The sequence below is a fragment of the Cervus canadensis genome, chromosome 27 (assembly GCF_019320065.1).
Source record: "Cervus canadensis isolate Bull #8, Minnesota chromosome 27, ASM1932006v1, whole genome shotgun sequence".
NCBI lineage: Eukaryota > Metazoa > Chordata > Mammalia > Artiodactyla > Cervidae > Cervus > Cervus canadensis.
This window is the reverse complement of record NC_057412.1, coordinates 26,073,943-26,146,031: the sequence shown is the minus strand read 5'-3', so window position 1 is coordinate 26,146,031 and position 72,089 is coordinate 26,073,943.

Here is a 72,089-nt window from a genome sequence, read left to right as displayed (position 1 = left end):
TCCAGGGAATCTGGTGGGACAGGTCTTTAGATAATTGGATGTTTTTAGGAACAGATTTTGTGATCTCAATCCTTGCATCTCCTCATATCTAGAGAAGCACTAAATCCCTTCGTGGTGACATCAGACCTGATGACTAACAAAAAACCTTTTGTAAATTGAGTGCTTTATGGTATTGAACTCCCCCTTCACCAACACCTTATATATTGACTTTCCCCCACTGCCACTTTGGAGCAGTCTCTTAGAGCTATCTGAGTTGCTGCCTCCTGGGTGGCAGTCCTTATTTTGCCCCAAATAAAACTTAACTCACACCTCTAAAGTTGTACATTTTTTTAAGTCAACCGAATCCACCTACTAATGCAGATTAGACATAAGAGATGCCAGTTAGATCCTGGGTTGGGAAGATCCCCTGGAGAAGGGAATGGCAATCCACTCCAGTATTCTTGCCTGGAGAATCTCATGTACAGAGGAACCTGGTGAGCTACAGTCCATAGGGCCACACATAGTCAGACATTACTGAATCTACTTAGCATACCACACATTTTTGTACTACAGTTGATTCTTGAACAACATAATTTGAAATACATAGGCCCACTTATATGTGGATGTTTTTCAGTAAGTATGTTGGAAATTTTTTTTGGAGATTTGAGGCAATTTAAAAGAACTTACAGATGAACTATGTAGCCTAGAAATATAAAAGAAAATTTAGAAAAAATTAGTTATGCCATGAATGCATAAAAATATGTAGATGCTAGTCTTTTTTTGTCACTTGCTACCATAAAATATACACAAATCTACTATAAACAGTTAAAATTTGGAACATCCCTGGAGATGATGTGGTTACAACTCTGCATTGTGACTGGAGGGAACATGGGTTTGATCCCTGCTCAGGGAACTAAGATCCAACATGCTATAGAATGCAGGCAAAAATTAAAAAAATAATTTATCAAAACTTACCTACACAAACACAGACTATAATGACTTCATTCTAAGTAGAGAGAAATACGAACAAACATAAATATGCAATAGTAAGTCATAACTGCATAAAATTAACTAGTATATGCTGTGCCTACTACAATAATTTCATAGCCACTTTCTGTTTCCATTGTATTGAGTTGAAGTGTCACAAGTATCCTCTTAAAACTCCATGTAACACTAATCATCTCTGTGTGAGTCATTTGCCTCTCCAGTAAATTGTGTATTGCAGTAAAAAGTGACCTCTTCTTTTTTCTTTCATATTTTTATTGAGTTTAAAACAAAACTATAAACCTTGAATAACACCATGGGGCCCATACAGAATGCCACCAGTGATCCTGCAAATGCTCCCAAGATACAGATGCTACAAGAAAACTAACGTTGTAACATTACAAGAAAAAGTTGAATTATTTGATATGTACCAGAGATTGAGGTCTGCAGCTGTGGTTGCCAGCCATCTCAAGATAAATGAATCTAGTGTAAGGATGATTGTAAAAAAAAGAAAAGGGTATTTGTGAAGCCATCCATGGAACTCTACTGATAGGCACAGAAATCTTGAGCTTCTGGTGAAATACCTTATTATCTTACATTGAAAATGTAGCTTTTATGTGGGTTTAGGCTTGTTTTAAGAAAGTCATGCAATATAGACTCTAATATGATTTGAGAAAAAAATAAAGTCTTTATGTAGGCTTCCCAGGTGGTGCCAGTGTAAAGAACCTGCCTGCCAATGCCAGAGAAGCAAGAGATGAAAGTTTGATCCCTGGGTTGGGAAGATCCCCTGGAGAAGGCAATGGCAACCCACTCCAGTAATTCTTGCCTGGAAAATTCTATAGACAGAGGAGCCTGGTGGGCTACAGTCCATACAGTCCATGGGGTTGCAAAGAGTTAGACATGACTGAACTGCACACACGCACATGAAGTCCTTATATGACAACTAAAATTAAAAGGAAGTGAAGGGTCTAAAGCCGGAGAAATGAATGCCAGCAAAGCATGATTTAATATTAGGAAGAAGTTGATCTCAAAAATGTCATGATAAGAGGAGAAGCAGCTTTTGCCAACCAAGAGGGAACAGATGAGTTCTCAAGTGCCATGAAGAGAATCATTGAGGAGAAAAGATATCTGACAACAAAATTTTAATGCAGACAAAAGTGCCCTGTTCTGGGCGGGGGTGGGGTGGGGGTGGGGTGGGAAGCCACAGAGGATATTTATTAGCAAGGAAGAGAAGTGAGCACTACAACTTAATGCAGAAAGGGTTAGGCCAACTCACTGTCTTGTCCAAATGCAGTCAGATTTATGATCTCAAATGCCCTTATCTACAAAGCTGTTAATCCCAGAGCCTCTAAGGGAAAAGATAAACACTGGCTGCCTGCCCTTCAGTTGTACAACATAAAGACCTAGACAGCAAGAACTTTTTCTGGATTGTTTCCATTGATGCTTTGTCCCTGAAGTCAAGAAGAAACTTATCAGTAATAGACTGCCTTTTAAGATTCTTTTGATAATGGACAACGCCCCTGGCCACGCAGAACCTCATGAATTTTAATAACAAAGGCATCAAAGTAGTCTACATGGCCCTGAAAGCAACATATCTAATTTCAGACTCTAGATCAAGAGGTCATAAATACCTTTGAGGCTCATTACACACTTTACTCCATAGAAAGAATTGTCAAGCTATGAAAGAGAACCTTGGTAGAGAAAATCATGGAAATCTTGAAGGATTACACTATTGAAGATGACATCATTGTTATTTAAAAAAAAAAAAAAAAAGCCATGAAATCCATGCTGCAACAAGTTCCTACTGGAGAAAACTGTGTCCAGAGGTTGTACATGACTTTATAGGATTCACAACAGAGCTAATCAAGGAAATATTGAAAGAGACGGTGGATGTGGCAGAAAGGTGGGGAGTAAAGGGTTTCAAAATTTGAATCTTGGAGAAAATCAAGAGTTAACAGACACCACACCAGAGAAATTAACAGAAGATGATTTGATGAAGATGAGTGTTTCCGAACCAGTGCCAGATGATGAAGAAGATGTGGCAGGAGCAGCAGCAGAAAACAAGCCAACATTAGACAATCTGACAGAAGGGTTCCAGTTATTGAAGACTGATTTTGACTTCTTTCCTGAAATGGACCCTTCTATGATATTGGCTCCTCTTGGCCGCCGCCCCGACGTCGGACGTGGGGAAGCTCCTCTGCGCCGCCCCTGCGCTGTCGCAGCCTGGCGCTCTCGTCACCACCCCTGACCTTGGGCGAGGGGTAGCTCCTCACGGCCACGCTTCTGCGCGCTGCTTCACGTCCGACGTCAGGGGCGGCGGCCGAGAGGAGCTACCACAGGCCCCAGGTCAGGGGCGGCGGCCGAGAGGAGCTACCACAGGCCCCAGGCCAGGGGCGCTCTGGAGAGGAGCTACCCCCGCCTGAGGCCAGGGGTGGCGGCAGAGAGGAGCAACCCACCTCCAAGGAGCTGCGGCTGCGCAGGCGCAGGAGGGCCGAGAGAAGCTACTCCACGTTCAAGGTCAGGAGGGGGCAGCCATGAGAAGATAACCCTCCTCCAAGGTAAAGAGCAGGGCTGCGCTTTGCGGGCGCAGCTGTGAAGAGATACACCACGTCCGAGGTAAGAGAAACCCAAGTAAGACGGTAGGTGTTGCGAGAGGGCATCAGAGGGCAGACACACTGAAACCATCATCAGAGAAAACTAGCCAATCTGATCACAGGACCACAGTCGTGTCTAACTCAATGAAACTAAGCCATGCCGTGTGGGGCCACCCAAGACAGACGGGTCATGGTGGAGAGGTCTGACAGAATGTGGTCCACTGGAGAAGGGAATGGCAAACCACTTCAGTGTTCTTGCCTTGAGAACCCCATGAACAGTATGAAAAGGCAAAAAGATAGGCCATTGAAAGATGAATTCCCCAGGTCGGCGGGTGTCCAATATGCTACCGGAGATCAGTGGAGAAATAACTCCAGAAAGAATGAAGGGATGGAGCCAAAGCAAAAACAATACCCAGTTGTGGATGTAACTGGTGATAGAAGCAAGGTCTGATGCTCTAAAGAGCAATATTGCATAGGAACCTGGAATGTTAGGTCTATGAATCAAGGCAAATTGGAAGTGGTCATACAGGAGATGGCAGGAGTGAATGCCGACATTCTAGGAATCAGCAAACTAAAATGGACTGGAATGGGTGAATTTAACTCAGGTGACCATTATATCTATTACTGTGGGCAAGAATCCCTTAGAAGAAATGGAGTAGCCATCATGGTGAACAAAAGAGTCCAAAATGTAGTACTTGGATGCAATCTCAAAAATGACAGAATGATCTCTGTTCGTTTCCAAGGCAAACCATTCAATATCATGGTAATCCAAGCCTATGCCCCGACCAGTATGCTGAAGAAGCTGAAGTTGAACAGTTCTATGAAGACCTACAATACCTTCTAGAACTAACACCCAAAAAAGATGTCCTTCTCATGATAGGGGAATGGAATGCAAAAGTCAAGAAATGGGAAGTCAAGAAATACCTGGAGTAACAGGCAAATTTGTCCTTGGAGTATGGAATGAAACAGGGCGAAGGCTAATAGAGTTTTGCCAAGAGAACACAGTGGTCATAGCAAACACCCTCTTCCAACAACACAAGAGAAGACCCTACACATGGACATTACCAGATGGTCAACACTGAAATCAGATTGATTATATTCTTTGCAGCCAAAGATGGAGAAGCTCTATACAGTCAGCAAGAACAAGACCAGGAGCTGACTGTGGCTCAGATCATGAACTCCTTGTAGCCAAATTCAGGCTTAAACTGAAGAAAGTAGGGAAAGCCACTAGACCATTCAGTTATGACCTAAATCAAATCCCTTATGACTATACAGTGGAAGTGAGAAATAGATATAAGGGACTAGATCTGATAGACAGCCTGATGAGCTATGGACAGAAGTTCATGACATTGTACAGGAGACAGGGATCAAGGCCATCCCCATGGAAAAGAAATGCAAAAAGGCAAAATGGTTGTCTGAGGAGACCTTACAAATAGCTGTGAAAAGAAGAGAAGCAAAAAGCAAAGGAGAAAAGGAAAGATGTTTCCATTTGAATGCAGAGTTCCAAAGAATAGCCAGGAGAGATTAGAAAGCCTTTCTCAGTGATCAATGCAAAGAAATAGAGGAAAACAACAGAATGGGAAAGTCTAGAGATCTCTTCCAGAAAATTAGAGATACCAAGGGAACATTTCATGCAAAGATGGGCTCAATAAAAGACAGAAATTGTATGGACCTAACAGAAGCAGAAGATATTAAGAAGAGGTGGCAAGAATACACAGAAGAACTGTACAAAAAACATCTTCACAACCCAGATAATCCCGATGGTGTGGTCACTCACCTAGAGCCAGACATCCTGGAATGTGAAGTCAAGTGGGCCTTAGAAAACATCACTACCAACAAAGGTAGTGGATGTGATGGAATTCCAGTTGAGCTATTTCAAATCCTGAAAGATGATGCTGTGAAAGTGCTGCACTCAATATGCCAGCAAATTTGGAAAACTCAGCAGTGGCCACAGGACTGGAAAAGGTCAGTTTTCATTCCAGTCCCTAAGAAAGGCAATCCCAAAGAATGCTCAAACTACCGCACAATTGCACTCATCTCACACGCTAGTAAAGTAATGCTCAAAATTCTCCAAGCCAGGCTTCAGCAATACGTGAACGGTGAACTTTCAGATGTTCAAGCTGGTTTTAGAAAAGGCAGAGGAACCAGAGATCAAATTGCCAGCATCTGCTGGATCATCGAAAAAGCAAAAGAGTTCCGGAAAAACATCTATTTTTGCTTTCTTGACTACGCCAAAGCCTTCGACCGTGTGTATCACAATAAACTGTGGAAAATTCTGAAAGAGATGGGAATACTAGACCACCTGACCTGCCTCTTGAGAAACCTGTATGCAGGTCAGGAAGCAACAGTTAGAACTGGACATGGAAAAAGAGACTGGCTTCCAATAGAAAAAGCTGTACGTCAAGGCTGTATATTGTCACCCTGCTTATTTAACTTTTATGCAGAGTACATCATGAGAAACACTGGGCTGGGGGCAGCACAAGCTGGAATCAAGATTGCTGGGAGAAATAACAATAACCTCAGATATGCAAATGGCACCACCCTTATGGCAGAAAGTGAAGATGAACTAAAGAGCCTATTGATGAAAGTGAAAGAGGAGAGTGAAAAAGTTGGCTTAAAGTTTAACATTCAGAAAACTGAGATCATGGCATCTGGTCCCAACACTTCATGGGAAATAGATGGGGAAACAGTGGAAACAGTGTCAGACTTTAATTTTTTGGGCTCCAAAATCACTGCAGATGGTGATTGCAGCCATGAAATTAAAAGACGATTACTCCTTGGAAGGAAAGTTATGACCACCCGAGATAGCATATTAAAACCAGAGACATTACTTTGCCAACAAAGGTCCATCTGATCAAGGCTACAGTTTTTCCAGTAGTCATGTATGGATGTGAGAGTTGGACTGTGAAGAAAGCTGAGTGCTGAAAAATTGATGCTTTTGAACTGTGGTGTTGGAGAAGACTCTTGAGAGTCCCTTGGACTGCAAGGAGATCCAACCAGTCCAACCTAAAGGAGATCATTCCTGGGTGTTCATTGGAAGGACTAATACTGAAGTTGAAACTCTAATACTTTCTCCACCTCATGCAAAGAGTTGACACGTTGGAAAAGACCCTGATGCTGGTAAAGATTGAGGGCAGAAGGAGAAGGGGACGACAGAGGATGAGATGGCTGGATGGCATCACTGACTCGATGGGCATGAGATTGAGTAAACTCCAAGAGTTGGTGATGGACAGGGAGGCCTGGTGTGCTGTGATTCATGGGGTAGCAAAGAGTCAGACACGACTGAGCAACTGAACTGAACTGAACTGAAATATCATGAATGTGTGTATGCTAAATTGCTTCAGCTGTGTCTGATTCTGTGTCCATGGACTGTAGCCTGCCAGGTTCGTCTGATCATGGGATTTTCCAGGCAAGAATATTGGAGTGGGTTGCTATTTCGTTTAGTTTACTTTCTTGTAAAATAATAGATACATAACATACAAAGTATGTGTTAATCAACTGTTTATATTACCTGTAAAATTTGGTCAACAGTAGGCTATTAGTAACCAAATTTCTGGGAGTTAAAAATTTATGCACAGATTTTTGACTATGTGGAAGATCAGTGCCCCTAACCCACCTACTGTTCAGGGATCAACTTTAACAATACTGGGCTTGCAATGATAAGCAAATCTAGACACTATTTTTATACTCATGGAATTTTTCATTAGCCAAGTTGTTATTCAAAAATGTAAAATTATCTCAATGATACATAGAGTAAGAAAAAGCATATATTGATAAACCTGTGTGAGTTAACAGATTTTACCACACCTGGAGACAGGAAAATCCTTAAGAAAATGATTATTGAACTGAACTCTGAGTGCAGAGTAAGAATTAGATAAGTGGAATAAAGAGAAAAGGGCCTGAACAAATCCTCTGTTGCAGAAGGAAGCTTGTGTTTTTTAAAAGAACTTACTGAAAGGAAGAGATATAGTAAAAATTAAGATATTGGTAGAGATAAGACCATGAAGAAATCAGCCATGGGAGCTTGGTAAGCCATATTAGGAATTTGGATCTTTTCCCTGCATCACAATCAATTAAGGAAGTCTTTTATGCTGAGCTTGGAAAACATAAACAGATTGTTCTGGCTGTAGCATGGAGAACTGAAGAAACAATAGATGCTTGGTCTCAAAATAAGAAGTTATTGGGTTTATTTCAATATTCTTGTCTGGGGACTGGTAAAGGTAGTTGGGTCTTGAATTGTTTCTAGATATTTGTCAGACAAAGATAATCATTCTGTTAGCCCTTGAATGTTGGCCTCCAGCTCATATATTTCCTGATAATATGTAGAAGGGAGAGTCTGGGAATTGCTGAGGAGTTCAGGCGATTTTTAATAAGAGAATATTTATGGATTTGTTCTTTGTTTAACTCTAATTTATTCTTTTTAAATCTTAAGGATTTCTTAAGAGTGAAAAAAAATGTTTTTTAGTAAGTGAAAGTAGATTTGTAGAAAGTATTCTACAAAGGTAGAATAGAATAGGCTATTGGGTGCACAACTTTTTGAAATGGAGATAGATACAAGTAATATGTGAAGACTATAATCAATACATGGGGAAGCACTGAATGTGAATATGAAGGTTGTGGTGAGGGAAAGGAAACGTTAAGGTTATTTCCTAGTTTTCTGAGCTGTAATGTCATTCTCTGGAATGGGGAAACCTGAAAGAACACGGGCTTTGGGGAATAGATCATAAATTCTGTTTTGATCATATTGAGTTTGAGATACCTTTGAGAAATCAAAATCACAATTAAAAAGTAAAATTTGTATATGTAAGTTTATAATTTAGAGAGGAAGTCTAGGCCCCTGAAAGACAAATATGGACTACCTGCTTACATGGGGTAGTTAAAGTAAGGCTTATTTGTATTAGTGGTTTACAAATATGAGCTTATTTTACTCTAGTGACATCATTATGTCTGTGAGATAAGTACCTTTATGTGTGTGTGTGTTCAGTCACTCATTTGTGTTGGATTCTGTTCCTCTGCCCATGGAATTTTCCAGGCAAGAACACTGAAAATTTTCCTGTTTAAAGTAAATGGGAAAACTGAGACAAAAAGAAGTTAAAGTCTTTTAATAATTGCAAAGCTAGTAAGTGTCAGAGCGAAGATTTGAACCCAGGCAAGTTGGAAAATGCATTCATATTTTTAATCTTCTGTTATGCCATCTATCACTAAAGAGATTGCTTAAGGATTAAATTTAAAGATTGATTAAAAAGCCCATGCCTGAGTGTTGAGAAATTTCAACACTTAAAGGCTAGATGAGGCCAAAATGTCTAAGAAGGAGAAGGCATAAAGGGAGAGGGAAAAAACAGAAGGGTGTGATTCTTGAAAATTATAGTGGAAGACATCAAATTTCCATGAGAGGTTAAGATCAGATCTAAGGGAAAATCTAAAATTTGGATTTAGAACTTTTGGTGACATTAATGAGATATTTTATTGCTGATATTAGTGAAATCCTTCCTGAAAGCATGAGGAATTAAACCCTGTATGGAAAGAGTTGAAGAGTGAATGGAAAGAGTGGAAGAAGAGACAACTCTTTCTAAAACTTTGACTTTGGCAGCAAAATAAGTAGGTTTATAGCTGTAGAGAATGGGTTTGATGGTGATGTTTGTTTTGTTTTACTAGAAGAGTTTGGAATGTGTTTTAAAGTCTAAGGATCTACTTGATAGGGAGAAGTTGACCTCTGGACAACAAAAGATATAATTAACACAGCTACCAGGACATCCCATTCTCCTGAATTTTATCATGCTTCACTCACCTTTTCATCCTTTTTTTTTTTTTCCTTTTCTTCCCCCTGGCTTCTTCTCAGCTTCATGGCTTTTTATTGTGAGGGTATTCCAGGAATCACCATGAATGGTTTTCTTCTCTACCTATATGCTGGTGATTTCAGCCAACATTTATAACACATTTAAAACTGAATTCCTGATTTTTCATTTCTACGTGGTTCACCTATATTCTTCCCTCTATCAGTACGTGTTTATTTCATCCTTTGTTTTATTTGTTCAGGCCAAAACTTGTGGCCATTCTTGACTTCTTTCTTTGTTTCCCACCCTTTCCAATTAATTAGTAAATCTACAGTTTTAGATTCAAAATATATTTGGAACTGTAACAATCCACTGATAACAACTTGGTCCAGGTCAAGTGATTTCTCATTGACTCAGCACAATAGACTTTTACCTCTTCTCCCTGCTTCCATCTGTCCCCACAAGATTAAATTTGAGCAAAGCAACCAGAGTGCTCTCGTTAAAAGATGAGCCAAGTCTTGTCACTGTATTTCTTTTTTTTTTTTTTAAATTGAGACATATTTTACAGAAAGTAAAATGCATCAATCTCAAGGATAGAATTTGGTGAATTTTAACATAGTTATGTAATCCATACATCTAGGAAGAAATCAAACATTTCTAGTTATCATGAACTGTTTCACATAGTTTAATATTCTGATGTTGATGCAAGGGGAATTTTATGGAGATTTGTGGCATTCCTTTTCTGTATAGCTACCTCTTATCTGTCTTCTCAACTCAGTGAGACTATCTTTCTCTGTTTGCATTTCCTTACCCTGTACCTCATGCTTGGTGTACAAAGTGCTTCCAGCAGAAATATGAAATGAGCGTATAACTCCCCTTAGCTGTTTTCCTTCACTCAGTTCTTTGGTGCCTGTAGTCTCATACCTTAAAACACTGTTTAACTTATCTATTCAACTTTGTATTGTTTAGAGAAGGAGGGCTAGTCTGGTGTCAGTTATCCTTTATGACCCAAAGAAGGATATGTTTTATGTCATTGTCAGCATAAATGAGGTCATCTCACCATCTTGTAGGCATTCTCTGTGTATTTACATATCCTCAATTACATTTTGAAATTCTGCTGACTTATTGATACATTGGTAGTTATTTTGGCATATGGGCTTCTGGTAAAGAGAATCACTGCCTGTACTTTGAACCATAGTTCTTCATTCGTGTGTGTCTCATGGCACTTGGCTCACTTGGGTAGCTAGTTATATGTGCTTGCGTTATCCTTCATACAAGACTGTAAAGTTTCTGACAGTAGAAAGCAGCATGCTATAAATATTCATGAGATTGAGTTGAATATATCAGAGAACCAAGTGAGTAAGAATGAATTTTGATGATTATGATTTTATGGTGAACTGTAGGCCCAGGAGATGAAGAAATCTGTTTAATTTTTAATTACTTTGGGGAAGTTGTGGGTATCTAATACATATTTATTGGCTGACAGGCAGGACAGGCTTCATAATAAGAAACTGAGTTGAGTTAAATATCCAGAAGTTTTTAGTTTTTGCTGGTGTTTTCTTCCTGTGTTCACAACTAAATCCTATTCCAATACTGCCTTCTATGGTGAGTTGAGATGGAAATCAGGCCACTCTTTTAGTCAGTGTGTGAATGACCTCTGCCAGGTAATTTACAAATGATAAAAGGTAACCATTTGTTGTTGCTGTTTTTTCTTTTGCCTGGAAGCAAAATTGTGTTTGCCATGGAAGGCCTTGATTGGAAGTTGATAGTGTCTGCAATGATAGACCATTTAAATTGCTCTCTCAAATGGGTTAGGCAATCCTGAAAAAACAAACAAAAACCCCACCATGACAAAATATATGCACTAATGAGAAACAGAATAAAATAAAATAGACTTTATGATTGTGATCCTAAATAGCTACTCATAAATTTAACAACTGGTCTGTGGGGTCACCTGTACAACTGATTCTGTAACTCTAATATAAAAAATGTAATATATGAGAAAAATCAAATCAATACTCAGAAGTGGGGAAGTGCCACAAAATGAAGTTATCTGTAGGTGTGGTCTTCACTTCATGGTAAATTTGTATTGTAGTATGGATGGTTAAACTATTAGTACATCCCTTTAAAGTTTACACTACTTTATTTCAAATTGTAATGTGCATATTCATTTATTTTATTTCTTTTCACAATACTCATCAGACAGATAATATTGTCATAATAAATGTACTGGCCTTCCAGCTCTAAAGGTTGAAGAATATCTTAGAAATAGATAACAAAGCCTGCCAGATTTGCAAATGAGTGCTTTCTTAAAAATAGCATTGTTTGGGACATCTTGGAAACAATAATGTGAGAAATATATGTGTTGCTATTTCCTACGAACATAGTTTTTTTTTTCCCCCCATTTTGGTATGGAAATAAATATATAAATATTGAAATTACACTGCTGTAGAAGTTCATTTTAGTTATAATGCACACTACACCTCAGGCCATTGTCCTTTTAGAAACAGACTAATACATAATTCTCTTGAGTTTGAGGTTGCTGAGTTTTTCTGGGCCTTATGACATTACCAAACTGCTCACAATTCTTAAAAAGATATGCAGTCATCTGACTTTTAGAGCAGCAATCTGACCCCTAAAGGGCTATTTAAGCAACAAAAAGGGATATACTTTAGGAAAAATTGGTACAATTATGACTAGAAAACCTGAGCTGCTCCTAATGTGAATATAGACTGAAGCTTTTTTAAAGCTAATGTGTTATGGTTATATTTAAATTATTATCAGTGCAGAATTCTAAGGAGCATTAAATATATTTTTGTTGTTTTCTAGACAATTACACAGAAATAGGATCCTTAATAGGCACTTTTGTTATTGATGCTATCATAGAACTAACCTAATGTGGTTATGCCTTAGAAAGGTCAGGAAGTTAATACCCACATAACCAGATACTAGACATTCCAAAGGGAAGGAAAGGGCAAATAAAGAAGCAAATGTGCTTTCTCATTGTAAGAACCTCATTAACATCGAATAGTGACTTCTACAAACTGGGGAAATGACAAGGAACAGACTTGGAAGATGAACAAGAGGAAGCACCTAAAATGTGAAACTGTAGCCATGACAGTCAGTGGTTCACAGCCACTTCAGGAAGAATACTTCCAGGAAGACTAGCAATCCCAACTCCTATCCTATCAAGCACTAACTTAATTGGTCTAGGTCCAGTTTAGATTTGACAAGGTTTTAAAATGACTCCAGGTGATGCTAATAAGCCAAGAGGTTTGAGGAACACTCATCTAAATGTCTTTGATTAAAATGCTATCTTAACAAAAAATTAGAGAATTTTAAATTATTTTTAATGTACATACATATATATGTGTGTGTGTTATAAGAGCAAGACAGGATAGAACATATCAATTTTCTCTTTTCTTAGCTAAAATATTGGGACTAATTCTTGCCTCCTTCTTTTCCCTCACCACCTCCCTAGATCCTGTGTGAAAATAAAGGATCCAAATATCTGGCTGCTATCAATGGATTATATGGCACATTGTCAATCTCTGTATCCAATGACATGGGACTAAAATCCACAGCCCCCTGATCAATTCTTTCTACACAGTGAAGCTTTGATAGAAAAGGGGATTATTCATAATTTTGAGATTCACTGTTTGGTTAGATAGATCTTTAGCGTCATAAATTAGTGGATGAATCATTATTTTTTCTTTAAACAACAACAAAGAAAAACACAGTACAGGTTAAGGTAATAGTCTAACTTGAGCATATAATAATGCTTTTCCAACTTGAGTCTTTGCAAAATAACTATCAATTAACTGGGCTGATGACTGGGTAGAGATTCAGTGCATTTATTTCTGTAATAATTATAAATGAATAAAGAGACTTTTGACTGACATATGAGACTAAAACATATCTTAAAGTGGCACATCTATTGTTTTCTACAACCTTGGTTTGTCTATTAATAGCACTTGCTAGATGAGAATTGATGCTGCTGGCCTATCCTGCTCACTTTATGCTGCCTTCCTTCCCTATTATACTTTCTAAATGAGCTAATCTTGCCTCTGTAGACAAAAGGAAGAGTTGTCCTGCTTTGTTACCAAGTTACCTGAAAGGTAGTTGGCAGAGGAGAAAGTGAATGTCATCCAACACTGCCTATTACCTGATGCTTATTCATTTGACGTGTTTATATTTCTCCCCAGGCATACCAATTAAGAGAGTTCACCTGTTTCTGCTAGAAATTGACTGAGAACGGGCTGCTAAAACCAACCACAATGCCCAAGGTCATTGTCTAATAGAGTAAATTGTCCAATTACAGAGTAAGTTGCAGAAACAATAGGGGAAACATGATAAAAATACTTTAATTAGTGCTGTCTCTCTAATAGATTGGCTCCTTCCCATACTGTGTGAACAATATTTAACTAATCTTTTCATTTCTTCAGGGTGAAGCTTGGCAGGATCATTGTTGTGGGGGGGCGGGGATAGCAGGTGTTTCAAGGCTGCCCATCCCGCACCTATAAAGTGCTTACTATAGCCAGGCCCAATTCTAAACACTAGATATCTTTAATAAACTTAATCCTCACAATAATCTGAGAAGGTAGAAACTATTCGTCCTCAATTTATGGATGAAAAACTAAGTTATTGAGAAAAGACTAGGAAGAAATGATAGTTTAGCTATTTCAGAACTTGAAATAATTTAAGATAGAACAATTTTTCCTTTGGTAAACCTTTATTGTAGCAGCAGTAATTATGTCCCCTCAAAAGCTATGTTCAGGTCCTACATCATGGTTCCTGTGAATGTGATCTTATTTGGAAATAGAATCTTTGTGTATGCAATCAAGTTAAGCTGGGGTCATATTGGATCAAGGCTGGTCCAGCATTCAGTGACTAGTGTCCTTATGAGATGAAGAGGAGGGATGTTAGGAGACAGAGACATAGAGTTATGGAGAAGGAAGATGGTCACCTGAAGAGAGAGACAGAAATTGGCATGCTATAGCTATATAATTGTAGACAACCACCAAAAGCTAGGAAGAGGCAAAGAAAGATACTTTTCTGGGGCCTTCAGAAAGATCATGGCCCTGATGACACATGGAGTTTGGAAGTTTGGACTCCAGGAGTTTGAGAATTAACTTGCTGGTTTAATCCACATGATTTGTGAAAATTCATTACAACAGACCTAGGAAACTAACACAGTGTTGTTATTATTGTGTTGTAGTGTTTTTAAATTTAATGGCATGTATACCAAGATAAAGAATTGCATTGTACTTCCATCCTCCTTTCTTCCTTTACTTTCCCCTTCTTATCATCCTATCTTTTTTCCTTTTTAAAATTTTATAATATGAACATTACTTCTTAATTTTCAAGAGTCTCCCTGAGATGTGTGACCTGCAGAATATTCTGGGTGAACTTGGGCCTACAAAAACCTAAGTGCAGCAGAGTAAATTGTTGAATTACTACTCCTTGGGCTGATAATCACAGCTCTAAGATAAGGACTAATGGATATGGAAATCTTGACCTTTCTACTACACTTACAGCTCCATTGCTAAGCTGGTGGCGATACAGTGCACATGTCTTGCTACTGCAGGTCAAAACTGATCAATGGGCCAAAACAGCACTGGGAGTGGAATTAATGGCAATATCACATCTTAATATCCAGATGCTAAATAGAAAATAGAAAGGACCACCTATTTTACTTATTCATTGATTCAAAAGTTATTCTTTGAATGCAAAGTTTCAAACACTAAAATAGGTGCTAGAAACAAAATGGGCTGGCAAAGCAAGGCCAAGATTCATATGGTGGTCCAATCCAAATGTGATCCAATTTCCCCCCATATCCTTTTTGTTTTTGCCTTTTCATACTTTGACCACCTGATGTGAGAAGCTGACTCATTGGAAAAGACCCTGATGCTGGGAAAGATAGAAGGCAGGAGAAGAAGGGGACAGAAGATGAGATGGTTGATGAGATGGTATCACCAATTCAATGGACATGAGTTTGAGCAAACTCTGGGAGATGGTGAAGGACAGGGAAGCCTGTCCTGCTGCACTCAATGGGGTCACAAAGAGTTGGACACCACTGAGTGACTGAACAACACAAAATCCTTTTTGTTTATCTTCTGACTCCAAGTGACCTAATATTATCATTGAAACTAATTACAACCATTGTTCCAACTCTGAAGAAAATTTCTTAAATTCCTTCACTTTTATCTACTTCCATGACTATACTGGTAAATGTTTTTGTCCCTACAGCATGGGTACCCATGTAACATTTCAACCTGAGGCTTTTTGTTTCCCTCTAATCTCACAAGGGACCAGTTGGAGTGGTCCAAATCCTCTGGTTCTGCACTGCCTTAGCTCATTCTATTGCTCCATTCTTTTCCATTCTTTCTTAGTAGAAGCAGTATTTCAGCTTCTCTTAAAGCTTATGCTTTTCACATTGTCTTTTTTTCCTATTAATAACACAAGTCTCTTTCCCACTGACTTCCTTTATCTCAATTTTCAAACATATTGAGGTGTCCTCTATCCTAAAAATAAAAATCTCTGACCTGTCTTCTTGTTATGTTACCTCAAGAAAGATTCTGAATGATTTGCTTACAGTTACAGTATCCATTTTCTCTAACCTCTTTTATATCTTAACTAACTGCAATCTTAACTAACTGATGGATAGGGCGGCCTAGCGTGCTGCAGTCCATGGGGTCACAAAGAGTCCGACACCACTGAGCAACTGAACTAAACTGAACTGAACTGAAATCTGGACCTCTGGTTGACTTGGTCCTCATGCAAACTGACAATGCCAAATATCTGTGACAAAATAAAAAAAATATATATTAAAAAAGTAGCTGAGAATTTTGTTGTTTGTTTTCTCCTTTTGTCTCTTAACCTTTGATTCTGTCATCACAGTTCTCTCACTTCTTCCCTTTCTCTAATGAGTTCCTCCTCATCATTTCCTAGAGTTCCTTTCTTTGCTTTTATTCTGATTAAATTTCATCTAGTAATTCATATTTGTTAATTATTCTGAAGCTTTTTTAGTTAATTTTTTGTTAATTTGTTAATTAAGCTGAAGCTCCAATACTTTGGCCACCTGATGCAAAGAACTGACTTACTGGAAAAGACCCTGATGCTGGGAAAGATTGAAAGCAGGAGGAGAAGGGGATGACAGAGGATGAGGTGGTTGGATGGCATCAATGACTTGATGGACATGAGCTTGACGGACAAGCTCCAGGATTTGGTGATGGACAGGGAAGCCTAGTGTGCTGAAGTCCATGGGGTTGCAAAACAGTTGGACATGACTGAGCAACTGAGCTGAACTGAATTATTTCTGAAATCTTTAATTAGGCATTTTATGTTTTCCAGATAAATAACAAGGTATTTTCAATGTAATTTATACAGGGAACTCAAATCTGCACACTCAGGAATTAAATTATTACCTTTCAAACTAACTTTACTTTTTCTTCTGTGTTTTCTGCTCAAGTAGCATTGCATCTCCTTTATGTGATAAATCTTGAAAATACCTTTGAATTTTCTTCAGTATTAAAAACTCTTAATTATTAATCAGATACTGTTATTCCCCATGTAAAAGTTTGGTCCAATGTGTTTTCTTTCTTTCTTTCTTTTTTTTAAGTCACAGTTTAAGTCCTTATGATTTCTTTCCTGGGCTAGCACAGGTCACATTGACCATATTCACTGTCTGAATTTTTCCACTATAATTGGGATCATTTAAAAATATTGTCACTATTTAATATTTATCCAACAAAATTTCAATTTTACCTATCTTCTTAGAGTATAGTACAAGGTGAATTCTTTGTAAATATTCAATAACTATTTGTTAATCTGTAGTTACCCAGATATTAAGTGAGAAAGTAGAAGTTTAGTCAGTAGTTAATATAACTCCAAAATTCATTCTTTTTTGATTACATCAAAATACAAAAGTTATATCAGAGAGTTAGAAGTGAAACTTTCAGACTTTCTCTGGGAAAGAGTAAATATTTAATCAATTTATAGTTTCTTTCACAACCCTAAAGCTCTATAATGAAAAATGAAGTATAGTAATGCTGACATTAGCAGTAATAGCAAATACTGTTTTAACCCTACATGGTGAGTACTGAACTTTATATTATATCATTCAATCTGCAGTATAGCTCCATGTGGTAGGGAGGAGACAGAAACTTCCAGCTATTCAATAATCCTGTTTTATCCTCTTCCTAGCCACAGAGACAAACAGCATCTCACCTTCCTTACAGTTAGATGTGTTCATATAGTCAATCTTTAACCAATAGAAGGTGAGCAGAAGTGATATGTGATTGACACATGTAGGTTACTCACTTGATTGTGCATGATATTTTCTTTCGGAAGACTGGGAGGTAGTATCTAGGCAATAGTGATAGTTAGCCATCGGAGATGGCAGAACATTTATTCTTCTGTTGCTCCTCTACCAACTCACGTTTCCTTATGCTTCCCATGTACCACATTTCCTGGCTGATCAGAAAGCTTTACTTCAGACTTTCATTGAGCTTTACTTTAGACTTTCGCTGAGGAAGAAATAAAAGTACAGTGTATAAGTTCAGACATTGAGGAAAGAGTGAAACATTAAATTAAACTTAAATCTTTCTAGATGTCACAATTCATCACTATTACCTTGAGACTCAAGGAAATGATAAATGAACAAATATTAGAAAATTTTTTCAACATATTTTTTAAATTATCTTTGTTATCTTTTACTTTTTTAATTGGTAAAAAACTGCTTTACAATTTTGCCTTGGTTTCTGTAGTACAATAGTGTGAATCAGTCATATCATATATGTATATCCTTTCCCTTCTGATTCTCCCTTCCCTAACCCCATCCCATCCATCTAGGTCATCACAGGGTGTGAGGCTGGACTCCTTCTGTTATTTAGCAACTTCCCACTAACTATTTATTATATATATGATAATGTATATCTGTCAATGCCACTTTCTCAATTAGTCCCACTCTCACCTTACATCACTGTGTCCACAAGTCCATTCTCTAGTAGGTTCATTTTTTTTTTAATTAAGATTCATTTAACATGCATTAATATATGATGCTTGTTTTTCTCTTTCTGACTTACTTCATTCTGTATAAAAGGCTCTAGGTTCATCTACTTGGCATATTATAACTGACTCAAATTTTTTTTCTTTTTATGACTGAGTAATATTGCATTGTATAAATTTACCACAACTTCTCTATCCATTCCCCTGCCAGTGGATACCTAGGTTGCTTCCATGTCCTGGCTATTGTAAATGTTGTTACAATGAACACTGGGGTATATGTATCTTTTAGAATTGTGGTTTTCTCAGGGTATATGTCCAGTAGTGGTATTCAACTTTAGGGTTTTTCTTTTTTTTCAACATTAGGTTTTAAAGCAAATAATTCCATGTTTAACATTCTGTTAGCTAGACAAATACTTGGAAGAAAAAAGAAATCAACCAAAGTCATTTGCAGTTTGTCAGCATTTTCCTGTAATCTTTACATCCTGATAAATTATCATTCATATGTAGGAATTAATGATGTCCTCTTTTCTCAGTTTTTCACTTGTCACCTTATAATTGCTAAGTCACTACATAAGTATACTAAAATTTCTTCAGAAGAAGAAAGTGAGTGAAAACATTCTTTTGTTTTTTAAACAGGTTAACTTCATTTTACATTTAAGTTAATAATGTCATTGATTTCTTTGCCTATGTTTGTATACTGATGAAAAGTTTTCAGGAAAATTTTATGTTTATCATGGGGGAAAACCTCTTAGAGAAAGGATTTTAAAATCATCATTAAATAAAAATATTTATTTTGAAAACTAGTTAGCAATATTCTTAGTTCTTTTGGACCAAATTTATATTTTGATCAGTTGTTGTTCAGTTGCTAAGTCGTGTTCGCCTCTGTAACCCCATGGACTGCTGGATGCCAGGCTTCCCTGACCTTCTCTATTTCTCAGAGTTTGATCAAACTTGTGTCCATTGAGTCAATGATGTTATCTCACCATCTCATCCTCTGCTGCTGGCTTCTCCTCCTGCCCTTAATCTTTTCCAGCTTCCAGTATCTGAAACTAAGTGTAGATTTTGACTTTGGCTGAAATTGAGGCTTTCTTTTAAAAAATGTATTCCAAATTGATCTATTTCCATTGTGTTTGTTGCTGTTTTGTCAACAATCTGAATTTTAAAGATGCTTCAGTCATGTAGAATTTAATAGGATATTGGTTTTGGTAACTTGTGACAAATAGGAACCACATAGTGAAGACAGAGGAATCTGTTATTATATCTTTAACTTTTCCTCGTTAAAATGCTAATATATTGTAAACTATTCTCCACATAAAACATTTCAGCTGTTATCGGTTGTCACTTTCAAATCACAAATCTAAGTGCTCCCAACATATTTAAAAAAAAAAACAAAGTAGTAGTAGTAAAATTTTGTCACTCAGAGGATTTGGAGTAGTTTATGTCTTTGTGATTTGTTTTGGTTCTCAGAGCACATGCAGGCCTTGGTAAGATCAATTAAGTATAAAGCCATTTATTTGATTTAAAATAAAAAAGAATAATGGATACGTGTGAATATACAGTAGTATATCATTTTGAAAATAGTACAAATATTGACATGTATTGCCTCAGTCATATTAGGACAATAGTTTCATTATCTGTTTTTTAGGCTAGTAAAGTTTTATGTAATATATGTCCAAGCTTCTTGTCAGGTATTTTTTTTCTCCTAGAAAATGTTTTTCATGGAAAAATTAAAGGCTATTAATATATGAAGCCAAAAAGAAATTCCTCACATCTTGCCCAAAGCATATATAACTTCAAAATTAATGAAGTTTTATTTATAGAAGAAAAAATGATTCATTAATATTTTATCCCAGAATCACTGGGCTGGTTTAAAAAACAAAAATTTAACTAACACAGAACATTAAATAGTAGTAGTAGAATTTACATTTTTATAATTTTAAAAGCTAGATGAAAGACCTCTAAGTGATGAGATGCAAGAGCACAGTTTTGCATTATGAATATTAAGTAAAAATGACTATTTTGTGCAGAAGTTATATCCATATATATACATAAATTATTTATGCATTTATAATAACCTTATATACTTTTTGCATGATATTTATTTCAGCAGTCTATAGGTGATGCTTAATTTACTTATGAATTTGCAATTCCTCTTACTTAGTCAGTCCCTCATCTTAGATCTTTGGTCCAAAGGTTAAAGATACTTGTTTAGAAAGGCTACCATGTAAATAGCACTATAGTTGGTTTAAGAAGGAAGTAGATTTTGTTCTTTCTTTTATAAATAACTTTTGGAACCTGGGGAAGAGAAGCAAAGTCTCAAGTCAGTATAATATCATGTGAAAAGACTCGGGGCCCATTTTAAGCCTGGTGTAATTGGAGAATCCCAAGATGGTCACTGTTACTATGGTGGAAAATCTGAATGAGAGATATATTGCGTCAGTAACAGGGTTGGATAGTTCTGGTAGATCTTACTGGCCTCATGGAGCCATTCTGTTTTTTTTTTTTTCTCCCCATCGATGCTATTGAGTAGATTAATGGTACGATAGTGGTTAAGGGAAAAAAGGGACAACTGGGGATATGCTTAATTGTCACAGAAATTGAGGCCATAGAAGATGAGGCCATCAATGGGATGGAAGCACTATGAGAAGAGAAAGAATTAATATGAATGGTTGTTTAAAAATAATTTACTTGGTAACTGACAAAGGGTGAGCTGAAGAAACATGCCATGGACACCATGGACTTTAATCTTTCAAGTCTTAACAACAGCTAATTAGAAACAGTTGAAGATTTCTAATGGAACATAGTTTTGTGAGCATGTTGTTAACTGTTTGAGGAGTTACGCATTTTTAAATCAATGATACTTGCATAATAATCCCTTTTGCTAAACCCGTTATCTTTATTTCTCTGCTGGAATTTGTTCTTGTGTCCACTCACACCTACTGTGACTGTCACTGCGCCTTGGCATTTGGCTGCCTGCATTTCTCACCCTTGTTGAATTTTTCTCTGAAACTCTCATCTTCAGTATATTTCTGATCCTCTGGATGGTCTTGAAATGACCGTGCATTTGAGACCACTCCATAGACTCTTCATTTCCACTCTGACTGTGGGTACCATCCAGATCCAATCTATTTCTGCACTCCCTTTTATTCTTTTTCCCACTTCCAGACATCCTTACTTTTATCTATTTATTTTTTGTTTCCATATCTTACTTATATAAATTGGGCTTCCCTGGTGGCTCAGAGAGTAAAGACTCTGCCTTCAATGCAGAAGACCTGGGTTCTATCCCTGGGTCAGGAAGATTCCCTGGAGAAGGAAATGGCCATCCACTCCAGTATTCTTGCCTGGGGAATCCATGGATAGAGGAGCCTGGCGGGCTATAGTCTATGGGGTCACAAAGAGTTGGACATAGCTGAACAACTGTCACTTTCACTATATATGTTAATAAATAATTTTCTAAAACTTTTGATCAAAAGCATTCAGCATCTGTTTTAGCATCACAACCCCATAAAAAGGAGCTACATCTCCTCAAAAAACCTACATGATTTATATATTTAAAAATATGAAACTATAATGAGATAAGTAGTTTTTTGATATTCTTTCGATGAATAAAATTATGTGTGTTGAATTTACATGTTATATTGGGCATATGTGCATAAGAGGCTTCAACTACTTTCAATATCTTGAATATGGTAATAAGTTAGTGGAATGAATGGTTTAGAGCTGTCAAAGTGTCTCAAAGTGCTTAAAGGGTCAACCTTAAGCAAATTATCTTTTCTCCTAATCTTGAAAGGTCAGAGCTTATATATTTGTTAATCGATTGGCCAGCTCTAGAGAGTGGGTGCTTTCTAGAAGTTTTGGCCTACTGTATGTAGAATGTTGATATACAGTGCTGTCAGGATAGATGTAGAGTGTTTAAACAGCAGTTTTGATCTACGGGTAAAGAAATACTGAAGCAGATTGTAGTTGCATTTGTCTGTAGAAGTGTTCATTTCATCACTGAAACTTTGCGATTGCTATTCCATGTCTCTCCTAGGAAAATGCATTAGTTAGAGAACTTCTATTAGTAATTCTTTTGTTTCTTAATATATATATATTTGATTGAAGTATAGTTGACTTACAATGTTTCAGGTGCACACAAGCTGATGTAGTTATACATATACAAATACATTAATTGTGGAAAAAAAAGCAAATATATTAATTGTGAAATTATTTTCCATTATAGATTGTTACATGATACTCACTATAGTTCCCTGTGCGATACAGTAAGTGTTTGTTGCCTGTTGCATATCTATTTTTTAAATTAGCAATCTAGTATTCTATTCATACTAAGTCAAACAAGTGGAAAAAATGTAATACATTTTTCAGTTAGGCAAAAATTCATGTTTTCTAAAGTATATATATTATACATATTATTTGTATGTGTTTATGAAAGCTTTTCTACTATGCTTGACAGAGACTTGAGAAAAACATCAAAAAAAAAAAAAAAAAAAGAAGAGAAGGAGTAATTGGAAAACATTAGCTAAATGAAATGGAAGCACTAAATATGAAATAGAAAAACTGAAACAAACTAGATAAAAGTAAAATATCATCTATAGTACAGTTATTTTTAAACATAGCTGCTCATTAGAAACCTACCTGGAGCTCTGGAGAACAAAAAGCAATATTTTTCAAAAATTCCAGGACAGCTCTGATATGCCTCTGGATTTTAAAAAGTGGTAAAGAACCTGCATGTTTATGCGGGGGATATAAGAGACACAGGGTCAGTCCCTGGGCTGGGAAGATCCCCTGGAGGAGGACATGGCAACCAACTCACTGGAGTGGGTTGCCTGGAGAATTCTTGTCTGGAGAATCCATTGGATTCTTGCCTGGAGAAGCCAATGGACAGAGAAGAGTGGCAGGCTATAGTCCATAGAGTCAGACATGACTGAAGTCACTGAGCACGCAAACACAGGTTTTTCTATTATTATATGGTAGCTTTGGTTATGTGGAATTCTATTATTTTTCTATTGACCAATCATGATACAATGTTATTAAGTGAGTAATAATTACATAATCACAAAAGTAAAAGGTTTTATTCAATTTTCACACACAAAAATTTAGTTTTTGCAATCAATAGCAGACAAAAAATGAAAGATTGTTACAATTGCAAACCATAATGGAAACATGATGAATCTAATGATATAAAATAATAACATAAAATTTGAGGGGTCAAGTAAAGTGATGTGGCAAGTGGAATTCCATACAGGTACATGTTTATGTGAGAGTTGGACTGTGAAGAAAGCTGAGCACTGAAAAATTGATGCTTTTGAACTGTGGTGTTGGAGAAGACTCTTGAGAGTCCCTTGGACTGCAAGGAGATCCAGTCAGTCCATCCTAAAGGAGATCAGTCCTGGGTGTTCATTGGAAGGACTGATATTGAAGCTGAAACACTTACTTTGGCCACCTCATGAAAAGAGTTGACTCATTAGAAAAGACCCTGATGCTGGGAGGGATTGGGGGCAGGAGGAGAAGGGGATGACAGAGGATGAGATGGCTGGATGGAATCACCGACTCAATGGACATGAGTTTGAGTAAACTCCAGGAGTTGGTGATGGACAGGGAGGCCTGGTGTGCTGCGATTCATGGGGTCACAAAGAGTCAGACCCGACCGAACGACTGAACTGAACTGAACTGAACATCTTTTCTTCCACCCAGCAGTCTGTCTTTTGTTTGGTGCATTTAATCTAATTACATTGAAGGTAATTATTGATATATATGATCCTACTACCATTTTCTTAATTGTTTTGGGTTTATTTTCTGTAGATCTTTTCCTTCTCTTGTATTTCCTGCTGAGAGAAGTTCCTTTAGCATTTGTTGTAAAGCTTGTTTGGTGGTGCTGAATTCTCTTAAGTTTTGCTTGGAAAAAGTCAGAAAGTTTTTTATTTCTCCATCAAATCTGAACGAGAGTCTTTCTGGGTAGAGTATTGTTGGTTGTAAGTTCTTCCCTTTCGTCACGTTTAATATATCATGTCATTCCCTTCTGGCTTGTAGAGTTCCTGTTGAGAAATCAGCTGAAAACCTGATAGGACTTCCTTCTGATGAGATGGACTGGTGGTGGGAAAACTGGGTCTTGCTCTGGTGGGCAGGACTTTGCTCAGTAAATCTTTAATCCAATTATCTGCTGAGGCATGAGGTTGCAGTCCTTCCATGTTGGTTGTTTGGCCTGAGGTGACCCAGCCCTGGGGTCTATGGGCTCTATGGTAGGGTTAATGGCAAATTCCAAGGGGGCTTATACCAAGTGAGACTTTTCCAGGCTGTTTCTGCCTAGGCCCCCATCCTTGTGCTGAGCCCCTGCTAATCCATGCCTCCACAGGACACCCTCCAACAGTACTAGCAGGTAATTTTGGTTCCGTCTCCTCTGGAGTCACTGCTCCTTTCCTCTGAGTCTTGGTGTGCATAAGGTTTGGTTTGTGCCCTCCAAGAGTGGAGTCTCTATTGCCCCCAGCCCTCCAGAAATCCTATAATAAAATCCCACTGGCCTTCAAGGTCAGATTCCCTGGGGATTCCTCATCCCTTTGTCAGATCCGTGGTTGGGAAGCCTGACATGGGGTTCAGAACCTTCACAACAGTGGGAGAAATTCTTTGGTATCATTGTTCTCCAGTTTGTGGGTCACCCACCTGGCAGGTATGGGATTTGATTTTATAATGATTGTGCCTCTCCTACCATCTCACTGCAGCTTCTTTGTCTTTGGATGTGGGTTATCTTTTTGGTGGATTCCAGCATCCTCCTGTTGATGATTGTTCAACAGTTAGCTGTGCTTTTGATACTTTCCAATAGTTCTTTATAAATGCATCCCTACATTTCAAATACATAAGATTAAGTCTATAGCACTTAATTCAGTGCTATTAATTGGTACTATGAATATCAGCCTTTTGATATAGATGATTACCTCTTTACCATGGAAAACTTAGAAATCACTGGTATTTTAGGGTTAGCATTGCTTTCTTGTCTTCTGGCCTTCTGAAAAGGCATTACATTGAAACTGAATACCTCTTAACTGTTTCACCTTTAAGAAGAGATCATGTTATTTCATTTCATCTCATTTTGTGTATTGAAGTTCATAGGGAAAATATGGAAGCAAATTGACTTACTTGAGAGTTCAAGATATGTGGAAAGTCTTATTTGATGCTATCCAGTGGAAATATTCTACAATGATGGACCTGCTTTATATCTGTTCTGTCCAATGCTGTAGACCAGGGGCCCGCAACATTTTTGGCACTGGAGGCTGGTTATTCCATGGCCTTGCATGAGGGGGATGGTTCAGGATGATTCAAAGTGCATTACATTTATTGTGTACTTTATTTCTCTAGTTATTACATCAGCTCCACCTCAGATCATCAGGCATTAGATCTGGAGGTTGGGAACCTTTGCTATAGACTGTAGCAACATGTGCTTATTGATCACTTTAAATGTTGGTAGTGCAACTAAGGGGCTGAATTTTTAATGTTATTTAATTTTAATATTTTAACTTAAATTTCAATAGTCTTGAAAGCAACTGTCATGTTGGACAGTACAGATATAGAACATTCCATCAACTTTTTTACCTTCCCATTTTTATTAATACCTTACTAAAATTATGCAAATACTTTTCTAATTAGATATCCAACATCATTGAGGAAGATACAACAACTGTTACTGCTATCATTTTAATAAGTGATAAGAATTTAAAATATACACCATGAAAACTTTCCAGTAGTTTTTCTTTAATATTTGATGAAACAACAGTTCTATTTTCGAAAAAGTGACTCAAATAATGATGAGCATAGAAGAACACATATAATTATGTCACCCAAAATAATTTCTTCCATAACTGTTTCTTTTATATGATCACTGCTTTCAACTTTTGATGACATTCCTTTTTAATATGACTGACTTTTCATAAAGACAACCATTACACTCTCTAGGACCAATTAACTGTTGTCAAATGCCTGCTTTTAAAAATACATTCTTCAAGTATTTATTTCAAGGCCTTGAATAGTGAAGTCTTCACTTGACTAAAAGAATGTTTCATATGTTGGTATTTTGAGAGTGACAGTATGGTTTTATATAGCTAAATAATTTATAAAAACTGTCACAAAATTGAGACATTTATTATTCTGTATATAAGAAAATTTCTATTGTAGGAATTGTCCCAAAGTGCCTTTGAAGTGTGGGTACAATAACTGACATACTGTTATTTTGAGCATATTCCCAATATTAGTGATTCATGACATATCAAAGATCTAATAAAAATAATTTAAATTTGCTATTTTAAGTAATGTATATTTCCTATTCAGGCAAAATGTTTCTTTTTATATCTTCTTTTATTTTTTAAAATAAAAACTGCATGCAATTAAATTGTTCAATGTGATTCAATATATACTTGCATAATGATATTACTATGCACCATTAGTAATTGATTATGATAAGATTACTTGACTATATATCAGTCAAGTTATATACTTAAGGACAAGCACATGAATATATAAACTACTTCATAAATATGCTATTTAGGACACAGATTAGCTGAGGGCTTTTGAAGAAGCTTGGCAGTAAATTTTCATAGAATGTCTATGAGTATCATTAGAAAAACTGTATTCTGTATTGTGTTACTTCATGCTGTTAGCATATTTTTAGGTGGATTATTAGATTTCTTTTAACATTCAAAGCTGTATCTTCCATGTTTAATTTTACAATGACAAATAAAAGAATTGCTCACTGCTATAAAATGTCATATTATTACAAAGTTTGATATATTAGCATTAATGAATAGAAAGCAGTCATTGATCCAGAAAAATAAACCATATTAGGTTGGACATGCACTGATATTTTAAAATGACTATAAGTGTTCACAGGTTTATATTAACTTTTTCTAATTAAAAACATATAATATGCAAACATAAAGAAAGGTCAGTCTTATTTTTAATTATTTTCCCCATGTAATTAGACATTTATTCTCTTCAGATTGGAGTTTGCAAGATTAAAATACTTATTATTTAAAGGTCATGTATTTAGCATAAGTGAAGGACATTATGCATTAGATTATATTCCTAATATTGACTATGCATATATTTGTATTGCATGAAAAGAAGATAAATGAAAATAAATACACTATGTCTACTGAAAATAAATAGACATTTTAATGCTTGTTTTTTGTCTTTACTTCTGCATTTATCAAAAAAGTGCATTCAGTAAAAGCAGACAAAGAGGAAATAGTCAAATTAACCGATAGTCATTTCCATGAGAAATGATATGGTGAAATACACTTCAATAATATACATTTTAGATACATATTTAATATATAATGTTATTACATATGATTTTAATAAATATTTTATATATGTGAATTTTGAGCCCTCCCATCTATGCTGGCTACTGTAGAACTAGAAATTGCATATTTGTAAATTTACTTCCTACATCTATAAGATTTAATCAGAATGTGAAATATGTGTACATATGGGCAGAACTTACAGTATGAAGCCTTACGTTTCTGCAGTGAACTTTGATTTATTCTATCCTGAATCCAGAGTGTTGGATATAGAATTTTGTGTGGAATATTGATTATAATGTATCTTTTGTAAGCATAACTTTTTCATCTTAAAAGTTAAAGCCATTTTACAGACAAAAGCAATAGGAAGCAAGGGATTTTAAAAGCATGATTATCAATGAGGGAAAAATGAATCTACAGTTGACCTCAATACTGAAAGAAGAATCCAGAATCTAAATGATAGAGGAGAAAATTTACCACATTAGGAGTACACATGAGAACAAAAAGGGATAAAAGGGAAGGTCAACACCCTGGGAGCATAAGATTGGATTCATTTAGATTTGATAAATTGGTGAAGTTATGAAAAAAACAAACAGAACTGGCATTTAATAGGAATAAGCATCAGTTCAGTTCAGTTGCTCAGTCGTGTCCAGCTCTTTGTGACCCCATAGACTGCAGTATGCCAGGCCTCCCTGTCCATCATCAACTCCTGGAGTTAACTCAAACTCATGTCTAATGAGTTGGTTATGTCATCCAACCATATCATACTCTGTCATCCCCTTCTCCTGCCTTCAATCTTTACCAGCATCAGGATCTTTTCAAATGAGTCAGCTCTTTGCATCAGGTGGCCAAAGTATTGGGGTTTCAGCTTCAACATCAGTCCTTCCAATGAATATTCAGGACTGATTTCATTTAGGATGGACTGGTTGGATCTCCTTGCAGTCCAAAGGACTCTCAAGAGTCTTCTTCAATACCACAATTCAATTCTTCAGTGCTCAGCTTTCTTTATAGTCCAACTCCCACATCCATACATGACTATTGGAAAAATTATAGCCTTGAATAGACAGACCTTTGTTGGCAAAGTAATGTCTCTGCTTTTAATATTCTGTCTAGGTTGGTCATAACTTTCCTTCCAAGGAGTAAGCATCTTTTAATTCCATGGCTGCAGTCACCATCTGTAGTAATTTTGGAGCCCAAAAAGATAAAATGTGCCACTGTTTCCACTGTTTCCTCATCTATTTGCCATGAAGTGATGGGACCAGATGCCATGATCTTAGTTCTCTGAATGTTGAGGTTTAAGCCAACTTTTTCACTCTCCTCATCACTTTCATTTCACTCTCTTTATTTCTTCACTTTCTGCCATAAGGGTAGTGTCATCTGCGTATCTGAGGTTATTGATATTTCTCCAGAAATCTTGATTCCAGCTTGTGCTTCATCGAGCCCAGCATTTCTCGTGATTAATTCTGCATATAAGTTAAATAAGCATGGTGACAATATACAGCCTTGATGTACTCCTCTTCCTATTTAGAACCAGTCTGTTGTTCCATGTCCAGTTCTAACTGTTGCTTCCTGAGCTGCATACAGGCTTCTCAAGAGGCAGGTCAAGTGGTCTGGTAGTTCCATCGCTCTCAGAATTTTCCACAGTTTATTGTGATCCACACAGTCAAAGGCTTTGGCATAGTCAATAAAGCAGAAATAGATGTTTTTCTGGAACTCTCTTGCTTTTTTGATGATCCAGCAGATATTGACAATTTGATCTCTGGTTCCTCTGCCGTTTCTGAATGCAGGTTAAACATCTGGAAGCTTACGTATTGCTGAAGCCTGGCTCGGAAAATTTTGAGCATTACTTTACTAGTGTGTGAGATGAGTGCAATTGTGCAGTAGTTTGCACATTCTTTGGCATTGCCTTTCTTTGGGATTGGAATGAAAACTGACCTTTTCCAGTTCTGTGGCTACTGCTGAGTTTTCCAAATTTGCTGGCATATTAAATGCAGCACTTTCACAGCATCATCTTTTAGGATTTGAAATAGCTCAACTGGAATTGCATAGCATAGTGTAATGCAATTAAGACAGAGAAAGGAGTTTTTTGAAAACAATGAGCGGTAACATAGATTGCAGTGTGGAACGTTCATAGCGTTTTCAAGTAGGAGGAAACATGAAGGCCATTTTATAGGGGGATGGAGAGGTAAGAGGTATTCAAAACCAGGAGTGTTAGAGAACTCGGAGTGTTATCATTGTCTCTGTCAGCCCAATAATGCCCTTCAACACCACACCATCCCTAAATCTAACAGGGGATGGTCTAAGATGTTATAACTGATGGAAAGAACTGACTCTTCACTCTCTAATAATCCATGGGCAAATCTCTCAGAATGACTAAAATATATTCTGAATTTCTTTATTTCCTCATTCCTAATATTTTTGTACTAATGCAAAATATCATCACCTCACCTTGCTTTAACATCCATTTTCCAGATTGCAAACAAAGTTATTTCTTCGCTTGATGAATAGAGATTATACTTTGTTCATAAGTCCTACAGTGGCTTAATGCCAGTAGAATAAAAAACAAACCTCTAAATATTGATAGCAGTACTTCATATGATCTTGTCCCCCTCTTCACTTCTTTACACTTCCTGTAGCTTTTCTTCCTCTTATTCATAGAACAAGCTGTGCTCATATTTGCCTTATGATGATGCCTTTTATTTTGTAATTAAAGATACTTTTAAATGGCATGTGACATATCCAGGATGGCCTGGGAATCTAGTAACACCTTTAAAATTTGCCATGGATGAAAGTTGCTCAGTCATGTCCGGCTCTTTGTGACTCCATGGACTATACAGTCCATGGAATTCTCTAGGCCAGAATACTAGAGTGGGTAACTATTCCCGTCTCCTGGGGATCTTCCCAACCCAGGGATTGAACCCAGGTCTTCTGCATTTCAGGCAGATTCTTTACCAGCTGAGTCACAAGGGAAGCCCAAGAATATTGGATTGAGTAGCCTGTCCTTTCTCCAGTGGATCTTCCTGACCCAGGAATTGAACTGGGGTCTCCTGCATTGCAGGAAGATTCTTTACCAACTGAGCTATTAGGGAAGCCTAAAATTTGCCATATTTTCAGGAAAATTTTCAGATTTGACATGAAAAATAAAGTGCCCAAATACTTTAAATACTTAAAACTTAAATTTTTGAGAAAGCACATTCCCTGTGTTACTAAGCTAGTATCTGAGTGACTGAGTGAAAAGGGCATTTCTTTCCCCGGTATAAATACATCTGTATTCAAGGTCACATTTTGTTTGAGCTTTGTCACTTTTCATATGAGATTAATTTTTCTTCGCTGACTATTGTCATAATAATTGGATATGCACTCCATGGAAAGCAATTCTCTGATGTTCCAGTCAGATCTCTACATTTAAATGAAGATTTAACAGAGCAGAAAACAGAAGGAAAACGTGTAACTGGAGAGGTGCTCTGTGTCGCGGAGTCTGGGTGAGCATCCGTTCTGCAGGGTCGAGTCTGCTCAGCAATGCCTACCCAACCCTTTTGTTTGGTGCTGAAGGTGGCAATTACCAGGAATCATTTATTTCTGCTGCCTCTCACTTTTTCTCTGCTTAAACTCTCAAAGCCTTGGAAGCTGCTCAAGATAGTATAGGTCTAGGGGAGCTGGGCGATTCTCATTATGTAACCAAAATCATTCATTAAACATAAACTGAATGTAAGACTGTGGCTGCAGGCAGCTGTCTGATCATGCTTTGCCACAGCTAGGTTATTTTAAAGTTGATATAAACTAAGTCGATTCCTTTTATGGCAGTATCTTCTGGGCTCAGGCATATTTCAAGAGGGCAGAGAAATAATTGATTTTGAATTCTTACATATTCAGGATACCTGTGAGCTCTGCTTTGGAATCATTTATATATTTTAAAAGTCTGTCATTTTTAGTTGCATGCATGAGAAACATGACTCTAGTTCTATAGTTCTCAGTATTCAAACATCATTTACATACATTTTGAAAAAAGTATATATATCATTACTTAATGGAATATACTAAATACTTAATACATTATACTAGGAAATGTGTTGATATACAAAAAATGTTAAGAATTAGTGAGTAAATAAGTAAAAGAAAATAATTGCAGGGAAAAACTCTTGTTTTCCTTTGCTATAAGAGAGAAAGTACTCTCTTCCTTTGTCTATATTATTTCAGAGCATTGCTAAATGTGAAAAAATGTGTCATGTTTCTAATGAAAAATGATGGTGATAGAACATTCAGTTTGAATGATTATTTAATAAGTGATATATGCCAGTGCCTGGAAGAGACATTATATATCATTTAGCATATTATTTCTTAAATTATATTCTATGAAGTCTCAAAGCTCCAAGCAAAAAAATAAAAATATAATTGTCTGCAGTGAAACAGGTTTTGGAATTAAACCATTTAAACTGATTTATCTAACACATGACTTCACATAGTGTTTAGTGCCATGGTGCTCATTTGATCAGCAACATTTCCTAAACTGATTTGGCTTGTTGCTGCCACTAACATCTGAGGGACTCAGCTTTTTTTTTTCTTTTATAACCAGAAGTCAGTAAAATATTGATGTTACAAATCCCTTATTATAGAGGAAAGGAAGTAAGGTATGAGGAAGCTAAATGGCTGAGCCAAAGCCACAGAGAGGGTTTACTGGTCATGCCACTATGCTACATTTTTAATCAACTGAGATGACCAACACTGTAGATATACTTCTTTCCCACTAAACTTAAATCCCATCTTCCTAGGTAGCAAGAAGCATCAAAGTGTGCCAATCCCTTAAAGGGTTTTGGTTTTTGACAGCAGAGAGGATAAGCTTGTCAACTGCCCTGGGTGTCCTGTCCGATCAGATATCTCTCTAGTGACGACCTTTGTATATGAGTTCAGAAATAATTTTCAGCTGTCACATAAGATGCCTCTCCAAAGATACAAAGAAAAAAATTGTATTTATAGGGAAGAATTTAACTTCCATGGCAATTTCAAAACACCTCTCCCTACACTCTCTCTATTTATATGCACACACCATGTGCAGGTATATAAATCTCCTGCGAGAAAGTAGGACACATGAGTTCCTCAACAAATGGTACAAGGACATTAAGATGATTCTACAGGGATGTTCCAGAGATGCACCTTTGCTCTTGTGAAATACTGATTATTTATTGTTAGGAGCCATATACAAGATTGAATTGTCTATATTTTCCTGCAGAGGCATATATCAGAGTCAGATCCACTAGCCCAGGTGTTTTGCTGGTATTTTATATTGTTCATTTGGAGTTCGTAAAATTGACTATTGTCAATTTTATAAGTAGTCAATAAGTATTGACTACTTATACTGACAAAATTATATATGCTGTTCTATTAATATATACATGAAGTATTAGTTGCTCAGTTGTGTCCGACTTTTTGTGACCCATAGAGTGTAGCCCGCCAGACTCCTCTGTTCATGAGACTCTTCAGGCAAGAATACTAGAGTTGCCATTCCCTTCTCCAGGGGATCTTCCTGACCCAGAAATTGAATTGAATCGAATCCTGCATTGTATACAGATTCTTCACCATCTGAGCTACTGGGGGAAGCCTGTATAATCAAAGTGGTCTACTTTTTTATAGATGTTGATATCCTGTTTCTGTTAAAAAATTTTCTTTATCCCTAAGTTGTATAAGCAGCCTTCTAGATTTTTAATGATATTTGTTATAATGATTTTCATATTCTTGTTGTTAATTTATTTGACATTTACTTATGTTTATTTAGCAGAGATAAAGATGATTGTATCAAGATAATAACTGAAGAAACATAGTTTTTCACATTTAACTGGCACACTGTAATTGATACACAGACACACACACACACTTTTTCCCCCTGAATTCTAATACCTTGATGTATTTGTCTAATTCCATAATAATATCATATTGATTTGATTATAGTGTTTTATTGTTCTAATATTGAGTATATAAAAAGTCAAGGTCTTGTTCTTATCTTCTCATAAGTTTTCTGGCTATTTTAAGGAGCTTATTTTCTATATAATTTTAAGACTATTTTATTCATTTCCACAATGAAATATACAATTTAATTAGAATTACATTAATTTTATATGAATTCTAAGAAAACTGACTTTTTTTTTTGGATACTTATGCTTTCCACACAGGTTATGGGAAATCTTTCTGCATTCAGACTTATTTTCTTCATTATGATTTTATAGTTTTCTTCATTATTGGCTCTGTGAATTTCTTCCTAATTTTATTCCTTTGAATTTTATAGCTTTTGTTTATCTTATAAGTTAAATGATATTTTTTCTATTTCTGTCTGTAGTTGATTACTTTAGGAATAGAAAAAGTCATTGACTTCTATATACTGTTTTCATATCCAGTTATGATTCTGTTTCTTGAATTTTCCCACATTGTTTTACTAGTAACAATGTGTAGTAGTTATGTCTCTCTATTTTCTAATGTTTAATTGCCTTATTTTTCTTGTCACTGTATTCTCTAGAATTTAAATACAATGTTAGAAAATTGTGGTGATGGTGGTAATTCTATACAGTTTAAATACAATTTTCTCTTTTTTTCTTCCTTCAATTCATTACAAAGAATATAGAATAGGATCATAACAATCATACTTTCATGTAATCACAAGAAGTATCAACTCTAAAGTATAAAGGAAGAAGTTACCATTTTCAGACTTTAATCATTTACTATTGATGGCTCAGGGGGAAAGCCATCTGCCAATTCAGAAGATGTAGAAGAAATGGGGTTTGATCCCTGGGTTGGGAAGCTTCTCTGAAGCAAATGACAACCCATTCCAGTATTTTAGCCTGGGAAATTCCATAGACGAGAGGAGCCTCGCAGGATACTATCCATGGAGTTCCAAGAGTCAGACAGGTCTTAGAGACTAAACAACAACTGAAATAAGCATCGGATTTAGAGGTAGGAATAGAAGGGTTTGAAATGCACAAAATATTTTGGGTTCTCTGAGTGGTACAGTGGTTAAGAATCCACCTGTAAAGCAGGAGACATGAGTTTGATCTCTGGGTCAGGAAGATGCCCTGGAGAAGGAAATGGTAACCCATTCCGGTATTCTTGCCTGGGACAGAACAGTCTGATGGTCTTCAGTCCATGGGGTCACAAGCTCTGGACACAACTTAGCGACTAAACAACAGTAACAACGGCTTGTGCAGGAATACTGTTAGTATGAGGTGGATATATCACGTGGTCATTTTGATTGAAGAGCAGGAACTCTAAAGTAGAAAAATGATTAGCTTGAAAGAGACTAAAAGAATTAGTTAAAAGAATAAATATAATTGTCAATATGTTCACATTATGTATTTCAATCTAAACTGTGGAAAAAAAGTCTTTTTACTCATTGTATGATATCTAGTCCCTGCAGTAGCATTTTAGCACTTTATTATCTCAGGTGTGGTTTAATTTTTCTACAAAATTTGGGGCTTCTTTACATTCTTTTGTTATAAATGTGATTCTATTTGATTTTTTTCTTTTTCTGTCATATCCTTGCCTTTACTTGTATCCTTTTGTTGCAGATTTATCCAGTCTATGTCTTTCCATATTCTATTAAATTGAAAAACACTACAAAGTTATTTCTCTTAAGAATTGCTCTGTTTGAATAATCTATCTTGATCTCATTTGTTGAAGAATGGTTTTTCTGAGTATAGAATTCCAGATTCACAACTTTTAAATGACTTTTAAAAATATGACTTAGAGCCTTTAAAAATAAAACTCTTGTCCTCTGACCTGCATGGTTTTGACAAAAATCTGCCACCTTTCTTAGCTTTGTTTCTTTGTAGAAAATGCATTTTTTTTTCTATCTTAAAAATATATTTTAAGTTATTATTTGCCACAATTTGACTATGATGACTGTGATGTGATTTAATTTCATCATGTGAAATTAAATTAATTTCATTTAGTTCCTTCCTCTTGAAGTTTGTTAGCGTTCTTGGATCTGTAGATTTAGTTTTCATCAACTTGAGAAAGATTTTTTTATATTGTTTTTCATTATCTTTTATCATTGCCCATTTCTCCTTCTTTTTGGGTTACTTTTTTGTAATTGCATATTATATTTTTATCTCTACATATCAATTGGTTCTTTTGAAAAAAAATATTGCACCATTTTTTCACTCCAGTAAAATTTGTATTTATTATGGTTAACATAATATAGCATTTTAAAGCATATGTTTGGATTCCATTTATTATTCTTTTATTTAGAATATTAGCATCTATATTCATAAGTGAGTTATATCTGTATTATTAATTTATACCAGTTTTGAAGCCTTTGACTGTGTGGATCACAACAAACTGTGGAAAATTCTGAAGGAGATGGGAAGACCAGACCATCTGACCTGCCTCTTGAGAAACCTGTATGCAGGTCAGGACGCAACAGTTAGAAATGGACGTGGAAAAATAGACTGGTTCCAAATAGGAAAAGGAGTATGTCAAGACTGTATATTGTCACCCTGCTTATTTAACTTATATGCAGAGTACATCATGAGAAACGCTGGGCTGGAAGAAGCACAAGCTGGAATCAAGATTGCTTGGAGAAATATCAATAACCTCAGATATGCAGATGACACCACCCTTATGGCAGAAAGTGAAGATGAACTAAAGAGCCTCTTGATGAACGTGAAAGAGGAGAGTGAAAAAGTTGGTTTAAAGCTCAACATTCAGAAAACTAAGATCCTGGCATCCAATCTCATCACTTCATGGCAAATAGTTGGGGAATCAGTGGAAACAGTGGCTATTTTTTGGGCTCTAAAATCACTCTAGATGGTGACTGCAGCCATGAAATTAAAAGACACTTACTCCTTGGAAGGAAAGTTATGACCAACCTAGACAGCGTATTAAAAAGCAGAGACATTACTTTGTCCACAAAGGTCCATTTAGTAAAGGCTATGATTTTTCCAGTAGTCATGTATGGATGTGAGAGTTGGACTATAAAGAAAGCTGAGCACTGAAGAATTGATGCTTTTGAACTGTGGTGTTGGAGAAAACTCTTGAGATCCCCTTGGATTGCAAGGCAATCCAACCAGTCCATCCTAAAACAGATCAGTCCTGGGTGTTCATTGGAAGGACTGATGTTGAAGCTGAAACTCCAATACTTTGGCCACCTGATGCAAAGAGCTGACTCATTTGAAAAGACCCTGATTGTGGCAACGATTGACGGCAGAAGGAGAAGGGGATGACAGAGGATGAGATGATTGAATGGCATCACTGACTCAATGGACATGGGTTTGGGTAGACTCCTACATTTGGTGATGGACAGGGAGGCCTGGTGTGCTGCAATTCATGGGGTCACAAAGAGTCGGATATGACTGAGTGACTGAGCTGAACTGAATTGACTGGTAAAACTAAGTTCTATACAATTACTTAGGAAGGTGATTCATCAATCTTGATGCTCTAGAAAAATTTAAATAATGTCTGTTACTCACTTAAAATTGTTTTAGAACTTCATTGTGAAATCATTTACTTGTTGCATTTAAAGAACAGATTTTAAATCACTTTAAAAATTGTATTTTATAGAAACTAAATTCAAAATTTCTACTTTATATCAAATTGGGTAAGTCATATTTTGGTAAATATTCTTTGACTGTTATGTGTGCAAATATTTAGTCTAAACTGACTGATTATTACTCTTATGAAGCTTCTAATGTGATCTTTGGTACTGCAAGTAACATAAATTCAACTTATAAAAATGAATTAATTGGCTTATATAAATGAATAGTCCAGTAATGGATAGAGCAGAAGATGAAACTTGATCCAGGGCTCAAATGTTGGAATTAGCATCTTGGGTAATATATTACTGTGAAGGAAAGTCCACAGAGGCCAATCTGCCTTCAGCCTTCTTGAGAATATGAGGGAAGAGGTGCCATTTTTTTTTTTCCCCTCAATCATTTTCTCAAGAGCTTTACTTATTTTATTGATGATTTTATAGTAATTTATTATAGATTTATTTTTTTATTTTAATATTTAGAGATTTGTTTCATGAATTTTAGTTTTATCTCTTTAATATATTTTCAAAATTCCTTAATATTAATACCTGGTTCACAATGTTTCTTCATTAGTAAAGAATGCATTTAATGATGATGAAACTTAAATTATTCACAGCCTATGCTTTTCCCCACAACTTTTTATATGAGATATTCTCTTTTATATTAATTCCTTGATAATTTATAATTTCCATTTTTATGTTGCTTTTGATTTAAGAACTATTTAATGGCTGTGTCTTAATTTCTGATATTCAGTGAATTTTAAGTTTTTGAGTCATTTTGTTGAAATGGTCTCGGAAGATATTATCTGTAAAAAATCATTTATTTAACTGGATGAATTTGAATGGGTAGAAAACAATATTTATTTTTAAAAATGTTCTGTGGTAATTCAAAAAGTATGTATATTCTTTGGCTGAGGGATATAAAGTTTCACATACATTTTAAATCAAGGATTTGATTATATCTTCTTTCATTTTTGACATTATTTTTTTAACATATTAGGTTGGTGCAAAGGTAATTGTAGTTTTTGCATTGTTGAAATTTGCCATTTGATATTGGAATACATTCTACATAACTGTGGATATATTATACATCATTTTAATGCACACTTCTTGGTTTATTTATTTACTTACTTTTTTGCTATCGACATTGCTTTCTGGGGCTTCCTGAGTGTCTCGGTAGTAAAGAATTCACCTTCCAATGTAGGAGACACAGAAGACTCAGGTTTGATCCCTGGGTCAGGAAGATCCCCTGGAGAAGGAAATGGCAACCCACTCAGGTATTCTTGCCTGGAAAATCCATGGGCAGAGGAGCCTAGAGGGCTATAGTCCATTGGCTCACAAAAAGTCAGAGACAACTGAACACAAAGAACATTGCTATTGTTATTGTTATTGTTCAGCCTCCCAGTCATGTCTGACTTTTTGTGACCCCAAGGACTGCAGCACATAGGCCTCCCTGTCTCTCACCATCTCCTGAAATTTGTCCAAGTTCATGCACATTGCACTGGTGATGTCATCCAGCCAACTCATCCTCTGATGCCGTTTTCTCCTTCTGCCTTCAATCTTATTTGGGCCTATATCTTCAATCCTGTTGGGCATTTATTACTTGCTGTTTGTTTTATATTTATTTTAGACCATGCAAATGATATTATATAAAAAGCAAATTTGAGTGATTTTCTTATTCAGGTGCAAAATGGGTCATAAAGCAGCAGAGACAATTCACAACCTCAACAGCTCATTTGACCCAGGAATGTAGAGTGCAGCAGTGGTTCAACAAGTTTTGCAAAGGAGATAAGAGCCTTGAAGACAAGGAATATAGTGGCTGACCATCAGAAGTTGACAACAACCAATTGAGAACAATCATCAAAGCTAATCCTCTTACAGGTACTGGGGAAGTTGCGGAATAACTCAGCATTGACCATTCTACAGTCATTTAGCATTGAAACAAATCTGAAAGGTGAAAAAGCTTGATAAGTGGATGCCTCATGAGCTGACTGAAAAAAAAAAAATCCTCATTTTGAAGTGTGGTCTCCTCTTATTCTGTGCAACAGCAGTGAACCATTTCTCGATTGGATTGTGATATGTGACTAAAAGTGAATTTTATATAACAACTGGCAATGACCAGCTCAGTGGTTGGGTTGAGAAAAAACTCCATCAGTTCAGTTCAGTCCAGTTCAGTCGCTCAGTCATGTCCAACTCTTTGCAACCCCATGAATCGCAGCACGCCAGGCCTCCCTGTCCATCACCAACTCCCGGAGTTTACTCAAACTCATGCCCATCGAGTCAGTGATGCCATCCAGCCATCTCACCCTCTGTCGTCCCCTTCTCCTGCTGCCCCCAATCCCTCCCAGCATCAGGGTCTTTTCCAATGAGTCAACTCTTCGCATCAGGTGGCCAAAGTATTGGAGTTTCAGCTTCAGCATAAGTTCTTCCAATGAGCACCCAGGACTGATCTCCTTTAGGATGGACTGGTTGGATCTCCTTACAGTCCAAGGGACTCTCAAGAGTCTTCTCCAACACCATAGTTCAAAAGCATCAATTCTTCAGTGCTCAGCTTTCTTTATAGTCCAGCTCTCACATCCATACATGACCACTGGAAAAACCATAGCCTTGACCAGATGGACCTTTAGCACTTCTCAAAGCAAAACTTGCACCAAAAAAATATCATGGTCACTGTTTGGTGGTCTGCTGGCAGTCTGATCCCCTATAGCTTTCTGAATCCCTTTGAAACCATTACATCTGAGAATTATTCTCATCATATCAATGATATGCACTGAAAACTGCAATGCTTGCAGCTGGCATTGGTCAACAGAAAGGGCCCAATTCTTCTTCATGAAAACGCCCAACTGCATGTCACACAAGGAACTCTTCAAAAGTTGAATGAATTGGGCTACAAAGTTTTGCCTCATCCACCATATTCATCTGACCTCTCACCAACTGACTAACCTTTCTTCAAGCATCTCCACACCTTTTTGTGGAAAAATGCTTCCACAAACATAAAGACACAGAAAATGCATTCCAACTGTTCATCAAATCTCGAAGCTTTTGTAGATTTTCATGCTACAGGAATAAACAAACTTTGTAAAATTCTTCAAGAGATGGGAATACCAGACCAGATTACTTGCTTCCTGAGAAATCTGTGTGCAGGTCAAGAAGCAACTGGACATGGAACAATGGACTGGTTCCAAATTGGGAAAGGAGCACATCAAGGCTGTATATTGTCACTCTAATTATTTAACTTATATGAAGAGTACCTCATGTGAAATGCCAGGCTGGATGAAGCACAAGCTGGAATCAAGATTGTCAAGAGAAATATCAATAACCTCAGACACGCAGATGACACCACCCTTATGGCAGAAAGCAAAGAGGAACTAAGGAGCCTCTTGATGAAAGTGAAAGAGGAGAGTGAAAAAGTTGGCCTAAAATACAACATTCAAAAAACTAAGATCATGGCATCTGATCCCATCACTTCATGGCAAATAGATGGGGAAAGAATGGAAACCATGAAAGACTTTATTTTGGGGGGCTCCAAAATCGCTGCAGATGGTGAGTGCAACCATGAAATTTAAAGGCCCTTGGTCCTTGGAAGAAAATCTATGACCAATCTAGAGAGCATATTAAAAAGATATTACTTTGCTGACAAATGTCCATCTAGTCAAAGCTATGGTTTTTCAGTAGTCTTGTATGGATGTGAGAGTTGGACTGTAAAGAAAGCTGAGCACTGAAGAATTGATGCTTTTGAAGTGTAGTGTTGGAGAAGACTCTTGAGAGTCCCTCAGACATCAAGGAAATCAAACCAGTCAATCCTAAAGAAATCAGTACTGAATATTCATTGGAAGGACTGATGCTGAAACTGGTACTCCAATACTTTGGCCACCTGATGGGAAGAACTGACTCATTTGAAAAGACCCTGATGCTGAGAGAGATTGAAGGCAGGAGGAGAAGGGGACAACAGAAACTGAGGTGGTTGGATGGCATCACCGACTGGATGGACATGAGTTTGAGCAGGCTCCGGAAGTTGGTGAAGAACAGGGAGGCCTGGCGTGCTGCAGTCCATTGTATTGCAGAGTCAGACATGACTGAGCAACTGAACTGATAAAGTTATTTCTCATTGGCAAAAATATGTTTTGCTATGTAATTGTAATGGTTCCTATTTTGATTAATAAAAATGTGTTTGAGCCAAGTTATAATGATTTAAAATTCATGGTCCAAAACTGTATGTACATTTGCACCAACCTAATAATTAGTTCTATCCAATTTGGAAAATGTATTGCAGTTTGTTTTTTTTTTTCTTTTAAGTTTCCTTTTGTTTTGGTTAGATTTTATTATTTCTAGCTTCAAAATTATTTGTGCAAGAGATTTTACCTTTTATTTCCCATTCTTCATGTGTATACACACATGTATACATCTGTTTATGTTTTCATTATTATTATATACTCTGTATTCTTTTGTTATTTGATGTTAAACTCTATCTGGTTTGGTATTAATATTATAATACATGCTTATATTTATGTTAATTAATAACCAACAGTTTATTTCAAGTTTTAAATAAAATCTCAGTGTAACAATTTTCTACTTTGAATGGAGAATTCAGGAAAATAACCTGTATATTTGATATCATTCCTTCCATTTAAGTTAATATCTGAGGTTCATTTTACTTTTGTTGTGTTTATTTTCCTTGTCTTAAATGTTCTAGTAATATTATAACTATTCCTTTTGTTTCCCCATGTTACTTTGGGACATTTTCTCAGTTTTTTCTCATTGTTAATGCCTTTTTGCCAATATTTATAATCAAACATATATTTACTCATATATGAAAATTAAATTTCAAATTTCATTTGGCCCAGAAATATGCTTTTTTCTCATTTTGTTCATTTGCTTTATAAGACCTTTGGTGGTTTAGTCATCAAGTCTTGCCCAACTCTTGTGACCCCATATACTGTAGCCCACCAGGCTCCTCTGTCCATGAGATTGTCCAGGCAAGAATACTGGAGTGGGTTGCCATTTCCATCTCCAGGGGATCTTCCTGACCCAGGAATCGAACCCAGGTCTCCTACATTGCAGGCAGATTCTTTCCCAAATGAGCTATAAGGGAAGCCCATAAGACATTTAAGACCTTTATAATATTTTCAGGCTTCAAGCCGTCTACTAGTTTTACCTGTTTCCACCCGGTAAGAATATTGGACACTTTCCTTCCTGTTTCTCTAAATTTTTCTCTCCTAGATTTTCACTTTTGTTCTAAACTAGCATTAACATTTTTATTGCCATCTGATTTTTTCCGTTGCAAAGATATTTCAGTACTTATGTCATTATTGAATTTAACTTTGAAGTTATCTTTGTCTCTATTAACATCGTGTGCTTATTTATTTTGCTGTTTTATTAGGGTCATTTCAATTTATTTTCTCAGATGAGATGTGTGAGTTGAAATGGTTTTCTTTGCACATAGCGGATTCTTTCTGTTTGTAGATTTATAATACATTCTCTTTATACTTGCAGTTTGGGAATTTTATCAAGATGTAGCCTTAAAAAAGATCAATCTCAACTAGAAATCTATGAGGGCTTTTAATATATAGGAGCTGATATCTATATTTCTTTACCCCACATTTTTCTTTTTATCTTTAGACTCTTTTATTTACCTCATATCGGGTCTTTGTTGTGGATATTCTCTCTTATTGGGGCACACACAATTATATAATCTATGTGTTTCTGTTTAACAGAGACACTGGAGAAAAATGAAGTGAATCATATTCTTGTAGGTTTTATTCATCTCAGAACAGGTAATTCTGTCTTCATAGATTCTAAACTAACTCTTGACTATTCATCCCTTACTATTGAGAAAGAATATTCTTTCTAAATTCAAATTTAAATCATATAAATCTTCTGCTTAAATTTATTTATTGTATTTTCTCACATGTAACTTAAATTCCAGTTATACTCTACATAGTAAAATGTTCTCTATTAATAGATACTTGTCATCTGTCTGAGTTAATTTCCTCAGACAGGAACTCTCTTCAGCAAACCTTATAATTCAACAATAATAAATCATATGTCTTTCTCTATACACAACACATTCTGTCTTACTTTACCACAAAGAACAAATAGCCATTTTATTTTCTCAAAGTGTCCTTCTTTGCTGTACAGTCTGATATATTCATCTTTAGCTCCTGTGGACAGACTTCCTGAATTTCACAGAGGATGTTAGTTGTCTGTTCCTATCTCTTACCATTACTCTACAGGCCTGTTGGGAAATGCTTTGTGACCCAAACATGTGTCACCCCCACCTATATTATTATAAGAGCTTTATTCTCTTGACTTCTATAACTTCTTTGTTCAAGTATGTAGGAAAATCTAATGTGCAAACATTCTCTGAAAAGAGAAGATAGTCTTGGTTAGAAAAGAGAGTGGACGAGAAGTAACTTGACAGTGAGAGGGTGTTAGAACATATCTTTCACACAAGGAGCATTGACATTAAGGTACATGAAACATTACCACAATTTTTATGGACCCAAAAGAAATAGAAAGCAAACCTGTATAAAAGTATTGGAATCAGATTAGAGAAGGTAGGGATGGAGACGTACATTTTGACTGTTGTTTCTGTAACATGGACCTACCATCCTTAAACATGGTTTTGATTGGAAATAACAATATTGGAAATAACAATAAAAAATGCCATCAACTTGAACAAGTTCAAATCTAAAAGTATTGAATTTCTTGGCACACAGAGATGGCCCTATGCCTGAGGAAATGCAGATGGTGCATTAATCTTTTCCTAACTAAATCATTACTCTTCAGTGATCTTTATTGTGTGCATAAATTCATACTTTTCACTGAAATTATTGATTTGGATGAATTGTGTTGATAATTAGTATGATGCACACTAAAATCTTTTTGTATAAAATCATTGTTTATAATAACAATAATTTTGGCAAAAAGTACATCCTTCTGAGTGCTCTTTTTAAAAAAATACCTCTATGTACCAAAGTGATTCTCTCATTATTTAGCATATTGTAAACTTTATAGGTTGTCTACCTTAATTCATGTTCTGACTTTTCATGTTAAGGAGGATAATGCTGAAACTAGAGAGGTAGCCACAGAAAATGAAAGCTGTAGGTTCTTGATGTGGAAGATATAAGATCTGATAATCTGTTGACTACTCATATACCAGTGCATGTTGTTTATTCCTTAAAAAATTCCTAATTAAAACAAATTAACATTTAAAAATAGTTTTCACATTAAATGTTCCTTTATCTTTAAAAATTGTTGGAGAAAAGTGGGTCCGTTGGTGTCTGAGCCATGCATGTTAGAAGTATGTCTCATTGTACAATGTGAGTCTAAAAGTTGTTCCAATAAAATAAATTTCTATCAGAAAATAAAATTAAATTGTTTTCATCTAATATCTTTACCAATATCTTTATTGGTATAAAGATGAAATAATATCTTTACAATATCTTTATTCTAAGTTCACTAAGAATGAGAAGTAGTAAAATTTTGTTTCATTGTTTATTGCAGCTCTTCTTTTGGTTGAAATGTTTTGAAAGAAAGACACTGGTTTGTATTTTTCTTTAATATTTTTACTATGGTAATATCCAAACATAGATTACAGTAGAAAAAATATATAATTAAATAAGCATACATATGCTCACAACATATCTAACAACTGTTAACATTTGGACTTATTTTACTATTTTCGCTGCTGTGTTTATAATAATGATATGGTATTTTACCCTCAAATATTATAGTATTCTTCTGTAAGAAATATGAGCATTCTCTGTATAACCATGATGCTATTAACTCATAAAAAGTTAAAAATATTCCCCTAAAGTCACCTATTATCAAGTTCATATTGAGATATTACCAATTATCCTCCAAATATTTTTAATAGCTCTTTTATTTTAAACTGTCCCCCCACCAAAGGCCAGCATTCAAATAAGAGTGACACATTACTTTTTGTTATGTTTCTTAAGTCCCTTTTGTCTCAAACAATCTAACATGGGATTTTATAATGAGTTACTGAAGTATTGTAAGTGGAAATACTTCAGAATGGCAATTCCACTCTCATCTTGTTAGGGTGGTTGAAGTTTGTCGTAGCTGTGGGAGGGCGTTGCTCAGATATCCTTCATGCAGAAACTACTGTGGAGTGTCCTCCGCTGACAGCCTCCAGTTACTGTACATTCCGGATTCACCTCAGCTTTCACTCAAAAGTCTTATTCTCCCCAGGTTACTCCCAGCCAATTTCTTACACATCCAATTCTGTCTTGGTGACTTTTGAGGTCCTGAAATGATTTTTTAAAAATGTAATACGGGGAATGTAGAAAATTCTCTTCATCTCAGTTTGGTCTCCTTTTTTCTCAGCAAGAACTATCAAAAAATATATATACACACAAATGTAGGCATATATGCATGTATCTATAAAATATACAAAAATAAATTGAAAGCAACATATGCATTACAAGCAAGTATGTATTTCTTTCCATATTATTTATTATATATAATGCTTTCCAATATTATCACTGCAGGACACTGAATGAATAATAGTTTAATAAATTATCCTCAAATATGGGTTATAACCTGTTCCTGCCTATATTTTCACACCCACTGTTACAAACTGCTGAAAAATAGTAAAGAGTTAGAAATAAATATTGAATAATAGTATTTGCCAATATCAGGGGAGTGCCATTTCAAATTGTTCAACTGGGACTCTTTATTTTCTATTGGGGGATTTGGTAATATGTTGATGAAAACAAAATTGTATAAAGTTAGTAGCTAAGTTTCCATTTTTATTATAGAAATACAACATTCAAATGTGCTTTTGTCTTTTCATGGGCTTTATTTATTCATTATTCACCCACTTATTCAATGAGCTTGTATTGAATTCCTGGATTGGGAAATATTTGCAGTTTTTTATACCTGTTCAATCTTCAAGTTACTGCATGAAATAAAGAGGAATCAAAAATGCTATAATGCAAGAAGGATTTTGTGTAAAGTGTTAAAGAGAGGAATGTACAAGCTTTGGAATCACAGAAGAAGGGTATGTGAATCAACTAGAAGGACTGAAGAGCATTCTGTTTTATTGCTGAACTATGCTGCTGTTCAGACACCTCCTCAGTACCCAAAGCCCCAGGGAATATGTGCATCCTAGATTTTACAGATTTATTTTCTTGGGCTCCAAAATCACTGCAGAGGGTGACTGAAGTCATGAAGTTAAAAGATGCTTGCTTCTTGGAAGAAAAACTATGACCGACCTAGACAGCATGTTAAAAAACAGAGACAGTACATTGCTGACAAATGTCCATCTAGTCGAAGCTATGGTTTTTCCAGTGGTCATGTATGGATGTGAAAGTTGGACTATAAAGAAAGCTGAGTACCAAAGAATTGATGCTTTTCAACTGTGGTGTTGGAGGACTCTTGAGAGTCTTTTGGACTGCAAGAAGATCAAATCAGTCAATACTAAAGGAAATCAGTCCTGAACATTCATTGGAAGGATGGATGCTGAAGCTGAAACTCAAATACTTTGGCCACCTGATGCGAAGAACTGACTCATTTGAAAAGACCCTGATGCTGAGAGAGATTGAAGGCAGGAGGAGAAGGGGACCACAGAGAATGAGAGGGTAGGGTGGTATCACCAACTCGACAGACATGAGTTTGAGCAAACTCCGGGAGTTGGTGATGGACTGGGAAGCCTGGTGTGTTGCAGTCTAGCGGGTTGCAAAGAGTTGGACATGACTGAGCGACTGAACTGAACTGAACTGAAATTCTACAGAAAGCAAACTAAACAAAAACTATGGTTGAATTAAGGTGAATATAATTGTCAAATAGTGTAGAGAATACATATAGCCCATCACATAGGCCATATGATTGTCAGTAAAGGGGACATTCTAGTTTTCATTACTATTCCATGTTACATATTGAATTAATACTTACACAACAGAAGGTTCTTTTTTAAATGAGTTTCATCTTTAGGGTAAGTGTGGTATTTGGGTGGATCATCTATTGGATGCCCAAAACTCAATTAACTGTCACTGATATAACACTGGTTCCAAACAGGAGAAGGAGTACATCAAAGCTGTATATTGTCACTGTGCTTATTTAACTTATATTCAAAGTACATTATGAGAAATGCTGGGCTGGATAAAGCATAAGCTGGAATCAAGATTGCTGGGAGAAATATCAATAAACTGAGATATGCAGATGACACCACCCTTGTGGCAGAAAGTGAAGAAGAACTAAAGAGCCTTTTGATGAAAGTGAAAGAGGAGAGTGAAAAAGTTGGCTTTAAAGCTAAACATTCAGAAAACAAAGAACATGGCATACGTTCCCATCACTTCATGGCAAATAGATGGAGAAACACTGGAAACAGTGGCTGAATTTATATTTTTGGACTCCAAATCACTGCAGATGGTGATTGCAGCCATGATATAAAAAGACACTTATTCCTTGGAAGAAAAGTTATGACCAACCTAGACAGCATATTAAAAAACAGAGACATTACTTTGCCAACAAAGGTCCCTCTAGTCAAGGCTATGGTTTTCCCGTAGTCATGTATGGATGTGAGAGTTGGACTATAAAGAAAGCTGAGCACTGAAGAATTGATGCTTTTGAACTGTAGTGTTGGAGAAGACTCTTGAGAGTCCCTTGGACTGCAAGGAGATCCAACCAGTCCATCCTGAAGGAGATCAGTCCTGGGTGTTCATTGGAAGGACTGATGTTGAAGCTGAAACTCCAATACTTTGGCTACCTGATGCGAAGAGCTGACTCAGCTGAAAAGACCCTGATGCTGGGAAAGATTGAAGGCAGAAGGAGAAGTTGAAGATGAAGGCAGGACAACAGAGAATGAGATGGTTGGATGGCATCCACTGACTCAGTGGAATTTGAGCAAGCTCTGGGAGTTGGTGATAGACAGGGAGGCCTGGCGTGCTGCAGTCCATGGGGTTGCAAAGAGCCGGACACGACTGAGAGACTGAACTGAACTGAACTGAGCTAACACTAAGATCTGAACCGAGCAACCAGAGCACACCATGTGGTTGTAGCCTGGAGCTGATGGTTACCGGAAACTTGAGCGTTTCACCTGGAAGCACACTGTAGCCTCCACAGATTTGCCCTTGCATTTATAATCCCATTAATCAAGGGGAACATCTTACTCCAGGCAATTAGTTTTGACAATGGAACAGTAAATATACCCTAATTAATGGCTTTTATAATTACTCTTCCCTATGTGGACATTAACTGGTGTTCAGGCATTAATTGTGACATGAATATGATTGCCTATCAGTAAGAAAACCATTTTGCAGCTTAATTATGTATTTCAAGGAGTCATGTATCTCGTTTTCAGAGTCACTTTAACCAGACTTTAAGTCTTTAAAGAGACTAAAGAATCTGAAGGAAGAAGTCTCTTCTTCCTTCAAGTGCTTGGGGCTGGTGCACTGGGATGACCCAGAGGGGTGGGATGGGGAGGGAGGTGGGAGGGGGATTCAGGATGGGGAACACACATGTAAATCCATGCCTGATTCATGTCAATGTATGGCAAAAACCACTACAATATTGTAATTAGTGTCCAACTAATAAAAATAATTGGGAAAAGAAAAAAAAAGTGATATCTATTCTCTAAAAAAAAAAAAAAAAGTCTCTTCTGACCTCTTCCTTCCTAGCTCATTTTATTTTTTATTTTTTTTCTTTTTTATTTATTTATATATTTATTTTTGGGTTTTGTCATACATTGACATGAATCAGCCATGAATTTACATGTATTCCCCATCCCAATCCCCCATCCCACCTCCCTCTCCACCTGATTCCTCTGGGTCTTCCCAGTGCACCAGGCCCGAGCACTTGTCTCATGCATCCCACCTGGCCTGGTGATCTGTTTCACTATAGATAATATACATGCTGTTCTCTCGAAACATCCCACCCTCGCCTTCTCCCACAGAGTCCAAAAGTCTGTTCTGTACATCTGTGTCTCTTTTTCTGTTTTGCATATAGGGTTATCATTACCATCTTTCTAAATTCCATATATATGTGTTAGTATGCTGTAATGTTCTTTGTCTTTCTGGCTTACTTCACTCTGTGTAATGGGCTCCAGTTTCATCCATCTCATTAGAACTGATTCAAATGAATTCTTTTTAATGGCTGAGTAATATTCCATGGTGTATATGTACCACAGCTTCCTTATCCATTCGTCTGCTGATAGGCATCTAGGTTGCTTCCATGTCCTGGCTATTATAAACAGTGCTGTGATGAACATTGGGGTGCACGTGTCTCTTTCAGATCTGGTTTCCTCAGTGTGTATGCCCAGAAGTGGGATTGCTGGGTCATATGGCAGTTCTATTTCCAGTTTTTTAAGAAATCTCCACACTGTTATCCATAGTGGCCTAGCTCATTTTAATCACTTATGCCGTGTTTAGACAACTCTCCCATGCCCACACCACCCCTGCAGACACACATACAAACATTATAGGATCATGCTGTAGAATACAGAAGCTACTGATCACATATGGTGATTTAAATTAATTAAATTAAATTAGAAATGTAGTCCTTACACTGACTACAGTAGCCACATATGGCTAGTGACTAACTGCTATAATGGAAGTGCGGATATCAGTTCAGCTCAGTTGCTCAGTCACGTCCAACTCTTTGCGACCCCATGGACTGCAGCACATTTGGCTTCCCTGTCCAACACCAACTCCAAGAACTTGCTCAAACTCAGGTCCAATGTGTCAGTGATGCCATTCTCCCCTCTCATTCTCTGTCATCCCCTCTCCTCCTGCCTTCGATCTTGCCCACCATCAGGGTCTTTACCAATGAATCAGTTCTTTGCATCAGGTGGCCAAAGTATTGGAGTTTCAGCTTCAGCATCCATACTTCCAATGTATGTTCAGGACTGATTTCCTTTAGTATTGACTGATTTGATCTCCTTGCAGTTCAAGGGACTCTCAAGAATCTTCTCCAACACCACAGTTCAAAAGCAACAGTTCTTCGGCTCTCAGCTTTCTTTATAGTTCAACCTCTTACTCATACATGACCTCTGGAAAGACCATAGTTTGATTAGACGGATATTTGTTGACAAAGTAGTGTCTCTGTTTTTTAATATGCTGTCTAAATTGGTCATTTTCTTCCAAGGAACAAGCATCTTTTAATTTCATGGCTGCAGTCACCATCTGTAGTGATTTTAGAGCCCCCCAAAAATAAAGTCTGTCACTGTTTGCATTCTTTCCCCATCTATTTGTCATGAAGTGATGGGACTGGATGTCATGATATTAGTTTTTTGAAAGTTGAGTTTTAAGCCAGCTTTTGTACTCTCCTCTTTCACTTTCATCAAGAGGCTCTTTAGTTCTTCTTTGCTTTCTGCCATAATGGTGTTGTCATTTGCATATCTGAGTTTATTGACATTTCTTGCGGCAATGTTGATTCCAGTTGTGCTTCATCCAGCCTGGTATTTCACATGTAGTACTCTGTATATAAGTTAAATAAACAGGGTGACAATATACAGCCTTGACACACTTCTTTCCCAATTTGGAACCAGTCCATTGTTCCATGTCTAGTTCTAACTGTTGCTTCTTGATCTGCATATAGATTTCTCAGGGGGCAGGTAAGGTGGTCTGGAATTCCCTTCTCTTTCAGAATTTTCTACATGGAGCATTTCTATTATCTCAGAAGTTCTACTGCATTGCACAGCATCTAGAAAGTGATTTGTGAAGGCTAAGTTGTTCACTGGTGTATCCTTGTAGTCTAGAATATTACCCTTATATTCTCCTCATTATATCCTTCAATTCCTAATGATAATCTTGCTGGTTAGAATATCATAGGTGGCAGGTTTTTCCATTTCAATACTTTAAGCCTATCATGCCATTCCCTTCTGGCCTGCAAAGTTTGTACAGCTAATAGCCTTATGGGTATTCCTTTCTTTGTAACTTTTTGTTTTTCTCTTACTGTCTTTAAAATCACCTCATTATCTTTAAATTTTGCCATGCTAATTATGTCTTGGTGCATGTCTCTTTGGTTTCCTATTTCTTTGGTATTCTGTGCTTCCTATACTTGGATTCTTCAGGTTTGGGAAGTTTTCAGCCATCAATTTATCAGTTACATTTTCGGTCTTTTTTTCTCTCTCTCCACCTTCTGGGACCTCTGGAGTGTGAATGTTGGTACATTAAATCTTGTGCTACAGATCTCTTAAGCTGTTCTCATGTTTAAGTTAAGGTATAGTTAAAATGCAATATTATAAACATTACAAGTATATAATGTAGTAATTCCAATTTTTAAACATTATAGTTATTATAGAATATTAGCTATGTCCCTGTGTTGAATATTATATCCATATAGCTTATTTTATACATAACAGGTTGTACTTCTTAATTTCCTATCCTTATGTTTTGTCTCCCTCTTTCCCTCTCTCCACTGTAACCACTAGTTTGTTGTCTATATCTGTGAGTCTGTTTCTTTTCCTTATATTCATTGGTGTGTTATATATTTTTAGATTCCTCGTATAAATGATATCTAACAGTATTTGCCTTTCTCTGACATATTCACTTAGCTTAATACCCTATAAGTCCATCCACAGTATTACATACAAATGACAAAATTTTATCCTTTTTGTGCCTGAATAGTAGCCCACTGCATATATATATCTATGTATGTATATATAACTCATATCTTCTTTATCCTTTCAACTGATGATGGATACTTAGGTTACTTCCCTATCTTGGCAATTGTAAATAATGTTTCTATGAACATTGGGTTGCATGTATGTTTTCAAACTATTATTTTTGGTTTTTCTTCAGATATATAACCATAAGTGGAATTGCTTGGTCATATCCCTGGATTGGGAAGATTCCCCTGGAGGAGGGCATGGAAACCCACTCCAGTATTCTTGCCTGGGGAATCCCATGGATAAAGGAGCCTGGTAGGCTACAGTCCATAGGGTCACAAAAAGTGAGGCACAACTGAGGCTACTTAGCACACACAGCACATGATAGTTTTATTTTTAGTTTTGTGAGAAATGTTCATACTATTTTTCATAGTGACTGCACTGATTTACATTCCCATCAACATGTAGGAGGATTCCCCTTTGGAGAACCCTAGCCAACATTTATTATTTGTAGACTTTTCATTGATAGTCATTCTGACATGTGTGAGGTGATAGCTCATTATGATTTTGATTTGTATTTCCCTGATGATTAGCTATGCTGAGCATTTATTTAGCCTGTTTTGATTAGGTGCTTTTCATTATTTTATCTTCCAAATTGTTCATGTGTTCTTCTGTATCACCTAGTTTGATGTTTGTTCCTTCTAGTGTGTTTTTTATTTCAGTTATTCTGTTCAATTCTGACTGATAATTTTTTATATTTTGTAGTTCCTTGTTAAAATTCTTCCTGTGTTCATTTTTCTTTTCTGTTTTTCACTTAACATTCTTATTGCTAATGCCTGAGCTCTTTATATGGTAAATTATTTATTTTTATTTCATTAGTTGTTCTTTTCATGATTTTTTAATTTTGTCCTTTTGTTTGAAACAGATTCTTCTGTCTTCTTATTTTATTTTATTTTTCTCTATGAAACTCCAGCTGTATCTCTGAGCAAAATGGGTCAGAGCCGGTTCTCAGCTCTTCCTGGAATGCATGCTGGGGTGCTCAAGGGAAACTGGCCAGAGTGCGGGCAGTTTCATTCTGCTTCCTCCACCTTGTTTCAGGAGTAAGAAAGTGTGTGTGTAGTCTTCATGGGCAGGTCTATACTTAAATTCCTGCTCTTAGTCCCACTAGTTTTCAAACCAGCTAAGGGAATTCATCCTCCCCATGTTGGACCCCAGGTCTGGGGAGCCCAACGTGTGGTTTGATCCCCTCCCTTAGGAGAATCTTGGAGCCTTGTAATACCCCTCCTCTTTTGTATCCTGTCCTAGGGATCAGGTCCCCAACAAATTGCTTCTTTTCCCTTCCCACCCAACTCTGCATGTAATTTTCATACAGCTTGATTGTGTAAGAGTCTTTCTGCTCTTCTCCAATTTGCTTCCATGAGAATTGCTCTACATGTAGATGTGGTTTGTATATATCAGTACTTGGAGGGAAGCTAGGCATCCTCCACTCTGTCATTGATATCCTCTGTCTTGATATCACTCTGTCTTGATATCCTCTTAGATCTAATTTTTAATATTTAACAAAAACTTATGCAGGCTGAGAATTCTTGTTCCAAACAGAAAACATTAGTAATTAAACTTAGGTTTATTGCTTATTAAAGTGAAGAATCTTGTGCTACAGTTGACTTAAGTAAATCTTTCATTTTTATTGTGTTTGGTCAATGTAGCATAGCTGGAAAACTTATTTATACTCTAAGAACATCCCAGAGGGCATTAGGGTGAACAGAAACCTGAAAAGTTCACATTGCACTCCATAGCATTGCCCCTTTAAATCTCTTCCCAATTATTATACCAAGATTTAACTTTGGGAGCATACTAATGCTCTAACACATTAGAGATGAGCTATCTGCTCTGGTTAAATTAACAACTGACCTAAACCTTTTCCCAAAGTTGGCTCTAACCATTTGAGAAGAGCGATTTCATTGTTCAACATTTGCAGACCTAATTATCTCCTGAGTCTAACCAATGCCAGTGCTAAAAGCCTTGAAGAGACTTTTTTCTTCACCCCAGAGGCAAACAAGCTGAAATTGAAAAGTTTTAGAATCATAAGAGTTGATACCTTACAACAATAGCGACAACAACAAAAGAATGAGAAACTGTGAATAATTTTAGAAGAAGTTCTACTTTTACTTAAATTTTATCAGTAATTCATGATCCTTCATTAGGCAAAAAAAAAAAAAAATTCTTTAGTTTTTAGTTTCCCCTAGATGCTTAGAGAATTTAGGAAAAAAAAATTATTATTTCCTGTAATTATAATACTCAAGTGACATGTAGACCAAGTTTAGGTCTTTATTATCATGACTAATTAAAAATATCTGTGATTAAGATCACTCAATATTTGAGAAAACAAAATATTCTCATTTCCATATCATCTAGGAGATATTAAAAGTTGTTTGTCTTATATTCCATTAATTATTGTATAATTTCATCTCGCCTACCCCATTTCATATATGAGATTTCTGAAAATCCTAGTTTCAGCAAGTCAAATATTTTAGGGAAAGGTCAATATTTGTATATGTTTCTTTATGCAGAGCCTACTTTCTCCAGATTGTTTCATGCAATCTGCTTGTAAGTACTGTGGCGATCTTCTGAAGTACTCTGAACCCAGTCATCTGTACTGTTTAAATATATTCTACTACATATTCCAAATTAGTGGTTTTCAGGTCATGGAATGCATTCCAGATTGTGGCTATTGGTAGAAAACTGAATATTAGATATTTGGAGGTAAAGGATGTATTGTTTATATTTCCTTCCATTCCTCAACCTTCATGTCCCAAAGAGTCACAAATATACTTCTAGAACCATTTCTCTATCCTTTCCTTGATAATAATTTCCCTTTGTGTTTAAATATTTACAGGTTGTTGAGTTTCCCTTACGTGGAACTTCAACATATATTTACTATGTTGAAAGTATGTTTAATTTCTGGTAGTTCCTGCTCAATCTGTACAGTAAGAGTTCTGTTAGATAAAAAAACTTATGAAATACAATGCTTTACCTCACTCCACTTAGATTCAGTTCAACGAATCACTTGTTAATTGCCTACTGGGTACGAGGCATTAAGACATACAATTGCTGATATAGGAACATAGACAATATTCACTGAATCAATTCAGTTCAGTCGCTCAGTCGTGTTTGACTCTTTGCGACCCCATGGACTGCAGCACACCAGGCTTCTCTGTCCATCACCAACTCCTGAAGTTTTCTCAAACTCATGTCCATCAGGTCGGTGATGCCATCCAACCATCTCATCCACTGTTGTCCCCTTCTCCTCTTGCCTTCAAAGACCCAGCATCAGGGTCTTTTCCAATGAGTCAGTTCTTTGTATCAGGTGGCCAAAGTACTGTAGTTTCAGCTTCAACATCAGTCCTTCTAATGAATATTCAGAACTGATTTCCTTTGGGATGGACTGGTTGGATCTCCTTGTAGTCCAAGTGACTCTCAAGAGTCTTCTCCAATACCACAGTTTAAAAGCATCAATTCATTGAATGACATGTCATTAATATAGTAAATATCCTTACATAATATGTTAAACCTTTATATTTACTAGTAGTAACATCATTATTTTTAGTTGATAGATTTTTCAGTTATAGCAGCAAAAAATCGGTCAAAATGCCTCCACTTACAAGGTCAGATTATCTTCTCTTCCCCGCTGTGAATCTGCCCAGATAAACACTTTTTGTCCCCTGTGAGACCAGATAGATAGAGACTTTCTAACAAAGCCATAGAAGTTAAGCCTCTCCCTTTTTCAAAGCTTCCAACCTCATATGGATGGATGTGTATGGCCTTCAGTCTTCCTTGGTGACAGACATCAAGGAGGTCAGTTTTTTGCATAATGATAAGAATATACTTTGCATAATTAATATGGTTTAAAGATAAGCTCCCTGTAGATGTTTTGGCCCACAAATATAAAAATATGTTTGTGCTTTAATTGTGAAATAAACTATATGTGTTTTTATGATATAATGTAAGTTAATCATATGTTAGTGCTGCAGCTGTTTGTATAAATGACTAAATAATAACTAAAATAACTCCCTTCCTGATATTGTTATAGAGAGGTGATTCAACCTCATGGAACCTAACTCACAATTGAAGTAATATTTTAGTGAACAGAATGAGTCTGCTAAGAAAATGCATCCTTTCCAGAATACTTCATTATTCAAGCTTAGTCCTGTCTAGGCTTGTTGCTGGTTTTATTTTCTCATCTCTCTTATTTTTGAGGCAATGAAAATATTGCCTTTGTTACAGAAAGATGAAATTTATGTATTGGGAAAAGTCTATTGTTAGAATATAAAATATTTATAATGGCACCTATAAACTATATTACTTCCTGTCACTATCTGTACACCTACATCAATGTTCATATGTATTGAATGATGAAAGTAAAATGAATCATTTTTTAATTGTACATTTTGTCTTTTTGTTCTAACTGGTATAATGTGGACCACAGAAACTCTTTCTCGTGACTTAGCAATTATTTGACAGAGATTTGGAAAAGACTTTGTTTAGATGATAACTCAAATAATCATACCTGTGGCACAGGCACTACTAATATTGAAGTTAATAATCAATTATGGATTAAATAAATCTAACATGAGCTATGGAAGTGACAATCAAATATAACAAATAATATATATGCATGTAATATAAATATATATGAATAGTACTTTCCATTAACAACATAATCTGATTTTTATTTGTTTTTATATAAACTGTGGTGGTAAATGAATGAGAAATAGATTAAAATCTTCCAGAGTTAATTTAAGAAAGAATTAGAACAGAACTAACATTGAAATGGCAATTAGGGGACTTCCGTAGGGGTCCAGTCATTAAGACATGGTGCATCCACTGCAGGGGACACGCTTGATCTCTGATTGGGGAACTAAGATCCTGCATGCTGCACAACAAGGCCAAAAAAAGAAAAAAGAAATGGCAATTAGGTTTCTGTGTTCGTCTATCATTTTCAAGGCAGAATTATCTTAAGAAGAAAAATTAAAATGTAGGAAAATATATTTTATTGTATTATTTACAGAAAAGGTTTTTTTTTTTTTTCATCTTTAAGGACATATTTGATTACTCAATAATGTGCAATATAAACTAATTTCCTTTAAGGATATTGTCCCAGATTTTGTTATCTATTATTGTGGTGTTTAGTATAACTCTGAAGAAGAATAGATAAGTAATGTGACCTGAAGAAAATAAAATAATTCTCTAATTAATTTGAGCTAATTTTAATAATAAAATTAGTACATGATATACTGTTTTTAAATTCATCACTGTAATTTTATACTAGGACATTTGAACCATGAGAGAACAGGAAAATAATGTCTGCTTCCTTCACAAATATTTCATTAGATTTTTATATCAGTCCAGTCACTCAGTCGTGTTTAACTCTTTGCGACCCCACGGACTGCAGCATGCATAGCTTCCCTGTCCATTACCAACTCCCAGAGCTTGTTCAAACTCATGTCCATCGAGTCGGTGATGCCATCCAACCATCTCATACTCTGTCATCCCCTTCTCCTCCTGCCTTCAATCTTGCCCAGAATCCGGATCTTTACCAAAGAGTCCATTCTTTGCATACGGTGGCCAAAGTTGTGGAGTTTCAACTTTAGCATACATTCTTCCAATGACTCTTCAGGATTAATTTCCTTTAGGATGGACTGTTTTAATCTCCTTGCAGTCCAAGGGACTCTCAAGAGTTTTCTCCAACACACATTTCAAAAGCATCAATTCTTCAGTGCTCAGCTTTCTTTATAGTCCAACTCTCACATCTATACAAGACTACTGAAATAACCATAGCTTTGACTAGACAGAACTTTGTCGGCACTGTAATATCTCTGCTTTTAATATGCTGTCTAGGTTGTCATAGCTTTTCTTCCAAGGAGCAAGTGTCTTTTAATTTTGTGGCTGCAGTTTAGTTTCAACATGATGTGATTTTGGAGTCCCCCAAAATAGTCTCTCACTGTTTCCATTCTTTCACCATCTATTTGCCATGTAGTGATGGGACCGGATGCCATTATCTTAGATTTTTTTTTTTTTTTTTTTAGTTGGAGGCTAATTACTTCACAATGTTTCAGTGGGTTTTGTCATACATTGATATGAATCAGCCATAGAGTTACACATATTCCCCATCCCGATCCCCACTCCCACCTCCCTCTCCACCCGATTCCTCTGGGTCTTCCCAGTGCACCAGGCCCGAGCACTTGTCTCATGCATCCCACCTGGCCTGGTGATCTGTTTCACTATAGATAATATACATGCTGTTCTCTCGAAACATCCCACCCTCGCCTTCTCCCACAGAGTCCAAAAGTCTGTTCTGTACATCTGTGTCTCTTTTTCTGTTTTGCATATAGGGTTATCATTACCATCTTTCTAAATTCCATATATATGTGTTAGTATGCTGTAATGTTCTTTGTCTTTCTGGCTTACTTCACTCTGTGTAATGGGCTCCAGTTTCATCCATCTCATTAGAACTGATTCAAATGAATTCTTTTTAATGGCTGAGTAATATTCCATGGTGTATATGTACCACAGCTTCCTTATCCATTCATCTGCTGATGGGCATCTAGGTTGCTTCCATGTCCTGGCTATTATAAACAGTGCTGCGATGAACATTGGGGTGCACGTGTCTCTTTCAGATCTGGTTTCCTCAGTGTGTATGCCCAGAAGTGGGATTGCTGGGTCATATGGCAGTTCTATTTCCAGTTTTTTAAGAAATCTCCACACTGTTTTCCATAGTGGCTGTACTAGTTTGCATTCCCACCAACAGTGTAAGAGGGTTCCCTTTTCTCCACACCCTCTCCAGCATTTATTGCTTGTAGACTTTTGGATAGCAGCCATCCTGACTGGCGTGTAATGGTACCTCATTGTGGTTTTGATTTGCATTTCTCTAATAATGAGTGATGTTGAGCATCTTTTCATGTGTTTGTTAGCCATCTGTATGTCTTCTTTGGAGAAATGTCTATTTAGTTCTTTGGCCCATTTTTTGATTGGGTCATTTATATCTACCTAAAGAAAAAAAAAGACCTATACATAGAAAACTATAAAACACTGATGAAAGAAATCAAAGAGGACACAAACAGATGGAGAAACATACCATGCTCATGGATTGGAAGAATCAATATTGTCAAAATGGCTATTCTACCCAAAGCAATCTATAGATTCAATGCAATCCCTATCAAGCTACCAACGGTATTTTTCACAGAACTAGAACAAATAATTTCACAATTTGTATGGAAATACAAAAAACCTCGAATAGCCAAAGTAATCTTGAGAAAGAAGAATGGAACTGGAGGAATCAACCTGCCTGACTTCAGGCTCTACTACAAAGCCACAGTCATCAAGACAGTATGGTACTGGCACAAAGACAGAAATATAGATCAATGGAACAGAATAGAAAGCCCAGAGATAAATCCACGAACCTATGGACACCTTATCTTTGACAAAGGAGGCAAGGATATACAATGGAAAAAAGACAACCTCTTTAACAAGTGGTGCTGGGAAAACTGGTCAACCACTTGTAAAAGAATGAAACTAGAACACTTTCTAACACCATACACAAAAATAAACTCAAAGTGGATTAAAGATCTAAATGTAAGACCAGAAACTATAAAACTCCTAGAGGAGAACATAGGCAAAACACTCTCCGACATAAATCACAGCAAGATCCTCTATGACCCACCTCCCAGAATATTGGAAATAAAAGCAAAACTAAACAAATGGGACCTAAATGAAACTTAAAAGCTTTTGCACTACAAAGGAAACTATAAGTAAGGTGAAAAGACAGCCCTCAGATTGGGAGAAAATAATAGCAAATGAAGAAACAGACAAAGGATTAATCTCAAAAATATACAAGCAACTCCTGAAGCTCAATTCCAGATCTTAGATTTTTGAATGTTGAGTTTTAAGCCAGCTTTTTCACTCTCCTCTTTCACTTTCATCAAGAGGCTCTTTAGTTCCTCTTCGCTTTCTGCCATAAGGGTGGTCATCTGCATATCTGAGTTGTTGATATTTTTCCCAGAAACCTTGATTCCAGCTTGTTGTTCATCCAGCCCAGCATCACACATGTGTACACTGCATATAAGTTAAATAAGCAGAGTGACAATACACAGCCTTGAAGTATTCCTAGCCCAATTTGGAACCTGTCCATTGGTCCATGTCTGGTTCTAACTCTTGCTACTTAATGTGTATATAAATTTCTCAGGATGCATGGAAAGTGGTTTGGTATTCTCATCTCTTTCAGAGTTTTCCACAGTTTTTTGTGATCAACACTGTCAAAGTCAACACAGTCAAAGTCCTTGTTGTAGTCAATAAGGAGGAAGTAGATGTTTTCCTGGAACTCTCTCGCTTTTTTGATGATCCAGTGGATGTTGGTAATTTGATCTCTGGTTCCTCTGCCTTTTCCAAATCCAGCTTGAACATTTGGAAGTCCTTGGTTCACACACTGTTTGATCCTGGCTTGGAGAAATTTGAACATTTCTTTGCTAGTGTACGAGATGAGTGCAATTTGAGGTAGTTTGAACATTCTTTGGCATTGTCTTACTTTGGAATTGAAATGAAAACTGACGTTTTCCAGCTCTGTGGCCCCTGTTGAGCTTTCCAAATTTGCTGTCTGTTGAGTGCAGCACTTTCACAGCATCATCTTTTAGGATTTGAAATAGCTCAACTGGAATCTATCACCTGCTCTAGCTTTGTTCATAATGATGCTTCCTATGGTCCACTTGACTTCACATTCCAGAATGTCAGGCTCTACGTGAGTGATCACACCATCGTGGTTATCTTGGTCATGAAGATCTTTTTTGTATAGTTCTGTGTGTATTCTTGCCACCCTTTCTTAATATCTTCTGATTCTGTTAGGTCCATACTGTTTCTGTCCTTTATTGTGCCCATGTTTGCATGAAACATTCCCTTGGTATCTCTAATTTTCTTGAAGTGATCTCTAGTCTTTCCCATTCTATTGTTTTTCTCTATTTCTTTACGTTAAACACTGAGGAAGGCTTTTTTATCTCTCCTTTTTATTCTTTGGAACTCTGTGTTCTTTCCTTTTCTCCTCTGCTTTTAGCTTCTCTTCTTTTCTTAGCTATTTGTCAGCCCTCCTCAGATAGCCATTTTGCCTTTCTGCATTTCTTTTTCTTGGGGGTGGTCTTGATCACTGCCTCCTGTACAGTGTCACAAACCTCCATCTATACTTCTTCTGGCACTCTATCAAATCTAAAGCTTTGAATCTGTTTGTCACTTACAGTGTATAAGCATAAGGGATTTGATTTAGATCATACCTGAATGGTCTAGTGGTTTTCCCTAACTTTTTCAATTTAAGTCTGAATTTGGCAATAAGGAGTTCATGATCTGAGCCACAGTCAGCTCCCAGTCTTCTTTTTGCTGACTGTATAGAGCTTCTGCATTTTTCTGCTGCAAAGAACATAATCAATCTCTTATCAGTATTCACCACTTGGCGATGCCCACGTGTACAGTTGTCTCTTGCGTTATTGGAAGAAGGTTTTTGCTATAACCACTACATTCTCTTGGAAAAACTCTGTTAACCTTTGCCCTGCTTCATTATGTACTCTAAGGTCAAACTTGCCTGTTACTCCAGGTATCTCTTGACTTCCTACTTTTGCATTCCAGTCCCCATGATGAAAAGGACATCTTTTTGGGGTGTTAGTTCTAGAAGGTCTTGTAGGTCTTCATAGAATTGTTCAACTTCAGCTTCTTCAGCATTAGTGGTAGGGGCATAGACTTTGATCACTGTGATACTGAATAGTTTCCCTTGGAAATGAACAGAGATCATTCTATCATTTTTGAGATTGCACACAAGTACTGCATTTCGGACTCTTGTTGATATGAGGACTACTCCATTCTTCTTAGGGATTTTTTTTCCCCACAGTAGTAGTTATAATAGTCATATGTGTGCATGCTCAGTCTTTTCTGACTCTTTGTGACCCCATGGACTGTAGCCCTCCAGGATCTTCAGTCCATGGAATTTCCCAGGCAAGAATATTGAAGTGCGTTTCCATTTCCTACTCCACGGTATCTTCCTGACCCAGGGATCAGACTCATGTCTCCTGCATTGGCAGGCAAATTCTTTTACCACTGCACTATATGGGATACAGATATAATGGTCATCTGAATTAAAGTTGCCCATTGCAATCCATTTTATTTCACTGATTCCTAAAACACCTATGTTCACTCTTATCGTCTTGTTTGACCACTTCCAATTTACCTTGATTCATGGATCTAACATTCCAGGTTCTTATGCAATATCATTCTTTAGTGTTGAATCTTACTTCCATCACCAGTCACATCCACAACTGGGCATTGTTTTTGCTTTGTTTCTGTCTCTTTGTTCTTTCTGGATTTATTTCTCCACTCTTCTCCAGTAGCATATTGGACACCTATTGACCTGGGGAGTTCATCTTTCAATGTTATATCTTTTTGCCTTTTCATACTGTTCATGGGGTTCTCAAGGCTGAATACTGAAGTGGTTTGCCATTCCCTTCTCTAGTGGATCTCATCTTGTCAGAACTCTCCACCAAGATTCGTTGGACTTGGGTGGCCCTATATGGCATAGTTCATAGTTTCATTGAGTTAGAAAAGCCTGTGATCCATGTGATCAGTTTAGTTACTTTTCCATGGTTGTGTTTTCATTCTGGCCCTCTGATGGATAAGGATAAGAGGCTTGTGGAAGCTTCCTGATGGGAGCGGCTGACTGTGGGGGAGTCTGAGTCTTGTTCTGATGGGGGGGGGGGCATGCTCAATAAATCTTTAATCTAATTTTCTGTTGATGGACTGGGCTCTGTTCCCTCTCTGTTGTTTGGCCTGAGGCCAAACTATGTTAGAGGTAATGATGATAATGGATTATTATATAGATATATAATAAGATTATATAGATAATCTATATAGGTGATATAGATATGTTTTAAATCAGTCTCTAAAAACAAAATTGCAATTTTCTAAAGATAAGGTATATATTGTACTTAATGTGTTATAAATTTGATAAGTGTGTATATCACTCAGAAATTCTTTCTCCTAAACATTTGATTTAGGACAAAGAGATGTGGACTATAATAATTCTCCTGACTGGAAATGAAGTGGGAAATATTTAAGAAAGGAAATTGCTTTAAGCAGGGTTACTTTCTAGGGCTCTCACTGTGTGTTTAAGAGCCAAATATCCTTTCCCTCATCTTCTCTTCCCTTTTCTTTTCTCTCTCTGGCTCTGTTCTCTGCATACCTCTTCAAACTTGTTCTAATCTGAGTGTTTCCATGTTTCATTCCCTGCAGCTTCAGGCATAAGTCCTCAGAACTCTCAGGCACAGTAAAAAATCAACAAATAACTAAAACCCACACTTTCCCCAGGTTGTCCCAGCTAAAATCTCAGGTCTGTCTGTCTCTGACTGACTTCAGTAATATGACTATTATTGAAGTGTGGTCCAAAGGGTGGGAACCTATTGATTGGAAAGGACAGAACCTGGTGTTACTGCAGGATGGGACAGTAGTGAGAGTAAAGAATATTTGATTCCCTGAGGAAAATACAGGTTCAGCCTCAAGACAGAAGGGAAGTGGGTATCGAACTTGAAAAATTCAACTTTAACTTTAATTTGTTTCTAAGACAAGGAGATTAATGTTGAAAAAATGGAGAAAGCTGTGATTGATTAGATAAACTTGTAAAACATGGATATAGCAATTCCTGTGGTACATTTAGGTGACAAATGGTATCAAAATCAAAGTGGATCTGAGAATTTCTTTGTTGAAAATAAAGGTTAGAATGGTAGAAAATGAGATTAAAGTCAGCTTAAGGAGACCCTAAAAGCTTTATCTCATGCACCATGAAGTGATTGGACACTTTTGTGCATGAAAATAAAACTAGAGGATTAAAATACTTTCATTCTACCCTTCTAGGTTCCCTAGTAAGGGTCTATAAAATAAACTGGCAACAGGCAGATGAAAGGTAGATAAATTTATTAAGTTTTTAATATAGGAGGAAAAAATGAAGACCAAAGGCAATAAGAATTGAGAGTATATGCACCATCTTAATAGGGAAGGAGAAGAGGGATGTAGGGAACTTAAGGAAGTGTTAGGAACTTCCAGAGAAGAATGGATCCTTGGAAGAAATGGGAGTTTGATAGTTTTTGATTAAGTTTGCCTGCTGACTTCTAATCTCCTCTACTGTTAGAAGAGTCAATCTTACTTGGCTGCTGAAAGTCCCCGGAAGGGAATTTATGACAATTGATGTCCTTTTTGAGGATCCTTCTTTAGGTAGATAAGGGAAGCTCAGAGAAAGTTTCTCTCTGTATTTGCTATTTTTTCCAGGTAGCTTCAACTCAAGTAATCAGTATATTAATACCAAAGCAGAATATTTGGGGTGGGATGTGCTGGTCTCCTTCCACTGACAGTAAGAAAAGAAACCTCTGATTTTTATTAAATAGCTATTGTTTCACTTCTCACACTGTTTGCAGAACCCAGGGTGGGCAAGGCGAAAGCAGGGCAGCTGGATGAAACCTATAAGGACCGTAGCAGCTGCAGACCTGCTGATTCTCGCCGGGCTGGAGCAGGGGCTGTAGCAGCAGATGCGCTGTATTCTCTCCTCTGTGCTGACCCAGCCAATGAGCCGTGATGCGGCCATAACGCAGCCTTGCCGCAGCCATGATGTAGCCCTCACAGAGCTGCAAGGGCTTTTTCAGGTGGAGCTTATACGTGCCTTCTTACAGAACAAAAGTAACCTAGAGCCAAGTGAACCCCTCGTGACAGGCATGCACAGTGCTAAAAGTGATCTCAGCTGTTACATAATCATTATTTACAAAACGTGGGGTGAGAGCAAGAGGGCATGGTGCAAGAGGGCCTGACCACTTCCATCTTGGATAATTTCTCTTTCCCTACAGATATATGAATGGATATGTAATACCAGACTATAAAGGAAAAATAAGTGTTTCACCTATCTATGCCTGATAAATTGTGAAACGTGCAGGTCTTCATTTCTAGTGTTACTGTATGTAATAAATTGAAATGGCCTCTAGGCCTTACAACTAATGTGTTGATTGACTTTCCTACTCCCAATATAATTTTCTTTAGAGGAAGGTGACATTTTTAATTTAGAAAATAAGATGAAGTTTCACAAAATGCTTATGCAATTATTATAAAATTATTTTGCTTCGGAGCTACAAACATTGTAATAGTTTAAGTTGACTTCTGGCTAGAATTTTGGTAGCGTATGAACTGGGAAGAAAATAAAGCATAGTAGCATTGTGTCTTTCCACAAACCTTTGGGGGAAAAAATGAAATGTCATAAAATATATATTTTTTTAATTTCAAATTAAGGATGCTAAATGGATAACACTGTGCATATTATTAATAAATATATACATGTATACAATGTGTATACATCATGTAAATCAAATGTACACATAGAAATATAAGTCCAATGGCAATAGAAATTCCAAAATTGAGTTTCTGAGCTGAGGGTTTAGGGTGATGGTCAATGGAAAAATTTTGCATTGGAATAGTTGCATCAGAATAGGTGCAGTGGACCATAGGTCTTGACTCTCTGCATGTTCTGATACTGTGGTTACCTAATATAATGTAAATTTTGAATTATACATAAAATATATTAGCTGCTGAAAGAGCTACTTTTCTGTATTCATTTTATCCTGAGTGTGCTCTGAATCAGATACAGATTTCTAATTAATTACCCCACTGCTTCAGCCCTCCAGTCCCAGATCTTACTCCTTCAGTGACTTGATCAAGCCAACTGGAAAACTCTCCTGTACAAAAGCCCAGACACTTCATTAGTGAGGGACAAAACCAATGGATTTTCTGTTTATGTACATAGATACAAATACAAACAGTCTTCCTGGGTAGTTCAGCTGGTAAAGAATCCACGTGCAATGCAGGAGACCCCAGATCAATTCCTGGGTCAAGAAGCTCCCCTGGCGAAGAGATAGGCTACCCACTCCAGTATTCTTGTGTTTCCTTGGTGGCTCAGATGGTAAAGAATCCACCTACAATGCAGGAGACCTGGGTTTGATCCCTGGCTTGGGAAGATCCCCTGGAGGAGGGCATGACAACCCACTCCAGTATTCTTGCCTGAAAATCCCCACGGACAGAGGAGCCTGGCAGGCTACAGTCCGTGGGGTCGCAGAGTCAGAAATGACTGAGTACAGCACAGCACACATATAAACATATATATATATACACACATATGTGTATACATATGCATGCATATATTTCCTAAAAGAAGGAAAACACTTTGCTCTTTTCATGGAAAGGATCCCGTATTCTCACACACTGACTTTCTTGAATGTAAATACATCTTCCCAAGGACCAGATAAACACCTGCTGTCTCTGGCTTTTATGACCTAGAGCTGTCTTTCAAGTCCGTACTTCATTTTCTTGAAATGTAAACACCTAGGAAGATGACTCTTGATATTTCTTCTACTTGACATTTGGGAAGCTTAATCTAGGCACCTAGTCTAGGCTATAACTATCTGACTCACTTGAGACAATAGGAATGCCTATTACCCTTTCAGATAAGAACAATTATTAAAAACTTATGATTAATGATGTTAATGTCTCAGAGAGAAGGTGAATTTTAGGAAAATAAAAAGCAAAACCAAAATGCTATTTTAATCGATGTTATACTTTTCCTTGTCCTTAATTATTTGTGACAAAATATATGCCTCCTAGGCTCATGAATTTATTGGTCTGTATTATTTGTTTTTAGAGAAAGGCTGGAAGTATTTTTTTCATTAAAGTAATTCTGACAATGGTTTTATACTGCCTTCCTTCCTTCTACTCTATGCCCAATCTCTGGAAACTTAACTCAAGAGCTAAAAGGAAGAAAAATGGAGATTTATAATATATATTACATAGTATGTTATCATTTCATCAAGTTGTATTAGGAGGGGGAACATAGATCAATAAAGTTACTCTAGTAATATTTGTAATCAAGCTGGAAAATAATTTGTTTACATTTTTAAAGAGACTTTTTAAAAGTAACTACTGGGTTTCCAGGAGCATTTTCTCAGTTTGCACATGAAACAATCTGAAATACAACCTCAGACCCAAGTTTTTGGCCACTAATTCTTTGATGCCATTTGTTACTAAAAGAACCAGGATTTTAGGAACCAAGAGTGACCGATTCTATATTTGAAACAGGAAAACTCAAGGTAACCCTTCTGAGAAAGAAAATACTTTTTCAGAGCTATTGGGGATGGTATCAAGTAGGATCAGATAGAAATTTCAATTTGTAGAGCACAAAACTAGAGGCCAAGAGGGACAAATTGAACATTAAAACAAAATAAAACTCTTGCTTTTCAGTTAGGTGTAGCTGGTCTTGGCGGGACACTGCTCCTTCTAACAACAGCTAGAGAAATCTGAATAAGTTCCAAACACTGTATTTTTAAAGCACCCAAGAGATGGAAGCAATGAGAACTAAAATGAAGGAGAACTCCAAAGAAGGGAGAATTATTCACACATGATCTGACAATTGGCAGCCATTATTTTCCCCTGTAATCATTTGCGGGTGCTGAGCATAGGTGGCAGATTCTAGCATGGGTCAGGCCAAGGGTTCCTGCTGAGTTACAAACAAAATAACCAAAAGTTTCAGTGGTGTCATGAGTGGCTAAAATGATAAAATTGGAGTCTTGGAGGTCTTGGATGTATGGTTAGTTTTCCGTGCTAGACATTTTCTGAATCCAAAAAGGCAGGTACAATGGTCCGTTGTATGGTATGCTTAGGAGCAAAAGGTCTAGTACTCACCTGGGAAAAGGAATGTGAAAACCAGAGAGGCTGGATAAGACAGCCTTAAGGAAAGTGATGAATTGACATTGGGGATTTTGAGCTCCTTTTCACCTGTTCACCTTTCTTTGGGGCTATATTTGCACATGTGCGTGCTAAGTGGCTTCAGTCATGTCTGACTCTTTGGATTGACCCTATGGATTGTAGCCCACCAGTCTACTCTCCCCATGGAATTCTCCAGGCAGGGAAACTGGATTGGGCTGCCACACCCACTTCCAGATGATCTTTTTGACCCAGGGATCAAACCCACATCTCATATCTCCTGCATTGGCAGGTGGGCTCCTTACCACTAGTGCCACCTGGGATGCCCTTGGGGTGTGTAGAGCCAGAAGAACCTAAGAAAAGTCCTGGTCAAAATTAATAATACGACTGAGGAATAGATAACTAAATTTTAAAGTTGTGTGGGGTGAAATGTTGTAGAGCTGAGCTAAAAAATTAAAATGAAGAGGAAAATACAGTATTCTGAAGGCTTGCTCTGACAGATGACAAAGGCTTATAAACTCTCAATTAAAAGCCCCAGAAAGAAAGCAATGTCAGAACATGATCTTACTGGATGAGACTTACCAAGATAGATCCCCACCATAACTCATAACTAGGTTCAAAGAGAGACACATCATTATGATAAAGCATTCAATTTAAAAGGAAGATATTAGAATGTATATTTTTGAGATTAATCCTTTGTCTGTTTCTTCATTTGCTATTATTTTCTCCCAATCTGAGGGCTGTCTTTTCACCTTACTTATAGTTTCCTTTGTAGTGCAAAAGCTTTTAAGTTTCATTAGGTCCCATTTGTTTAGTTTTGCTTTTATTTCCAATATTCTGGGAGGTGGGTCATAGAGGATCTTTGCTGTGATTTATGTCGGAGAGTGTTTTGCCTATGTTCTCCTCTAGGAGTTTTATAGTTTCTGGTCTTACATTTAGATCTTTAATCCATTTTGAGTTTATTTTTGTGTATGGTGTTAGAAAGTGTTCTAGTTTCATTCTTTTACAAGTGGTTGACCAGTTTTCCCAGCACCACTTGTTAAAGAGGTTGTCTTTTTTCCATTGTATATCTTTGCCTCCTTTGTCAAAGATAAGGTGTCCATAGGTTCGTGGATTTATCTCTGGGCTTTCTATTCTGTTCCATTGATCTATATTTCTGTCTTTGTGCCAGTACCATACTGTCTTGATGACTGTGGCTTTGTAGTAGAGTCTGAAGTCAGGCAGGTTGATTCCTCCAGTTCCATTCTTCTTTCTCAAGATTACTTTGGCTATTCGAGGTTTTTTGTATTTCCATACAAATTGTGAAATTCTTTGGTCTAGTTCTGTGAAAAATACCGTTGGTAGCTTGATAGGGATTGCATTGAATCTATAGATTGCTTTGGGTAGAATAGCCATTTTGACAATATTGATTCTTCCAATCCATGAACACGGTATGTTTCTCCATCTGTTTGTGTCCTCTTTGATTTCTTTCATCAGTGTTTTAAAGTTTTCTATGTATAGGTCTTTTGTTTCTTTAGGTAGATATACTCCTAAGTATTTTATTCTTTTTGTTGCAATGGTGAATGGTATTGTTTCCTTAATTTCTCTTTCTGTTTTTTCATTGTTAGTATATAGGAATGCAAGGGATTTCTGTGTGTTAATTTTATATCCTGCAACTTTACTATATTCATTGATTAGCTCTAGTAATTTTCTGGTAGAGTCTTTAGGGTTTTCTATATAGAATGCTAGATCTGTAAGTTGTGTGACTATTTTGTCCTCTACAAAGATTTAGAAAATCACAAGGATGTGGAGCATCTAGGGCTTAAAATACTTGAACAGAATGAGTATTCAGTTAGAATTAAGTGTCACATATGATTCTGATTGCTCACAGATTTCTGAATGTTTAGTTGGTTACAGTTTTGGCAACCAGAGCAAAAAAGAAAATGGATGGTGTTGGTAATCTAAAACGTTATTTAGAGGATGCTAGTAAGAAAAGAAAAACATAGGTGACCATATTTTTATAAAATTAAATGTAAACATAGGTTCGTAATTGGCTTGGAAAATTAAGAAATAAAACATTTTTTGTCATCACAGAGGAATACTATTAATTATAAGCTCAGCTAAAAGGGGGGTTTTAGAGTTTAAAGAGGAAAAATTGGGCATTTAGCTCTGTTGCTATGTGATACACTCTTTCTGGAAATGTTTAGTTGACTAGAACCATGAACAGAGGAGAATTACTGTGTCAGTGAGAAAGTCAAGATGGTGAAACTTAAACCATGTTTGGGAGCAACATGGGGGAGAGATTTTAGGAGAGAGAAACCAGAAATATACCCAACCTTTCAATCAAGAAAGGAAATAAAGTAAGCCGAGGTAGACATGATTCTAAAGTTGAGGCAAAGTAAAAGATGAAGCACATTTTTAACAAAGCTTGATAAGCAGTTACTGCTGGTAAAGGTAAAGAATTAGTTCATAAACAAGTTGATTAGTGATTGTGGCAGCCATGGAAGGGAGGGTTTGGTGATAGTTCACCGAAGAAAGGAAAATGTTTAGATATTCCTATGCAGGATTACTGCATACAGGGTTGAAGTTGACGTCGATGCCTGAATACCTGAGACTGTAATGACCTGAAGTATCATTATGGCTTCCCTCTTAGAATAGGCTTACGTGGAGGATGGGAACAAACTGATTAATTTCAGTTCATCAAGGTCCAATAATAGCTAAAGTCCAGTGGTTCTAGTGGTTCTGTAGACCCATGTAGTAGATATTTACCAGTTCCTGAATATATGATTGGAATAGATATATTGCACACATATACACACGTACTGTTGTTGGTTAGCCACTAAGTAATATTCGACTTTTTTGTGATCCTATGAATTATAGCCTGCCAGGCTCCTCTGCCCATGGGATTTCCCAGGCAAGAATACTGGAGTGAGTTGCCATTTCCTTCTCCACTACACGCACACATACACACACACTGACACACACACACATAAATATATTATAAAATATATCAAATGTATGTTTATATATAGATGCATATGTATAATTCTTATTTCACAGAAAAGAAAAGAAGTTCAGAAAAGCTACATAATTTTATACAGTTGTAAGGGATGGAACTGAGGTGTGAATTCAGGCTGTCAGGCTCAGATATCTGAATAGTCAACTTGTATGATGCTGCCTATTTTGAAAGTATAATAGAGTATATGCTTTTGGGTTCACCAATTTGTGAAGTAGGCATTGAACTTAAACCAATAACACCCATTTCCTCTCCATTCTAACATATATTATATGGTAAAATAAATAATATCACAAAGCAAGTCATTCTGCCTTATAAAATTGCAGCAATTTTTTTCATCATTAAAAACAGTCTGACTCTGGCAAGTTTATTGTGCTGCTGGTTTGAGTGCCAACGGCCTCTTGAAGAAAATTGGCTTTTGCAAATAGTAACTTTTAAAGCAGTAACACTGCAAACCTCTCCAGCAGAAAGGAGTAAAAATGCTATTACGTTTCTTTTATAATTTCTCCTTGGATCTGTTCTGGAAAAGACAAAATTGAGCCAAATAGTTTTCACTACATTGGAGGTCACAGAACAGAATCCTTTTCTTATGGGAAATGCTCCACAGAGACAGCACCTAATAGCATCCAATTAAATTGCTGGAAAGGTTGAGCTGGTTTTGCATGGCCATTCCTGGGTTTGCAACATTGCACCCCTGATGAAGGGAAACAATTGTATGACTCTTTCAACATTCTGATTGGGAGGGAAATGAGTAAGCATCAGTTTGCATCATCCATTCTAGTTTTCTAAGGCAAAAAATGTTTTAACTGAGGCTGCAAAGAGAGAAAGAGGTTTTCCAAGACTCCTATGGAACAGGAAAAGTTGAGGACATTCCTTTTGTTCTCTTCCTCTCCTATTTAAAATTGGAAAAATTATATTTGCTTTTTGTTTATTGCATGGCTTTGTAGATTTGAACAATACATATCAAATACCTAATGTACGTTCATAACATTAATTTTATCCCAATAATCAACTGGTGAGGTGGAAAAGTCATTCAATGTTGATATTGTTGAAATGGATTCATTAATTTATTTATTGTGTATTAATTAGGCCATGGTGATACGTTAGATATTATATTCAGATTTAGAGATGGAAGTTAGTTATAAATAGAACTATCTCTAATAAATATCCAGACCCATAGGAGAGACAGAATTGTAAACAAATACATTAAAATAATGTAAAAAATGTGTAAAGATTGTATACAAGGAACAGAGGCAACACAATACAGATGAGAGAATGATTCACTGTCTCTCTATATTCTTCCTGTCATGTTCAGACTTTAGTGACTCCATGAAAAGAAAAACAAAACCCATAAAAATAAAGTGGAAAATTAGGTTATTAGTACTTTCAAAAAGTTTGTACAAAATAAATAGTAATACTCAAGTTTGAATATTTGAAAAGCTTTGGTCATTTGTTCATTCTTTCAACCACTATGTCAAGGATCAATTTTTAAAACTTTAGTTGTGCAATAGATAAAGTTCAACATACATATCACCATATAGTAATTTTAGGAAGTACACTTTTTGTGGGCTTCC